The 65,371-nt window shown below is 39.8% G+C and overlaps 1 protein-coding gene across 1 annotated transcript; it reads right to left on the bottom strand.

The window, feature by feature from the left end:
• Positions 1-12,966: 12,966 nt before the first annotated feature.
• Positions 12,967-35,349, bottom strand: RND2 (Rho family GTPase 2). The gene is made up of 5 exons (XM_026686118.2): positions 34,900-35,349; positions 33,740-33,827; positions 17,615-17,724; positions 16,284-16,418; positions 12,967-13,688 (listed from the first exon to the last, which is right to left on the bottom strand). Exons 1-5 carry the CDS (start codon positions 34,999-35,001, stop codon positions 13,440-13,442), a joined length of 684 nt encoding a protein of 227 aa, XP_026541903.1. The 5' UTR covers positions 35,002-35,349; the 3' UTR covers positions 12,967-13,439.
• Positions 35,350-65,371: the final 30,022 nt, after the last annotated feature.

Genomic DNA, 65,371 nt, shown 5'->3' with positions numbered 1-65,371 from the left:
GCAATCCTAAATTGTATTAACAGAGGGATACAATCAAGATCAAGGGAAGTACTAATACCACTCTATAAAGCCTTAGTAAGACCACACCTAGAGTACTGCATCCAGTTTTGTTCACCATATTTTAAAAAAGATGTTGAGACTCTAGAAAAAGTACAGAGAAGAGCAACCAGGATGATTAGGGGATTAGAGGCTAAAACATACAACGAACGTTTGCAGGAACTGGGCTTGGCTAGTCTAGTAAAGAGAAGGACCAGGGGAGACATGATAGTGGTCTTCCAATATTTGAGGGGCTGCTACAGGGGGGAAGGGGTCAAGCTATTTTCTAAAGCGCCTGTAGGCCAGACAAGGAATAATGGATGGAAACTGAACAAGGAGAGATTTAACCTGGAAATAAGGAGAAACTTTCTGACAGTGAGAATAATCAACCAATGGAACAACTTGCCCTCGGAAGTTGTGGGAGCGCCATCACTTGAGACTTTCAAGGAGAGATTGGACTGCCATTTGTCAGAAATGGTGTAGGATCTCCCGCTTGTGCAGGGGGTTGGACTAGATGACCTACAAGGTCCCTTCCAACTCTGATTATCTGTTAATTCTGTTAGTCATTTTAGATTTCCCATGTCTTCCCCTTCTTCCAACACCCCCTCTTTATCCTGCCCATCTCCATCCATGTTTTTGTCGGGTTCCGGCTTGCCTGCAGTGAGAGATCCAGTTTGCCGTTTGTTGCAACTGCAGAGGGTTATCTAGATTAGAACTCCAACACAAAAGTGGAATGGGAAGACATTTAAACCTGGCCATTCTTGCTATCAGACTTCTACTGGAAAAGAACCTCTTTAGATCAGGTTCCTGATCACATGAATCTCCTTTATCTCCTCTGAGATCTAAATGCAGCTACTAAAAAGGAGCAGTCCTCTTGTCTACCATTTTAAAATAATTTCAAAAAGACAAAACAGCAGAAGCAGAACAACAAAAGCAGACCATTTTATAAATGCTCTTATTTTCAGTCCTTATCTTTAGACAGATCTGAAAGGCAACTCTAAAATCCTGCATAGCTGTTGCGTCCTGCTGGTGGTTATGCCCTGAAACCCTGATTGGGCTATTGCTATCATTTTGCCAGGGAGATGGAAGGAGAGTGAGGTTTATATCAGCCCATGAGTTTTTTAATTTGACATCATGATATGATTTCTGAATTTGACAAAAGTATCTTGAAAGTGAAAAGGCCGACAAATAATAAGCTATTTATCCTATTCTTACAAGGTAATAGTTTGGATTGTTTTTTATTTACTGTATTTAAGTGCTCAGGAAGATTGTTCACTTGACAAAAAAAAACAAAAAACTGGCAATCTATATTTCTAGTCTTAAGTGATCATGCAAAGTCCTAACTTCAGTGATTCTTTTTTCTAATCTGTTAATAAAGAAAAGTTGAACCACATCTTTGATCTCAGATCATCCAGGGAAAAAAAACATAAAGATCAAAATGAGAAATAGAAGAAACTGGTTCTAATGGTATATTATATAAAACAACAAGCTGTGTAAAATTACACCAGGCTTCCACAGTGAATACCTTTACATAAGTAGAAGGTAGGCTGCTCAGTTCAAACGAAGCCAAGAAAAGTGCTAATGAAGGATTGACTGGGCAAATTCCAGAGGCAGTTTATAAAATATACAGGTGGTTTCCACAGCTGTCAGATTCGGCTGCTACCCTTCCCGTTTCAAAACTATGCTAGGAAGAATGCCTGATTACCTTGTTCAATAAATTTTCTCCCCATCTAGGCAGTGCAGAACAATGTTGCTGGAACTTGATCCAGGAAACTTTACATCCTAATAGTAAATGTTGTTGTTAGTCACGAAATTGTGTCCAACCCATCATGACTCCATGAACAACATTCCTCCACGCCTTCCTGTCCTCTACCATGCCCCAAAGTCCATTTAGGCTCACACTAACTGCTTCAGTGACTCCATCCAGCCATCTCATACTCTGCTGTCCCCTTTTTTCTTTTGCCTTCAATTGTTCACAGCATTAGACTCTTCTCCAGTGAGTCCTTCCTTCTCATTAGGTGGTCAAAGTATTTGGAGTTTCATCTTCAGGATCTGGCCTTCTAAAGAGCAGTCAAGGTTGATCTCTAGGACTGACCGGTTTGATTGCCTTGCAGTCCAAGGGTCTTGCAGGAGTCTTCTCCAGCACCATTGTTCAAAGACCTCTATTCTTTGGCACCCAGTGTTCTGCTTATTAATGTGCTTCAAATTGGCAAAGGTGAATTTTGGAAAATTTAGTACTTGAGCACATAGGTGGCGCTGCACAATATGGCTGCTTTTAGGGTGCATTGCGTGCTTGCTACACAAGTGGGCTTATAGTAGGCTTTGTTGCTGAATCTGAAGATGTGAGAGCAAAATGCAGGGTTGCCTATTAGTGTTGCTTGCTACACAAATTGGCACAAAAGGAGGCATTATTGCTGAGTCTGAAGATGTGAGAGCAAAATGCAGGGTTGCCTGTTAGTGTTGCTTGCTACACAAATGGGCACAATAGGAGGTGTTGTTGCTGAGTGTGAAGACGTGAGAGCAAAACACAGGGTTGCCTGTTAGTGTTGCTTGCTAGGTCTGGAAGACACTGTTGCTAAGCACAGGTTAGGCTGCAGGTAGTACTGGAAATTTGTAAACAAGTTCTTATAAAAATTGGCAGACAAGTCTTTGAATTCTCTGGGAAATTTCTCCTAGACCACCAGATGGTGCTATGGGCTGCTTTGCTTAAGTCGGGGGGTTGAGCCCCAGAGGATTTTATTGTTTCCTTGCTGGAAGAGAAATTCATCAATCGAATACAACACTCCAAAGGTTTGCCTGCAGAGTTATACTGTTAATTTTTTTAGTAAAGATGGATAAACTCTGGGTTTTTTGATCAAAAAAGAAATTGGTCCTTTGTTCATATAGCTGCTTGAATTAGCCTTGTGTCTTGGGGGAGGGGAATGGGCTTCTTTGCTTTGAAGGCGGTCTGTCAGTAATGAATTATGACCCCCAATAAAATGGCCAGAGAAGGGCCCCTTTTGATGCAGCTGAGAGCTTAAGAAATATGAAGCCTTTCAGCTGGAATGAGCAGGGCAAAATTAGTTTTCCTTTCTAGAAATACCAGCAAGATTTCTGAAACTTTCTCATTGTATTGGGAAAGGGTTTGTAACTGGATGAATACAGGGATAGATGAGGAATACCTGACCCCTCCCTTTGTTTTGCAAATTGGTTCTTTCTGAGTTAGGAGTTGTAACTTGAGACACAGAACTTCTTTTGCTGAAAAGGGGGGTGAATTTACCCCTTCCTGCAGCCACAGATGCTAGGTTTGAGGAAAAAAGGAATAGCATGCACATTTACTCCTGGCTTCAAAATATCTTTGCCTTTATCTTTCTACTTTATCTTTTTACTGCTTCCAGGAATCAAGATTAAATTATCTTTCTACTGTTCTGCTTATTAATGTTTGGATGGCATAAAGCAGACAGATCAAGTCCACAAAGCATCCATACAAAGTCTTTTTTATTGGTTCATCAGGCATCCTTATCAACTCACAGTTATGACGAGGTTCTTCTTAATGTCCAATCCTTTGCATATCTGAATTGTGGTGTAGAAAGATAATAAAGTCTCAACCCCATGATGATTGAAGCGACTGCATGGTATGATGGATTCAGGCAAGAATGAGGGAGCCTCCCCCAACCCAACAAGGGTCAATTTAGTGACCAATCAGGATTACAGATGTGGCCACATGACATGAACTACATTTCCCAGGATACCTTAACTACATTTACCATGATGCATTCCCTTAAGGGGACAGCTCTCAAATCCTAACTAACTATCCCAAATCCCATTAATTCTAAACTGTCTGGACAGCACACTCAGCCTTCCTTATGGTCCAATTTCACAGCTATACATTGCACTGGGAAAACCATAGCCTTAACTATGCACACTTTTGTTGGCAGGATGATGTCTCTGCTTTTTAGTATACTGTCTAGATTTGCCATAGGTTTCCTCCCCAGGAACAAGCATCTTTTAATTTCTTGGCTGAAGTCCCCATCTGCAGTGATCTTGGAGCCCAGGAAAATAACATCTGTCACTACTTCAATTTCTTCCACATCTATTTGCCAGGAATTGAGAGGACCAGATGCCATGATTTTAGTTTTCTTAATGTTGAGTTTCAAGCCAACTTTTGCACTTTCCTCCTTTACCCACATCAAGAGGCTCTTTAGTTCTTCTTCACTTTCTGCCATTAGAGTGGCAGATCTGAGGTTGTTGATATTTCTCCCGGTAATCTTAGTAAATACCATAGTGTAAAAGTATGATTTGTCAGCAAGAAACATGTGCAGTATAGTCTCCTTAGGATTTTGAGTGTCCATAATCTTTCCATTGTACATAGAATTTCCCTTCATGGAACTTATGTTGTGTTGCTGAAAGCTCAAATAAATGTTCAAGTTAGAAGTCATGTTTAGCAGGATGGGAGGCACATGTGTTTTTCCACGTCAAGATACAGACTAAATTCTCTGGATCAAACTTGGTTTGAGATGATTTGCCTCTTCCCAAATCCTGTCCCTAATTGCAAATTTGTCTATATGTAGAACAAAATGGAAAGCAATAGCTCCCCATAATAGCTCACAAAGAAGAATTATAAGAAAGACAGATTAATCAGTTTGCTTTCCCAAACTTTTCCTACTGGCATTATTTGGCCTAGCATGGATTGGGATAGAATTTGGGGTTTGAATCAAATTCTTTACATTCTTGAAACTCTGTTTGGTTCTAACAAGATGTATTGCTCAGCAAGAAGTAGTCTGATACCTAGTTATGTGTCTTCACCAGGATTAAGTAATATTTGCCCTAGTTTTTATCCCTACAGTGAACACAAGCTTGTACAGGAAAACACCCATCATTCTATTCAAACTTGGGACATCTGCAAAGAGATGTTGACAGAAACTTGACCTATATTTTATTTAAATAGGACAGCTTCAGTTGGAAGCTTAAAGCCTTGATTCCCAGCAAGATAGTAATTCCAAGGAGAAAGGGATACAATTGTACAATTCATATTTCTATAAGATACTTGATTGGGCATTACTAAACATTCACATACTGGGGTATTTTAACAACTACATTCATTGAACAAATATTTGGTTCAGCAACAAATCATGCTCTGACATTTATGCAAGTATTCTCATTTACTAGGAGATAGTGGAAGAAATTCACATTTCCTAATTTTATCTGATTAAAGGCCAAGTGTTATCCAATACTTTCTGAGAGGCCCAGCATATCAAAATTCAGGGAACATTTTCAAGTGACATTTTTGAAATTTCAAAAATTTTGAATTTTTTTTTTTTTTTGAATTTCCAATGTTGATTTAAAGTAACTAGTTAAAATCTCAGACTACACATTTCACAGACAATTTTTAGGGATTTAGAAATAAGCAACTCCGTACTAAATCACATCATTTGATCACTGCCAGTTCCAACTTACAAGTCCCATCAGTGACTAGTAACAGCGGACTGATGAACAGTCTGGAATGTATCAGGTAGCTATCAAGAAAAAGTAATTTTCAACTATGCCATAAAAAGTTTTCTATTCCTTGAATAGGTTCAACCTTGGATCTTCTGATGTCATTTGAAGTCATTACTTTACCCTTCCCCAGCCTTGGTGAAAGAGCAGGGTGTAGAACCAGCAGATACATTTTTGTGAGACTATTAAGCTCTTTGTCATCTTTTCAGAACACAAATTCATGACTTCCAAAGTGGAAGCTCAGAGGTTTTCAGTCTTTTTCTCCATACTAAAAATGGAAAAGGGTATCCTGAGCTATAGCATCACTAGTTCTAAGAAACCAGCCTTTTCACAATGTTTGACAAAATTTCCTATAATACTATGTTAAACTATAGAATATTTAAAGGTAAAGATTTCCACTGTCTATTTGTTTCTGACTCTAGGGAGCAGTGCTCATCTCTGTTTCTTGAGGGAGGGAGGCAGCATTGTCCAAAGACAGGTGGCCAGCATGACTGTATGCCTAGCTGCATGGAACATTGTTACCTTCACACAGAAGTGGTGCCTATTTATCTACTCACATTTGCATGTTTCAAATTGTTATGTGGGCATGACCTGGGGCAAGAAGAGTGCTCAGGCCATCATGTGGTACTCGGGTTTTGAACTTTGTAGCTGACAAATCACTGAACCACGGCATCCCCAATTCTTTAATTAAGGTGTTAAAAAGTTTGTTTCTAATGACTTAATGTCAACCTGGAAAGACATTTTGAGACTTGTAGGGCTGTCCTAAGCTCTCTGGGGTTTAATTACCTGTAATATTTGGTGTCTTTCCTTGAGAACTCAAGATGTTATATCCAAAGGTCTGTCCTAATTTTATTCCCACATCAGTCCTGTGAAGTAGGTTGTTCTGAGAAAGATTAGTTGACTGAAAGTTATATATTGAGCTCTCTGGTGAGACTTAAATGTGATTTAAGTCCAACATCTAAAAGCTTCAGAACATTAACATTTATAAATTATTTACACAAGAAAATAAAATAACCTTACTGTCTGGCGAGAGGGAAAGCAATACCATGAAAGTTATAAAAAAGATCAAAATATTCTCAACAGGCTGAAAAATATGGAAGCAACCACTCAATATGATGACATTCAAGTGGAAATGCAGTCTTAGGTCCAAACAGAAAGATTAAAAACACGTAATGGGGGGATTCAGCTTTGGAAATAGTACAACTATGAAATGCCTAGGAATTTATGTTGATCGCATAATTGAATAAAATTTTATTAAAATAGTTATTTTAATCTTAAAGTATTGCCATATGAAGTTTGAGTTGCTTTGGGATTCGCTGTGTTCCCCACCTTCAGAAACTGCACTTTGCAGCACAACAAAAATTGCTCTGAAGCTGGGTTTTAACTGGAAAAACCAGAGCATTGTGGGATTCTTATCTAAGTCCAGTTTCCCAATTCTTGAATTTCAGTACTTTAGCAGGTCCTGTAAGAAGAATGTTGGCTTGACAGCTTCCTAGTTCCCAATCAATCCAGGCAAATAATTCTTAATGAAACTGGCAAGTTCTCAGTTCCCTTCTACACTGGGGCAGTCACTCAGAAAGCCTCAGATTACTACAGGTAGTCTTTCACTTATGGCCACAATTGAGCCCAAAATTTATGTTGGTAAGCAAGACAATTGTTAAGTGAGTTTATCCCATTTTGCAAACTTTCTTGCCAAAGTTATAAGTGAATCACTGCAGGTATTAAACTAGTAAAACAATAGTTGAATAAATCTTATTTCCACGTTGACTGTGCTTGTCAAAAAGTTGCAAAAGATGACCACATGACCCTGGGACACTGCATCCTTCATATGAGTCAGTTGCTAGACATCTGAATTTTAATCACATGACCATGGAGATGCTGCAATGGTCGTGTGAAAAACGGTCATTTTCTGGAGAACCAGTAGTGGAAATTTTGAGTAATTCAGAGAACCGGCAAATCCTACCTCTGACTGGAGATATTACAGTATCCTTCCCCTGCCACGCCCACCAAGCCACCCCCACAGAACTGACACTAAAAAAAAATAATGAATCCCACCACTGCTTCAAGTGGTCACTAAACAAACTGTTACAGGTTGAGAACTACCTGTATAGTTTTTAGTATTTCTTTTGTGACCATGTAGGAATTTTCATGCTGCCATCCTTGCAGCAACTCGAGCAGTTGTTTTTTTTCTCCTTGATAGTGTTTCTGAACAGGAAATTGTGAAGATTTGCAGATCATTATCAAGTGGTTTGAAATGGCATGTGAACGTGCCGTTAGAAGGCATTCAACAGGATGTATTTCCAGGGCAGAATGCATACCAGCCGAGGTTCCAAGTAAGGAAAGACTACTTGAAGTCTGATGCTGATCTCCAGAATTACACCTTCTCTATACATTGAACGGAGAAGCCAGCAAGGCATCATATATGCATGAACATAAATATACTTTTGATTGAGAATCCTGAAAATACCCATTTCCATTTCATTCCAAATCTTTTTATTCAACAGGGGAATCGAATATAGACAGAGCAGAGCGGAGCTGCACATCACTTATGTTGTCATTCCTAAATATGGCTACAGTTATGCACTGTTCCCCACTGGTTAAGTCAGGCTATAACTACAGGTAGTCCTTGACTCATGATCACAATTGAGCCCCAAATTTCAAAATGAACTGTTGAAAGTCGAGGACTACCTAGTTCAAGGCATTAGATTTTAAAGCAGATTCTGACAAACTGGAATATTCTGAAATAACAGTGACCAAGATGGCGAGGGATCTGGAAGCTTGTAGAAGAAATATGGGAAAGAGGTGGCATGCTTGCTTGTGTTTTTATCCCACTTTTATTATTTTTATAAATATTTTCTCCAATCCCGGCCATACACTACCTCCTCCCACCTCCTGATGCGAGGCAGGAGGCTTGAGAGAAAGCACCTGGTCTGGGCACACAGCCCTCCACGACGGAGCCCTTCGTGGGGAGCAAAGCCTTGGACAACCTGATCTGTCCCAAAAGCCTCAAAGAGCTCCACACTTTCCATGTGCCTCCGCTAGCCAGTGCCTGGTGGCAGCAGCAGTACTCCAAGAGAGCCCCAGTGTCGCATACCCCCCCCCGAGGGCAACCTGCCCATTCACTGGCTAGGCCGGCTTGGAAGCAGTGCGTCTCCCCCATCACAGGCTGATGTGGGACTCAAGGAGGGGAAGATGAGTGGGCGGCAATTGCCCAGAGGCCCTGTGGAAATTGAGCACACCAGGCCCAAAAGGCGAGTGAGCCTCCCTGCTGCCAGTGTCGGCCTTACCTTCCAGAGCTTCCGGGCCTTGCTCTCAAGACTAACCCAGGCAGATCAGGGCTGCTCAGTTTGGCTGCAGGGCGAGCACCGCATGGGAAGGCAGGCAAGCTGGCTGGGCCACGTGGGAGGCAGCTAAGCCAGGATTTGGGCCTTGCTCACGGGCTCACCCAGGCAGATCAGGGCTGAGCTGTGCAGGGAATGCTGCATGGGATGCAGCGGTGGCGGCAAAGACAGGCAAGCTGGCTGGCCCGCAGAGTGGTTAAGGCAAGCGAGGGAGCCAGTCAAAGAGAGAAAATCCACGGCAGCTTGTTCTTATCACAACTTGCCAGTCACACAGCTCAGGCAGCTGTTACCAACACAATGTTCTTCAAGTGCAGCTCAAGATTTGGCAGGTGAAGGTTCCTACCATGCATGTGTGTGCACACCCACCCACCACCAATCCATCATTCACTTGTGCAGAAACTCCTACTCAGAGACACAGCTGTTAGTATTTAGGACTAGCATGAACAATCTATGGGTCATGTCCCTTCCTTTAGAGCTTTGCAAGCAACTAATTGAAACTTCCAATAAGAACAGAATTTCTTTTTCAAGAAAGCAAGCTCCAAAGCAAGCTCCGAACCGGTAGGAAACATTTTGAACCACACCACTGCTTTCAACCTTTGCCTTTGGTTTTATGCTACCCATCATTGCTCTTTTTGGAAATTGAAGTCTTAAGCAGAAAAGGGAAAAAGTTCCTAAACCCTAATTTTAATTAATACTGTTGAAAATCTGCTGTTCCACAATTGAAAGAATTTTGCTTTTCTTGGGAAATAAAGAGGCAGCAAATAATTGAGAACAAACATGGGTTGGCAAACTTGTAGACATTTCAGAGTGAAAATTGAATATGTTATGGTTAGAGTCAAGGAAAGCAGTCTTGTAAGGAACAACTTACCTTTAATAAGCTCTTTGGGGGATTAGGGGAGGCAGTTTGTATATTAAAATTACTCCTTGGCTAAATGTTGATAACTTGATATCTAAATTCAATATTGTTTAACCTGTTCCTTCCTCCATACTACAGCACTTGGTAACTGACATCCCATAAAATTATGATTAAAAGAAGCGCCGTTGTCTCATCCCTTCTTCCCTACCATTAGAGTAGTACCATCAGGTCTCTACATGAGTGTTGACGTTTCTTTTCTAAACCTCTTTTTCTTAAGTGAGTAAGGAACAGTTCTACTGTATGTCTGAGGACATCACTCCCAGATTCTATTCGTTGTGGCAAATGAAGACCTTGCCGAGGGGGCCACTTTTTGCACAATTGTACTGTGGTTCACTGTGACCTGAGATAACCTACGTCAAAATCCCAAACCACACCAAGCCATAAAAAAAGGAATGCCAAAACACCAGCTGCTGTGCAGCTTTGGCATACAAGGCCAAGACAATAGAGCTGCTGTATTCAAATTCCCGCATAGAAACAACTGGGCCTTTGGGCGGGGGAGAGACAAGAAACACAGGCAACCCCTGTTAATTCTGCCTATGAATGATTCCCATAGACCAGAGAAACAGTGGCAGCAAGCCTGTCATTCCTGATGAAGAAAGTCATCCATAGTAGTTCATGGCACAAGGAGATTGCAAAATTTCTGTCTTGTGAATCTTCACTCCCGAGGTGTGAAGTAGTTTTTCATTTCATGGGAGATCAGGACAGTATTTTTCAAAGTTGGCAACTTTAAGATATATGGACTTCACTTCCAGAATCCCCTGCTAGCATGAGAAATTCTGTGGGTTCCCTATTGCCAACACCTGTCAATGATAACTAGGAAATTCTGGGAATTGAAGTCCACATATTTTAATGTTAATTTTTTTCATGTTTGAAAAACACTGACTTACAGGAACTAACTTGCCTGGTTGTGTTATATAACTCAGAATTTTCATGTCACTATTCCATTCCGTTCAGGGAAATTCTGAGGACCATAGTCCCAACCTATCTGGAGACCAGTGCATAGGCAGTTTGTCTGTAGCAGCACTAATACAAAATGAATGTCCCATTTGTCTATCTCAAGAACTTACATCATTAAAGCTTTAGGGTCCTTCACTTGTTCAAAAGAAATCCCTTTTTATGTTATATTTGATGAGAGGGCCCTGATCTTTTTGTTCTACTACCGGTAGAATTTTGAGAACACATTGTATGTTTTTACAAAATGGCGGCCGTGGTTAACATGATTTCTTCCAAAATACTGATTAGAAAGTAAACTAGCTTCTAACATCTAAAGCAGTATTATAGTGGTGTAATACAAATTCTGGTCTTTGTGTGTATTATTGCCACGTATGTACAAAAAGGATGAAGTTACTGATGTGCTACCAGTTACTGTCTGGTTTCATCCTTCTGATGAAAGCAGCAAATTCCTTCAAATACTCATGAATCCATTTTGTCTTTTTTCATTCATTTTATGTTATTTTATATTATTTTTATTGTTAGTAGTGGTATTTTCTTAAGTTATATGGTATTCTGGTACCATACAATTTTAGTGCCAAGGACTTAAAATTTAAATGTTAATGACTATTATATCTGGGTTTTTTCCTTGTGATGTTTTAATTATATTTCATTTTATGCCATGAGTTAGAATAGGCATCTATATAGATAATACACCATCATTATTTTATCATTTTAAAATGTCATCAATACACAAAAGTATTCCTGGGAATAAAGATGAAGCTAGCTACTGCTGTTCTGCTCCATGCCATTTATTTTTAATTCAAGAATCTTCTAAAAATTAGATTCTAGGAGCCAAGAGTTCACAGAGCACCAAGAAAGGTATCTGCAGCAACATTAGGATCACACTGGAACCCAAGGAGCCATTAATACTGAAATAATTATGAAAGCCTGCAGCTTGAATTTCCCCCAGTCCAATGTAATCAAAAAGAGTTTATAAATCTCTGCTCTGGATGCACCAGGTCTTCATCAGAGTCCTTAGAACCAGTTGAATACTGCAGTAGGTATAATACAGAAAGCTACCGGTTTCTGACTGAGCAAGGGTATCTCTAGTCAACAGAATGGTTATCTTTCCTTCCTGTTCTGCCTTTGCCCTATACATTAGAAGGGGGTCAAACTCTCTGTAAGCAATCTTTCTAACTGCATAAAAAAAATGTTTCATGCAATGTGTATTAAATTTCTATCCTGACTTTAAGAAACTCAAGGTAGAACATATGGCTGTCCTCCACAAATACAACCCTATGAGGTGGGTTGCGCTTACACTTATTTCTTTTCTTCTGAGCTGACAGTTAGCAGCTCTTATTTTGCTCCAGTGATTGACAGGGTTCTTAATGAAGTCCAGGGTCCTTTGTTTTGTTCTCTCACATAGACACATGCCTTGCCACATCAATCCCACTTGAGAGGAATTCATATGGGTCTACTCCCAAACCTTTAAAACTTACGTTTTGCTTTTTGATGTCCCAAAGCAACATAAGGAGACTTCAGTTGCCAACAATTTGAGGTAAAGAACGATGCAGCCATGGTCATGGCAGACTACCTAGTCTCCCAAATTTGCAGAGACAAAAAGATGTCATACAAGACAAGTGAAGACCAAAGCAGCTATTATTGAAAACAAAGGCTCCAGTGGACACAATTGTTGAGTTTTCTAGATTTCACCCTTGGTAGAGATAATGAAAACCATCTCTTCCAAAAGTGCTACTTTCTTGGCAATTATATCTGGTAATGTCTCTTCCAGAAATCTGCCAAGTAGTGAAGTGACCTGTCAAATGTCTATGGAGAATCTCAGTCATGCAGATCACGGTGGTCTCAAAGGTGCTTTTTCAAAAGGCAACTGGACATTGTTTTTCATTGAAGACATTTCACATCTCATCCAAGAGGCTTCTTCAGTTCTGAAGAAATGGTGGAGAATGATTACAGTCCTCATGGCACAACATCCTTGTGCCATGATGTCTGCAAGGAATATAAATATAAATCCTTCTAGTTTCCACTCTTCAGTCAGAACTGAAGAAGCTTCTTGGATCAGATGTGGAACATCCTCAAGAAAAAAACAGAAAGTCCCGCTGCCTTTTGAAAAAGCACTTTTGGGACAAAATGACCTGCCAGTTACTCCAGAGTGTCAAGTGCACTGTTGCCCAGAACTATCAGCCCTCATCCGCCTCATCCTAATTGATCTGATTTTTCATCTAAAATGACCACAATTTCATCTGATTCTTCTGCAATTCTTTTATTCCATGACTGCCCTCAAACATGAGCACATATATACATGTGCACACACGCTGTGGGCATGGACTGAGTGACACACCCCACAGCCCCCAAAAGTGTCAGACACTTGTGAAACTAATTGTGAAATAATAACCCTTTAAGAAGATTTGAAGTATTTATCACCACCAGTACTTCTCACAGGGAAGTGTTCCTTTCTTTGGAAGATGTCTACTACCTGAGCATTTTTTTTGTGTGTTTTGTGCAACCATGTGTCATCTAGATGCTTTTGCACTGTGCTGAGTATTTGCAGTTTCAGGAAGATCCCTCCCAACTCAGCTTCTAGACAGGCCTTAGTTTGTTCTGACCTACATCCTGGGGAATGTGGCCATCAGTGCAGAGACCTTCCATTCCCAGTTACTACACAAAGTGATATGGACAGGCAGTGCCGTATTTCAGCCCCTCTGCAGTTGTGCCCACCCTCACATCACCAAGCAGCTCTTGGCCCGGTCTTTACGGATCTCAGGGTCAGTCAATAAATCTGTCCGTCCGGGCATCTGAGTAATCCGCTTCAGTCCTCGCTTTGAGTTGCTGTGCTTGAAGTGCTTATGCATCCGATTGATTGAGGCCAGTGTGGTCACATGGAAAACATCCCGCACACTATTCTCTGACACCTTGGAAGAGCATTCTACATATGCCACAGCACCCAACTGCCGGGCCAGCATGCTGCCCTGTAAGGGGAAAACACACTGTTGCATTATGCCAGAATTCACCCACAGCCTTTTGCTTTCTTCCACCCCTCCATCCCCATTCTGGTAATTGCTTATTATATTGCAATCACTTCACTTCTCCTCCCCCACATTCTGACAAGTACCTATCACTTCCCCAGACACTGTTATTCCATGTGTTTCATTTAAATCACAGCTTTTAATTAATTTTAGTCCTTCTCCTGAAGGAAGGGACACAGGAGTGTCTTTTAAAAATGGAGCGAGAGGGGCTGTGTCTAAAAGAGGGAGGATACAAAACATGCTAGGATCTATGAATGCCAAGGTGGGAAAGAAAGTTAAAAATAAGCTAGCCCAGCTTCCCATTTTGGAAGGTTGCAACTGGGATATGGAGCAGAAGATTCTGCTGGTGGAATTAGCAGCAAAGGAGCCTCTGGCCCCAGAACTTCCTTCTGTTGGGTTCAAATCAGGGCGTTGTTGTTGTTTCTTCTTTTTCCTTTTTGCATCAGTTATTTCAGGGAGCTTTTGAATGCACACAGGGCTTTACTCATCGAGGCCATGCTCATCTGCACAGATAAGGCAAGGCAGATTGCAGTATGGCTTTAAAAGGCATCAAGAGAAATTCAGGGAACATACCAGCTCAGGCAAATACAAAATTCATCTAAAATGAAAGCTGGAGATGTACTTATTAATAGTTTTTAGCCTGTGCATCTGCTTGAGTCAGAGTAGATCAGCTCTTTTAGGCTACTCTGCAGTTATTTACTGCTGAAAGGCACTTTTGTGTATATGCATAAAAGGGAAAGGTAAAAAAATAATCAGAATATACATGTGCATCTGTGGGGAGGCCCAAGGACAGCATGATGTAATGCAAGCATCACAGCTAATATCAGCTAAAGTCAGGTAGATTGTTAGATGTCATATGCAAATACAGGTAGTCCTCAACTGACAGCTGGTCCACAGATCCAAAAAAAGATATTTACAACCTGGATTCGAAGTTTTGAAAGCTGCCCCCCTTGCAGTCATTTAATCATGTTTTAGGCAATTAGTAACTAGCCTAAATTAGTCTGCAGCATCCTGTAATCATGTGGCCATGATTTACCATGTTATTTGCCAGAAACTTGTTTTTATTTCTGGTTTCTGGCAAGAAACACCCATTGAAAAAAAATGGGTTTATATAATGACTATGACCACTACATTCATTTAAGAACTGCTGCAAAAAAGGTAGTAAAATTGGACATAGTCATATGATGACCATACTTCACTGGCACAACTTCTAAACATAAATGCAATTCTGGGCTCCATTTTGGTCATAAATCAAGGACTACCTGTACATAATTGTGGCATTTGCATAATGATGTAATCACACACATATCGTTTTGGCATTAACATGGTTTGTCCAAATGCTGCAACACTGCACACAAGTGTGTAAATCATTAAGGCAGGAAAGGACTTGCTTTTTTCCTTTACATATACATGTAGCCGATAAACCTTGGCTTCATGCTTATTTTAAGTATTTATCCCATTACATGCTTATTAGCAAAATAAGCATGTGGCGGGATCCAATGCAGCTCCTGGCATCTCTTTAATACATGGTACTGGGCCTCAACCCTGCATGCTCCCACATTGAGGGACATCTCATTCTGAGATTAACTGTAGTTCAATATATTTAATAATGTATTTAAAAGTTTAAAAAGGCCCTCAAGATAAATAAGAAAAAAAAGAAGACAAAAGGAAAGAGGACAGGACAGGAAAGGAAAGGAAAAGGGACACAATTAAAATGAAAGCACTGACATACCAAAGCAATAGAAATCCAAATCCAAATATGGAGCAAAATTAGAACTGTAAAATATAAAATATGGATGAAAGCCCAGCATCAATTAAAATCCATGCCTTAAGGCAAGATTAGGCTGCCCAAATTACAGGTAGTCCTCAACTTAAGACTTGCAATTGAGCCCAACATTTCTGTTGTTAAGTGAGACATTTGTTAAGTGAGTTTTGCCCCTTGTTACATTTCTTACCACAGTTGTTTAGTGAATCACTGATAAGTTAGAAACCCGGTTGTTAAATGAATCTGGCTTCCTTATTGACTTTGCTTGTCAGAAGGTCGCAAAATGTGACCACATGATCCCAGGACACTGCAACCATCATAAGTATGAATCAAGTGGCCAAGCACCTGAATTTTGTTCACATAACCAAGGGGATGCTGGAAAGGTTGTAACTGTTAAAAATGGCCGTAAGTCACTTTATTCAGTGCCATTGTAACTTTAAACAGTCACTAAACAATCTGTTGTAAGTCAAGAACTACCTATATTATTACTATTTAGCTAGGGGGAAAATTAATACTTGGCAATTCTTTCATGAAAAGTTGTTCCATAGAGACACCACAAAAATGATCTGATCTCTTGAGTCAGTCTGATTAATCTTATCAGAAAACCTACCTACTATCAGAATTGGCCCAGATTAAGCCCCAAATTTCCTGACATATCTGTGCATGGGGGATGTGTGTCAGTTCCCTGCGGCCTCACTCCCTTCGCCCCATGGCAACAAACTGAGACTTAGCCAAGGCTAACCCATTACTTTAAATAAAGGCAAAATAAACACCTGCTCATGTGTAACAGGGATAAGGCGCTGTTTGGAGAGTTCCCGTAAAGTGTTCAAGTCTGTGCGCATGTCCATTTTGCAGCCCACCAAAACTACTTTGGCACCAGGGCAGAATTCTTGTATCTCTCCCTGCCACTATAAGAGAGAAAAATATAAAGAGTTAAATTTAAAATGATTTAATATAATTAGGCAAGGCCATTGGCTCAATTATCCTACCTCATGCCCATATCACACCTTTTTTTAACCCCATACCTATGTTTCCAATACAAAAATGGAGATGCTAATGATTAGGAACCTGACCTCTTTACAAGCAGCAAAACAATAATAATGATTTCTATGATGCGAGATTCTGTACACACATAGTCCTCCACATACGACCACAACTGGGGCCATCATGTCCATTGCTGAACAAAGTTGTTATTAAATCACATTAAGTCACATCTAATGTTATTACTTTTTTGCCATTGTTTTTAAACAAATCATTGCTGTTAAGTGGTGCAGCCAAGGAGACCTGGCTTCTCCCATTGACTTGGTTTGTCAGAAAGTGGTTGGGAAGTTCACAAATGGCAATCACATGGCCCTGGGACACTGCAACCATTGTAAATACATACTGGATACCAAGTGCCAGAATTCTGACCACATGACCAAAGGGATGCTGTCAGTTCTGTAAGCCACTTTTTTCAATGCTGTTGTAACTTTAGTAAGGGTCACTAAATGAGTGTCTATAAGGACTACCTATATCTGATGTAGAGAACCACCATTCTGGTCATGAGAAACGTAAAATTTGTCAACATGTGCAAAAACTCAGGATGCTTTCCTTAAATTAGACTACAAGGTTTGAGGTAGAGACATGCTTTGTTTCTATGTATGTATGTATGTATGTATGTATGTATGTATGTATGTATGTATCTATGTATGTATGTATGTTTGTATGTATGTATGTATGTATGTATGTATGTATGTATCTATCTATCTATCTATCTATCTATCTATCTATCTATCTATTATCTATCTATCTATCTATCTATCTATCTATCTATCTATAACAAATAGTTTATGGCAATCCTCCTTGAGTGGATTTATTAGTGCTATTTTTCTCTTTTCATATTTCTGTTTCACATTTTGGTAATTTTGCAATATTTCAATTTTTCATTATTAATTAGATGCTTAGCATTTCTAGCAATAGACTATTTTTAAGCTATAGTGTGATTTTGTCTCCTCTTTGTCTGCAGGCAATAGACAAACCTATTTTCCCAAAATAAAAGAAGCTCTTCTTAGCTTTACCATCACATCTTCATATTTCCCTTTAGTACCACTTTTAGCAATCTCACCTTTTTAAGGACACTGTCCAGAGTTTCAGGACGGCTAATGTCAAAACAGATAAGAACAGCATCTGAATCTGGATAGGCAAGGGGGCGGACATTGTCATAGTATGTTGAGCCTGCATGAGAAAGACACAATTTTACCTTAATTATATGGCTAAACATGATATTTGTATGTTGTATAGCATATAGGGTAGGGTTTTTTTTCAGTCTGAGCATCACATTTTCTTAAAAGTTCCATGAATCACATGCCAGAAAAGGCAGGTTTAGAAATATCACACCCTCTCTCTCACCAACCCTGTTCATACTCATTCATATTCTGATTTCCCTTGCCTGCCTTCTTCCTCATCCCCTACTTTTCCTTTGTTATCAATATTCTCTATATTTCATTTTATTCTATCTTCAGCTCCAGCTGTTTCTCTCTCCTTCTAGATTGCACCCTCAGTCAAAATTTGAAATAAACACATACCAAACACTGGTGTGGCCATTATGTAATCCTAGGTATCAAAATACAGATTTGAAGTTGAGAGTTGCATATTCAGGAATATGAATGTTTGGCAACCTTAGCATCAGTGTGTGTGTCCATGTGTGTATGTACACCTTCAAGTCAGTTTTTGCCTCCTGATGACTGTCTAGGCAAATTCCAGAAGTTTCCTTAGCAAGATTTCAGAAATAGCTTGCTACGGTCTCCTTCCTAGGCCAGAGATAGAGTGACTGGCTCAAGGTCACCCAGCTGCCCCTTTGCAGGTTAAAATTCAGTGTTTCTCAGTTTCTGGCCTGGTGCCTTCACAACTGTATCAAAATCTAGCACCATTTAGCAGCATTAGCTAAAATACTGGCAATCTAGTTGGTAGTAGAAAGGCCAAAACACTCAAGAAAAAGGCAACGAAATCCAGATTTCATTTCTCTTGAATGAAAGGTAGCCTTCTCACTTCCTGCCTAGGTTCCTAAAAAGGTTACGAAGGAAGAAAAGGAAAGTAGACAAATAGGCTTTTTTTGTCTTGAAAACTGCCAGGTTTATGACTGGGAATGAAGCTGAGAAGCCTCTTAAATTCTCATATTTGCTGGGCTATTTTGTACTTCTTCCTAGCTTCTCATTTTCCTTTCTACAATCAACATGCTAGGGGCTTAGATAACAGCAATTTTGTTTCTGTAAAATGAGAACAGTCAGTTTGATGGGGTTGTGAGGGTATTGAAAAAACATTATTAAATGCTCTGCAAATTCCAAGTGTCACGTACGTAATTTATAGTGTTCATAGACTGGATGACAGGGGAAAAGCAGCTTGTCTGTTTAGAAAAAGGGCAAATAGCTCAAAATGGATTCATCACTTCCCCTTCAGCATGCCATACAGAATAAACACATACAGCAGAGGTCATAAATTAATTGATTGCAATTATGTATTCCACTGAGATGCAACCGAACAACAATAAAAACTGCACACTCATCTCAGATGCAGCCGAGAACATTAAGTGGAAGCCTGAGAAAGAGACCCCAATATCTAAAGAAATACAGCCAGTTGAATTTTCCTGAAGCAATCAGGGAAAGGGGGAGCAAAAAAAAAAAAAACCAGAGATCCTTCCCAATCTAATTAAAAGATCTAGTAAATTTACCATGTGTAATTCCAGCATCCACCTGTGAGGGATATGATAAGGAAGACTGGGGCACAGTAGGGAACAAATGACTTCAGAGAAAAAAGAGAGGGAGTCACAAATGTTTGCAGACCCTATGTGAGATGTAATCACCACCATGCACCAAGATCAGTATTTAGGGAAAGCCATTAAGCTTTACTCAAATGGGTTTCTACTGGTTGCAGATGAGGTCAGTCAGTGATGGCAGATGTCTAACAGCATTAATGGGGCATGGCAGCTAATGGCAGGTGGAACCAGATGTCATTAACAGATGGAGCCAAATATTTGGCAAACCAGGAATCATGACAGATGGAACAGCTTCAAAACTTGGAGTACAAATGAGAGTTGGGGTGATACTCTTGACCCATGCAACCTGAATGCACTTGTTTTGTGCTTGACTTGCAATCCCCATCGTACAGAATCATGAAAGTGACTAAGCTAAAGATAAAAGCAATATCTTCACCGTACTTGTACCTTCTCCAATAGCAATTGCACCAAAAGGCAAACTGAAACTATTGATTTTTTTTTCAAATAATTATACATTAAAAAAATAATAATATGGGATAAGACAAGGATTGAGCTCATCCTAAGTCAGAAATTGTTCCGTTAAAAATTATGTTTTAAAATTAAAGCTGAAGAAGTTTCTTGGATAAGAAGCTAAAGGTCCACAAGGGGGGAAAAAAAGTCCAATTGCCTTTTGGGGGGGGGGGGGGCATTTTTGGGACAATCATGACCTGGACTACTAAGACTCTCCATAATTGTCTTAAAATTAAATAACTTTAAGAGTAGATGGTGCTAAGATTATAATCTTTTTCATGCTAAGACTTCCTGTTTGTCCTGATCCTATGTAAAGATTATATTTTTGCATAATCTTTTGCTACATTTTATTCTTTCATAGTTGCAATGGATTTCTTAAAATGCGTACCTTTCTCAAACAACTGTTTTTGCTATATAACATCTATCAGATAAAGGATGCTGCTGGATAAAATAGATTACAAGAAACAAATTGTTTTTAAGGCCCTTCTTTTCACACTGCAATCACAAGAAATGAGAACGCACAAATTACATCAAATAGTCCATAGCAACACTTCTGAAGACAAGGGTGTTAAAACGGAATTTCATACAAAATATAAATTTGGCAGGAGTGGAGAGTTAGAATTAGATAGAATGATTTAATACTGGTTTTGCTCCACACAGCCTCCTTCATCCTATCAAAAATAAAATCAGTATCAGTCCTCCCTCCTACTGGATGTAATTTTTACCAACTGTGAAACAGAAAAGCTATAAGCCATCACAACTTAAAAAGAAATCTTAGAAGTTATTCTACCTTGAAATGGGTTTTTATATTTCTGAGGATGAATTACAATATTTCTACAGAACCCAAAAATTCTAAGTATCTCCGTAATTTCTATTCAGCCTTGCTCTTTCTGCATTAAAGCAATTATGCCTTCTGTTTGATCAAGTTCCCATCCAAAATCTTATGTTTTTAATAAAGTGATATCAACAATGAACCAGCCAATATGTCCTCTAAAAATAAAATGATAATAGTCTTAAATCTGAATTATTAATTCCCAATTACTTCAATATTAAACAGTCATAAATCTGCATGAGCTGTCCTAAAATAAAAACATCAGGTATTTATAAGCTTTGCTCGCCAGCATAAATGTTTTGATCAAGGCTGCATAACACCCCTTCATCAACAGAACATTGTTCTCCTCAAGAGAAACAAACATTCCCTTGACTAAGCTGCAACTGCAAATAACAGAACGTTTCACCTTAAAAAAAAAAAAAGACCAATGCTTGATTTTTAAAAACTCAGGGCCAGATGTGTTCCTCTTTCACATGCTGGAATATTATAACTTAAAAAGGAATAGGACTATGCATCTCCCATTAAATTTTAGACAGATTTAGTCATATATGTTGGGTCTTCAGAGTGGCTATAGAAGACAATAATGTACCTGCCAACACAGCCATTGGTATCTACCATGCTCTTATCTACTAATTTATTTTTCAATATAGTTTTCTTTTAAAACATAAGAAGCTAGCCAATTAAAAAACAAAATCCAAGCTTTAGATATAACCTCTACTTGCAACAATGCCTTTGGATCTGTATAAATTGTGAGAAATAAAATAGTGGGTGATTAGTGCTTTTTTTCCTTTTGATATAGGACCCTAACCCACCATTGCACCCATATCAATATGTCCTTAAATTACTAAATTGGCTTACTGGTCTGTTGGGCAGGTATCCATACAAAGGGGTTCTGTGGGGGAATGCCCCCCCTTTTTTTACATGGATGTAAAAAACAACCACATAAAGAAGGCATTCTAAAATTTCCCTAGTAATGTCATGGCAACCCTTCATGCAAGAAAACTCCCATTTTTATCCAGAGGAAAACAACCAGGAAGAGCTCTTGTTAATATGTGCTTGGCTAAAAAAATATTGTCACTGTTCATTTACACTTTGTTTTTATAGCCCATGGCTATGCAGGGTTGTCATTAGCAAAAGTGAATTGAGTGTTGGTTTGTCATATCAACTTTTAGCTGCAGGAGATGAAGTCAAAGATAGAAAAAGGGTCAAAAAAATAAATAGGACATGGGTGCCTGGTATCCAGCTCATTTCTTTCATTTCAGCAAATAACTTTGTAGTTTATAATATAGCTTTTTACTATTTCTCCTTCTCAGAATGCCAGCCTTTAAGCTGTCACTTTGAAGACTAAAGAATAAGCAACATCAGACTTCTTCCTCCCATAGAAATGCATATATGGCTCTTTAATCTCCAGAGTATTCTTCAATGACCTTGAGGCCTGCCCCATCCTAAATGCAGTGGATCTTTTATCAGATACTGAAGGTTCTCATGCTCGAAGCTAAATGCTTTTGGCCCAAAAGTGGGCAGTCCAATGAGAAAGAATTCCAGTAGCAAATTTTTTCTCCATGTTTGGAGGTGTTTTTTTTTAAAGGATCCAAAATGCTTTTCTAAATAAAGATGTTTTAGCTGCTGCTTAATTTCTTCTGAGACAGAACTTGCCTGAGAACTATGATTCTAAGACTCCACTTTCACATATAACAGTTGACTGTGATTATTTGATGGCAAGGGCATTCTATAACTATTTCATATAATCTAAATTTGAAGCATTACAATAACCTCCACCTCGCAAACAGGATCTAAAGCAGACATACCTAGATTGAACCATCTGTCCAATAGTTTTTTTTAAATAGAAAGACAGCTATTGATCCGTGACTAGGGATGGTCTCCTTGCTTCTTTGTGCTTCTTCCTTTTACTAGTTCTCAGGAAAAAGCAGCATTTCAGCTTCTTCAACCCAAGTTGAAGAACTCCAACCAGTTCTCAACTCCAACCAGTTTTCAATGCTTTAAAAGTTGCATTGTGCAGTGGAAAAACAAATTAGTATCATCCTGATTCCTGACCACTGAAGCTCTTTCTCAGCCTATGCTATGCACGTAGCCCCAAGGTGCTATAAAGACTTAGACTAACCAACATCATTAGACTAACCAACACCATTCTAATAACACAGAAAGCAGATTTCTGCCCATGTAAACCCAATCCAACACAAGTAAGTTATCACATTCAGGATTGCCTTGTGATATTAAGAGCAGCAAAACACTATTACTCTACCTTTATCACATTCATGGACAGTTGTCTGGCAGTCTTTTTGAAGATGATTTGTTTTTTGCTGGACAGGTGTGACTTCAGGAATATTTTCAGAGCACCGTGTGAAATGTAAAGTTCATACTACCTGATAGATATGATTGATAAGATCTACTCAGAAATACTCTGATTGGACAGCCCATTTGATATGCCTGGGGCATGGTCTTGTGAGATTATCTGGGATGAACTGGAATCTGTGATTCCCAATGAAATGAGTCAGGTGCTTCAGCTATTTGACTCTTGAATTCAGATCCTTTTTGCTGGTAAGGAGGTAACATATAGTTGCATCCATGGAATGATGTTCGGGGAAAAGAGGTATCTCCAATCTCCTGCTTTGAAGGAGATTGCAATGTATCCTTTCTCCAACAAACCATCAATAGGTTCAACAATTCTAGACATCATCCAGTCTCCAATCTTTCCTTTAAGATAAGGTTAAGATGGTTAGATGGCAGTTGCAAAGGAAGTAGATTATCTATACTTGTTTCAGATAGGTTTCAAATCGCATTACAGCACAGAAACAGCATTGCTTGCATTTGTTGATAATCTTTGTGTCGAGTCCGGGTTCGGGGCTTGCCATACCTGGGGGTGGGGTAGGGGTCCAAAATCAGCCAGTGAGGCAGCCACACAAAGCTGAGGGAGCCACAGGAACATCGGGTGAGGCTGCGGCTGCAGCAGCAGGACTTCTGTATGCTGTGCTCCACCTCTGCTCATCAGCTGGGTACTCAACACCCAATCGCCTATGGATCGGCCCTCCGGTCGGGAGGGAAGGCTGCTGCTGCGAGAAGTCCGGGACGCCTGGAGTGTGCTGGCCAGCTGATCGCTCACCAGCTGGCCGCTTAGATGGGCGAGAAGGTACTGTTGTTGCTGCGGACAGTGCGAGGAGCTGAAACATGGCTCCAGAAGGGGGGAAGTGCTGAAGTTGCTGGAAGGAAGGGAAGGCTGGTACCAGATGTTGGGTGACTGGTGTGTGTGTGTGTGTGTGTGTGTGTGTGTGTGTGTGTATGTATGTGGGTGGGTGGGTGGTGGACCGCATGAGGGTATAGTCCCTGACCTATAAAGCACTCTGGGAGGTGGAAGCTCCCAGCGCTAACTTTGCAAGGGACTTTGATGTTCCTACTCACTGTATACCAAGGCTCGGACTGAAGATTAAAGACTGGTTTGCTGTTATGCTGTTGTGCTCTTTGTTATTGGGTGTGTGTGCTGTGGTCCTTCCCACAGTCCGGCCTTGGACTGTTGAGACTTTGGTGGAGCCAAGATGGGGTAGTATGCATTCATTCTTATTCTTCTTGATCTCTCAATGACTTTTACTAACATACATCATGGTATCCTTCTGCAGCAGCTGTGAAGATGGGGGACACCATATTGTGTTGATTTATCTCTTTCTTCTGGGGCTATTCCATTCAGTGCTGATGGAGAGATATGCCCCTCATTTGTGGGATGCCTCAAGTCTTGATGCGCTTTCTCTTCCTATTTAACATCTATATGAAACTGCTGGATGAGGCCATCTATTGGCTTGGCATCCAGAATCATCAGTATGCAGATCATACTCAATTGCAGATCTCGACTCCAGCCATCAGGTGACTGCCGATGTCTGGAGGCTGTTTGAGTCTGAATAGGAAGGAACAGACTCAGGCTCAATCATAGCAAACTGTGTGGCTGTGGTTATTTGTGTCTCCTGGAACTGGGAATTATTCATTTTTGGTCTTAAATGGGAATGCACTTTCCCATTTGAGCTGGTATGCAATATGGGAATCATTGAGGGCTCTCGGCTTCTGCTCAAAGAACAGATGGAAGCTAAAGCCAGAAGGGCCTTTGCACAGGTCTATCAAGGGACTCAGTTGCGCCCATTCCTAGAGTGGGAGGCTCTTCAGACAATTTCCCTGTTCTAGTCAATTCGAATTGCTGAATGTGGAGCTTCCCTAGAATGCAGCATGATGGTTGGGCCATGGCAGTGATGGTTGTGTTACCAATTAGCCTCCAGATGCAATTCGTCTATAAAGCTACCAATGGGCTTCGTAATTTGAGAGATTACCTATCTCCCATGGTGTCAGCTCACTCAATAAGATCAGGCAGAATGGGCACGTGCAGGTCCATTCAATTAAATAATGTCATCTTTAAGACTTAAAAAGCACGCTCACTGTTATGGTACTACCCTCTGGAATAGCATTTCTCCCAAAAGATTGTACAGTTCCTATTCCCACTTTGCAGCTGTTCAGAAGATCTTTGAAAATCTGGCTTTGCTCCCAGGCCTGGAGCTAAGGTGGAGGTTGAGCCTCTATTATTGTTCTTTTGATGTACTAGGCCTTCTTTTTTTGGTTGTACATATTTTTTCCTTCACTTTACAATATTGTTTTTTACTTTTAAAATATAAACAACCTAGAGCCAGCTAAAGTCGGTGTGTGTGTGCTAAATCCAGTAAAACAAACTAGCATGCACCAACAGACTCTTTTACAATTCCATGTTGCTCAGAAGCACAGTTCCTCAAAATAGATTAGATTGTTGTAATGTTTGCTCACAATTTTATTCCATCACTTAAAATCTGCACTTCTTTTAGTTTTCTTACTGAATATTTAATTTCTAAAACATGAAGAATAAAAACTGTACACTTGAAAATAAAGTTTTCCAACCGGATAGGCTACATATCCAAGTATCTCTAAAACATAGCTTTGATCTTGAGAAATGAGAGAGAAATTACATTTATTGCAATTTTATTTACAATCTATATTGTATGTAAGCTGATGGGAGGATTGTTATCCTAAAGAAGCCATACTTCACTTACTCCTCTCAAACGAAGTGCTTCATTTAGATTTCGGGCTGAAAAGTAGCACTGGAACATTTACTTTGTTTTTAAGATATTCCCCCTTTCTTGGCTAGATCCCAATAAAATGCTTTTCAGAATCACTGCTTCTTTTGAGAAAAACAGCATTATTCCCCTCTGCTTTCACTTCCCCTTGGGTTAGTATCCTTCAATAAGGAACTTATCCAAACAATTTCAACAGCCACATACATTCTCTAGAAAGAAAAATAGAGCGAAGGCAGAAATCATTTTTTTCCACTCTGCCTAGAATTTTTCACCAATCTCTGAAGGGCACAAAGAAAAACAAAGTTTAGCATTTTTCAAAAAATCTCCTACCCAGTCAGCAGCTTGTTATATACTTCAAAAAAAAACAAAAACTGAAGAGAGATTGGTCAGGCACAGTGATTTAATACTGAAATATGGCAACTGTAACCATCCAGACTCTCTCTGCAAATAGAATGAAACTATTAGCTTGAGAAAAGATGCAAATATAATTTCATTTTTCCACTGTGCTCTCCTAAAGTGGTTTAAAAAAAAACCCTGAGAGGAAACAGCATTACCAATTCATGCCAGAAGAAACATTCCACAGTAAAGTTTGAACGTTTGCATAATCATATACCAAATGCTTGAAATAAAAGATAGCATTTACCTTCTTTCTTTATCCTCTGAGTCAAAGACAACTATCACCTCCAGCAGGCCAGGCCTCTGTAGGCCAAACTAAGGTTTACAAGGCCTGATTTAACATTTAACATTCCTGTTTTTCCCCTTTCTAAAAAAGAAGTACAGAGGGTGAATCAAGATCGCTTCTCCACTGCACAGGAAAAGTTATTCTCTGCTCACACCAACATCACCATTAATATCTTCCTGGGATAATAATAAATAGTGAAATAATTTTTATCAGAGAAAGGTTTAAAAAACCATTTCCAGTATATCAATTCTCTGAATACCTAGTATGGTATACTGGTAGAAATGTATATAGTTGAAAAAGACACAAAAAGATAGAAACTAAAGATAAACTGACAGCAAACAGCACTCCTTACTAGCACTGGCGATATTACCAAGTTAGGGTAATGAAATGTTTGCAAGAAAACAAGCAAGCTCAGAGAGCACCAAGGACCCCTCGGGTCATCCTCGAGCTGCAAATATTCTCCTTTATTGATAAAAACTATCTATTTAACTTGTATCTAATTTGTCCTATAATTCCCAGCATGAAAAACCTTGAAAATTCATTTCTGTTATATCTTTAACTTAAACTATTTGTTCTCAACCTAACCTTACTGGAAACAAAGTCCCACTGTATTTTTTTTCACTTCTAAATCTTTGGCTTTCCTGTTCCCAATTTATCAGACTGCCAGATTTCTGTGCAACTTCCTTCAGGCAGAAGGTATGATTTAGTTTGTTTTATATTGGTTGAGTTCACACATCATAGTAAATCAGAACACACACATCTTCTGCATATATCAGTTGATTTTTTTATTCAGGCACAGGAACAGACACACACATGAACAAATATGACTTGGCTTATCATTTCAGAGATATTTTCTTACCAGGTTCCTCAATGCCTTCAGCAATGATAGAACTTCCAATGTGCAGCACTTTTCACTAGAAAAGTCAGGAAGTATTCAGAGGTCTATCTGCCTTGAAAATAGCCCATGTTGAACTGTTTAACACAATCAAACATCTGCATAGGAACGTGTGCACAAAATGTTTCATGACATTTTGTATTATAAACTGTTTTATAAAATTTGCCAAATTTCAACTCCACTGAATTCATGGGTCCCAGATTTTGAACATATGTTAACCCACTTGAGGTACCTTGGTTCAAAAATTGTTACCCTAGGATGCACTGGTTTGCCCAATTAAAAATTATGGAAATGAGAGTAGTAGTACATGCATACATACATGCATACATACCTTCCAAAGCTCTAATTTTGACATCCCCAAAATATGCTGGCATGATTCTCCATTGTGTTTAGCTAGGAAACATGTATTACATTTTGTAAACTTGTTATGAAACTTAACACTGCCCTCTTTCTCCCCTCTACGAATCCAAAAATTCTGAAAAATCCCAACCTTCCTATTCACAGGTATACATTGATCACATCATATCATTACCCTTCCCACTCTATTCCATGGTTGTGACCCCAGACTGAAGAAACTTGCTTTTTATCATCTACACCATAATTTGTTTTAATCAAGGTTTATTGAATTAGTCAGAGAATCTTGTGTATATACAAAATCACTCAAATGATTCCTTGTTAGATTCCTTTCTTAAACAAGATAGGAATAAACAATGAAACCACATGCTTCCTTGTTTGTTCATTACACTGAGCGACTAACAAAAAAACAAGCTTCATCCAATGGTTTAGTGCTCTAACATGAATTATTCATCAGATTCATGTATATATTACATTTAGAGCAACATAATAAACTACTTTATACGTTATCATGCTGGCTGAGAGGAATCCTGAGAGTTGAAGTCCAGACACTTTAAAATTGCTAAGGTTGAGAAACATTGCCTTGGCACAATATGTGAATCTAATTGAGGCATTAAGGCTCATAGTTTGTACAATGTACGCAAAAATGCAAGATACATTCCTCCCTCTGCAGTCAAAATGTAGAGGTAAGAACCAATTTATTTTTGACTCCTATCCAAACCATTTCTCAGTTTCTATCAGCACTATTATGTTTGTGGCCCCATTTATATTTTCAACATACATTAACGTGATGTTTGCTCTTATTTCCTATGGTGACTATCTACTATCAACTGAACCCAAAATAAATGTTTGATATCACATTACCCTATGACCAGAAGACAGTTTTCTGAGATCTACTAGCACTGATCTTGGGTAAAGGACATATTTCATGCAATACTTCTACACTCTTAATGCTCCTCATAACTATAAGTGTTATGGAACCAACAGTTTTGGATTCTGAAGAAACATGGAAGTCAACATAAATAATAACCTCTGTGGTAGATTGCCAAATGGTACTGGGGACCCCAACATGGCACTGGGAGGTGACTTACTCTGTCTGAAAGTCTCCTGTGGTGATCACCCTTCTTTTGAAAGCATACTTTTTGAAAAGAAAAAAATCCCCATATTTTTTAGAAATGGAAAGCTGGCATTCTGCAAAGCAGAGTACCAGCTAACAACATTATCTTTATTTTCAAGGATAACTCTGGGCGTCAAAATTCTTAGGAAATCAAAACAATGAGTGCACAGTAATGTATTTTGGAGGTATATTTCCCCTTTCCAGAAAATGGCAAAATAAAGCAGGATTAATAGGGAGCAGCGGATTCAGTAGCTGGAGAGAGAATAGCAGAGAGAACAAGTTAAATTGGTAGATTGCAATCAGCAATGTCCCACATAGCCATAATTTTGTGAAGAGTCAGGTTTGCCCATTAGCTTTTTGCCTGATAATTTATAATTTATAATATATTCTCAAAATTCCAATGGGGTCAGAGACTTACTATATCATACCATACTTTCCTTTTTGTTTTAAAATCAGATTATAAATTGAAACATGCACTAAGCTTAGTAAGAACCATTTCCATCTTCTAAGGCTCTTGTGAATGTTTTCTAAGCCACGCTCAATTTGAGAGAATATTTCATGAAATGAGATAAATGGCACTATAATTCTAGCTCAAGCCAAAAAGTGTATTAAACTCTATAGCCTTTCAGCAGAATTTAAAGGACATGATCTGGGATATAATTATTGTCATTTGCAAACTTCAAATTTTAATGAATAGAGCAAATATGAGAAAGCACAATAGGAGGCAAGGGGAATCAATACTAATTTCTTAAAGGTAAACCATGGATGTTGCTCAACACTTCAGCCCTCGAGCGTCAACCAACTCGCAAGGGCATATAGTGTCTCAATATATTACTGCAGAGGCCAAGAGGAATGTATCTGCCTCATCATGTTTTCCAAATATTGCCAAAGCAGCTTGCCTATGGAAAAGCAGACCTACAATCAAGAGTGCATATAAACAAAATCCCTGGAACCCCAATCACATCATCCAAAGACCTGCATCCTTTTTAACTTTTATTGTACTTCAAAGTGATTTGTACTAAACCAATGCACACATCTGGATATAATACTAGAATATCTTGCAAGATGCAGTGCCTGAAGATCTGTGTGTGTGTGTGTGTGTGTGTGTGGGCTGTTGAGTGGGAGAGGCTTATTTCAAGATGCAAAACCTCCAGATTAAGAACACCAAATATTTAAGCAGCACCTTAGGCCAAAGGATATTTTTATATTCACTTTTGGTTCATATGCAACAGGACAGTCTGTCGGTCACAGAGCTTTATAAGAACCTAAAAGTTATTAGACATTAAATGGTCCTGGGATGGTCATGACCATAAACATGAAATAGAGAGCCAACATGATCCTCACATGTGCAGCAGATAAAATCTAATTTGACCATCCTGCAGACTCAGAAAAACATAGCTGGAGACAGAGAGTCTAGAAGAAGTGCAAAAGTCGTATAAGAAAGGTATTTGGATGTGACAAATCTTTGCAGCAACATTCAATGTAGTCAACAGCCATTATGAAATGCCCTGTTGCCCCACAGTTTAAGCTTAACGTGGCTATTAATTCACTGCCAGAAAACCCATAGCAGTGCACCTTGATATTCTTCATGGAGAAGAGGCTTAAGGGAAAAGAGGTCCACAGACTGGAGGTTAGGAGTGTTGCAGCCTAACGCTTCTGGAAAAAACATTTAAGTTGGGGGAAATTCATCTAATAAAACTGGGATGTGTGACGGAAGAAAAATGAGCACATGCTTCACTAAAGAGCCAACCTAGAAGTTAAAAGCTACAAGAAGCTAGAGGAAATTAATAAGTGACATCACCTCCAGTTCAGTCCCTGGCCTATAATATAGTCACATAAAAGCCACAGTTCAGAGCTATATGTTGTCAGGGAAGCTTCTCACATTAAACATGTGAAGGGATAACTGACTGCAATTATCAGGAAAATATGAAATACTATGTGAACAACTGAATATGGACAGAAAGCCATTCTCTTAGTACTGTAGGAGGAGACCCATGTTAGCCAAAATTCAGAAGTCTGATAACACTTTTTTTGGCTAGGCTCATATGGGATTTAAATTGGGGTGATGTAGGGGAGGAGGGACATGTTGGTTATGCAGATATGTTACCTGTGAGACAGATTACAAATACTTATAAAATATCATCTTACCACCTCCCCCCAATTTAAATCATACATGGGTCAAGTCACTCCATGCATCTAATGAAGTGAGTGGTTTATGAAAGTGAATGACTCTTAATAAACTTGTTAGTTGGAATGTGTGCTACTAGATTTATTTTTATTTTTCCCTTGGCAACTAACAGAAGTCAGTTCCACCATTAACTGGAGTGACAGATTCAAAAAACCCTAAAATTGTAGTTTAAGGTAGACATTAGATCCAGCACATTTCATTTAGAAATGAAAATATAGAACATTCCTGGAAAAGATTCACTTGAATAGAGAACTTTAAAACTGGCTCTAAATGTAGTAGTAGATGTAGTTATGTTTATTTCACCTTGAAAAGAATTTTGTATTCAAGGTCCTTTTAAAACAGTAAAGAATTGGAATAGCTAGTACAAATCCCAATATTGGATTTTTTTAATAATGCTGAAGTACTGGATAATCATTTTCATCCTGGAAATTGCGTCCAACATATCTGGAGCACACCAAGTTTGGAAAGGCCAAATTAGCCAATAGCAGCAAGATCCTCTACAGAACGTTCTTGGTAGTTTATGAACTCAGAAGTGTATCTGGTCAATTATTGCAAAAGGATTTTCAAAAGGGAAGGGGGAACTAATACAGAGGCTTTCCATTTTCTCCAACAAATGCCATGTTTGACCAGAATTGAAGACTTGTCCATCTTAAAACTCCAGGCAGGATTAGGGTACTTTCACATTGCTTTTGTTTTCAGCAGATCCTCCTGGGCTAATGACAAACTGTCCCTGAAATGAAGGCTCAGTTCAAAAACACTTGGTGACAGGAATAGATATTTGCATATGTGGATCTCAGTGTTCAAGTTGCCCGATCACCTTGCAGGAGATCAAGCAGCTTTTTATGCCAGCCAGATTCAATCCTACTTCTTACTTGTCTGTAACATCTGTAACCAGTTCTTATTACTAGGCATAGCTTTATATGGTCGGCTTTTCTGGATAATAAATGCATCAGATCCACCCTCCACAAATTTCTGGCGTGTCTAGCTGGATTCACTATCATTACTAAGCAGTCTGATGGCTGTTTTTACTCCGTCAGGCTGCCAAAACTGAAGCTATAGTTCCATAGCAAAGCTCCGTTGTTAGCCTTGAATGTTTCTCAGCCTTGCAGAATGCTGGAATTTCTGTTCATTAGGAGATGCTGAAGCATTGTTATCATTTTGTGTACTGCTCTGGCCTCTCACAGCAAAAGAATTGTTTGCTTGCTTCCTCTGTCCACAGCTAAAGGAAGAGACGTCCTTTTCACTCCTTAGACAGAAGAGGTTTTCTACAGCTTACTAAGAAGCCACCAGCAATTTTGCCACAGCTGCACTGCATACAACAGATCCCTTCACACAAGCCAACAAAGCGAGACCTTTGCCAAGGGAAGGGTCTGGCAGTGCCAATCATGAGGCTGTAAAGTTAACGCAGCCGAAACAGAATAAGGGAGCCCTAAATAGTCAGATAATCCTTCTTCCCCTCCTCCCCAACCAGCCTCAGCAATGTTTATCCCACACCTCATCATGATCACAGCACCACACCTGCTGTTTGCAACCTGAGCCAAAGCAGAAAAGATTTTCCTGAAGTCTGAGGAATCATGCAGAAAGCTGGCAGGGAGGAGTGTTCAAAATAAAAGGCAACACTGAAAAGCAGCCAACATGAGCCCAAGAAATTCCTTAGGAGAGCAGTTCCTGAAACAGTAGCAAAAGAAAAGCCTTTCCTTTCTGGAGACAAGAGAAGACAGGCACTGGGCCTTTCTCCCAGGAGTGAGGACGGCTCCTGGATCCAAAGCAGCTTTCCCTTTTTCTTCTTGTGTGGCCTCACTCTGAACCCCTCTCCAATCCCCTTGATCATCAGCCATGGCAGAAAGTGACATAAAGAGAAAGATGTAAGGACTGGGACTACTAGGGCAGCTTTTACTCTTTGTGTATGGGGGACATAATCATATGGGAAACCCACCCCCCAATTCCGCCCACACACTACCAAATCTGGTTCTAATAGCTTTGTGAAACTGAGAATCAGGAAAACCAGCGAACACTGAAAGAAAATGTGTGTTTGTGTATTTCAAATTCTAGTTTTGTGGGAAAGGATGAAATTCAAGATGGTGGGCGCCCCACTGACTTTACTGACAATGCAAATACACTTGTATGCAAGCAGAACTTTGTCAGAAGTCTGGCAAGGTTGAACCGATAATGTGTTTATAAATATAAGGGAGGAGAGTAATACATGCAAAGCACCTGCCTTATTCACCAAATAACCTTAACTAGGGAGTAAGGGTTTTATTTATATTTTCCAAGTACAGTCATTATCCACTTAACAATATTATTACTGGGGGGAAGGTTAAGATTCCTTGCCAAGATTCACACCAAGCCATAATCTGGTTTTATTGGTTTGGGCAATGAAAGGAAATGTCAAGGAAACCCAGCTATTTCAATTTATTTAACAAGCTATGATTAAATAAGGCTTGGTATAATGTATGAATCAGAATAATTGCTCATTTTCACTTCCTGTGTTATAACTGAAGATGCATATATTTAAATCACAAAGAAATAATAAAAAGTATAGTATTGAGTCTGGCGCTGGGAGACCCAGATTCAAGTTTACCCATAGCCAGTCATTTTCACTCTACCCAGTCTACTTTTCAGCATTGTTGTGGTTGGAAAAAAGGGAGCTATTTTGAGGGGTGGGGGAGGAAAGGGAGGGAGGGAGAAAGAATACAAGCTGGTAGAATTCCCTTGTGTATATTTTCCAAGGCGCCAACTTCTAATGGCTATTTCAGCTGGAGTTTAAACTCCAGTCTTTTCAAAGATAACTCCTCACTTACCTGAAGTATCCCACATGTTAAGCTCAATGCGCTGCTTCTCAATCTCAAAACTGGCTGTGTAGTTCTCAAATACAGTAGGGACATAATTCTGCAGGGAACGGACAAAAAAAAGGGATTAGAATGCATATCAAGAATCAGATACAGGACTCATAGAAATGGGAGTTTATTTCCATCATTGTCCACACTCTTCTTCAGACTTCTCTCAAAAGCAGCCATTCTGGCCATTCTGTTCTTTATATGATACAAAGAGGCCTTGGCTAAGGTGACAAAATGTAGGTATAAGCAACACCCTCCGTGCCCTCCAGATGTGCTGGACTAATATTGTCAAGGCTCCTTTGCTACATGAAGCTGATGGAAGCAGTAATCCAAACTACCTTGAGGCAGCAGTTTGCTTACTCATGAGTTACCCCAGGATGAAAGCAACTGCTTAGAGGCAGTCCTGTAGGAGGGCTGGGAACTGATACTAGATTTTTAGAGTTCCCTGAAGAGACCAAGGCTCTTTTTCAGTCCTCATCTTTATTCACAGAATGGGACCCATTGCTATATTATCAAATGACCCTTTTCCAGCCTTAGTTTCCTAATTTTCAAAATTTTAAATTCCCTTATTTTCCTTGAGCAGATCTGATTCCTGTCCTTCATATCAGCCTCCACCAGAAACTGCCCTTGAACCTCCTTCCTTCGCCACGAATCCATGACTCTACTTTTTCTCCTGCCCGTTTCACCCATTACTTCCCTCTTTCGCTTTGCCTTCCCAATGTCACAGTCTACCTAGAAACCGGGTTTTCAATCTCTGCCCCCTGCATGAACTGTAACCCTGGCAGTTTGCGGAGTCCTCCATAAAGTAGCCCGTGATTGTTGGGCTCGTGCCCCGCCGCTGGATCTTCCGGGTGGGACCAGGGTCCGTGCCCACCTCAGCCCCGCGCCAAGAGCACTCTCCACCCGCCACCTGCACACCCAGTCAGTCGCCCTCACTCACTTCCATTGCTTCTCGCTGAATCCACTTTCTCGGTCCACCATTTGACCTCCGCAGCGTGGTCCCTTTGGATGGAGCCCTTTCGCCCCATCCTTTCGAACGCTCCCCTCACTCTCCTTCAAGCTCCCCTGTGGTTCCTCCATCCCGGGCTGCCTGCACTCCTCCCCCCTTGCCCCGGTTCTCCTACCTCAGGATAGGCGTCCTTGGCGAAAACATGCAGCAACGCCGTCTTGCCGCACTGGCTGTCGCCAACCACCACGATTTTGCAGTGCGATAGCTGATTCTCCATGACGGCCGGTGTCCCCGCTGCTGAATGAATGACCGACCCGCACACAACGCGCTACCTGCTAGCCCGACCGGTCCCAAAGCATCGCAGCTCGCCGCTCGCTCTCCTGCCTTCTCAATCCCAGCAACCGGCTACAGACGCCGCTTTCCGGCTTCTTATGCCTCACCCCCGACTCCGCCCTCCCGGGCCCAGCGGTGCTCGCTGATCCTGGTTCAGCCAGAGGTTCAATCATCGGCTCTACCGCCAGGGGGAGCTTTTTGCTTCTGTCTGAGACGCGTCAAGGTTTGCGCGGGAAATGTGCGTGGAGATTTCTGGCAGCTCGAAAACGTCGCTCGAAAAGTTCAAAGGTAACTTTCCAGCTCGGAAAAATTAATGATGATTTTGCATGCTGTTCTGAATTACATTTAAATTATTTTATAATTTGGAAAGGGGGACTTTTTTCGGTTTCTTTATTAACCGTGCTGAACTTACTAAGGGGTAAACAAACGGCCTACGAATTTAAATGCCTTCATAATTCTGCCTTATTTGAAGGGGCTCCAGGAGTTTTACTCTTTTGACGGGGCAATTTTCTTTATGTTTCATCCATTCTGTACTTTTGCATCCCTCATTTTATTCCTGCAAACTGTTTCACGCTAAAAAAAAAAACCTACTAAAAAAAATCTAAACATGGAGGCAAATATTACAGGAATGAATTAGACACTCGAAATAATTTCTTGCTAAAATGTTGTATTCTATAGCACAACACAGCACAGAGAATAGATAGGATAGGATAGGATAATAATAATAATAATAATAATAATAATAATAATAATAATAATAATAATAATAATAATAATAATAATAATAATAATAATAATAATAATAGCATTATTAATTAACATATAATTGCATTACAATTCTTATTCTAATGATAAAATCTATTTTAAACCTAGGATAAAGAAAGCAAAGAAAAAGAGAGAGTAAAAAGTAAAAGAGAAAAAGGAAAACAAAGAGAAAAGAAAGATTATAGCAAAGAGAAAAATATATGTAAAGAAGTGATTTACAATTTTCATCCCAAGCATAAATAAATTTAGTGACTCCTCTTGCCCCTCTAATAATACAATCTCATCTCTTATCTACAAACAAACCCATAAACATAATCTTTTCAGTTCTGGTGTCAACAGAAAATGCATAAAGGGTTACCAAAAGTAACAACATATCTCAATCAAATAAACTCTTTTTGTATTCCTTTTATTTTTTAAAATCTTAATCTAATCTTTAAGTCAAATATTTTTGTTGGATTTGATTTCGTTTATTTCATTGCACTGAATTATTCAGGTCTTTAACAAGCCTCTTTTGTAAACCGAATAATAAAAAAATATCTAGATCACTTTCTTGGTTTATAATTTATAATTATGGTTTATAATTTGTATTTCCCTTTTGATTTTTAAAAAAATACCAGACAGTTTCTTTTGTATATCTGGTGGGATATCCTTCACCAAGTTGTTATTTTGGCCTTCATTTGTGTATCCACTTTCATCACCATCTCTATCTTGTCAGATAAAATTTTTTCCATGTCTGTAATTTCTTCATTAACATAGTTGGACATAATCTATCCATAGAGGCAGACATAATGACTGACATAGTCAGTCTGTTAATAGTTGTGGCTACTAATTTTGGTCTCATTTTTCAAAAGTCTTTAATATTTTCCATGTTGTAACATTTTACAACATGTTATAGATCCCAGTTAATTAACTCAACAGATAGGTGTATGTCCCCCCCATGCCTTGAATCAGTCCTCCTACTGTTGAATTTTTAAAACCATTGGTCTTGCAAAAACCAAGAGATTTATTTCCCATGAGAAGTTGTTAATAATTAATTTCAAAATCTTATTGTAATGGTTTCTAAATTTCAAATTTATTTGAATTCCTAGTCCATTAATAACATTCTAAGATCACCACTTTATTTAACTTTTTGCTGTTTATTTCATTTTTTAAAAAATTCTTAAGATTGAATTTTTTTAAAATTCAGGATTGGAATAAGTCATCTGCTGTTTTCAAATTTTTCATCCCAAGGTTTCTAATAGTAATTAGTAATAGTACCAACTGCAGTTCTGAGCAAAATGGCTATTTCTCTTACCTCCTATCACTTACTTCCATGGTAGAGTGATCTCCTGCAGTGCCCTGGCAGGGATCAGCTATTTACTGATAACCTCTTCTCTCCATAACTGGAAAGTTTTCAGAGAATCATAGCTCCTCAATCTTTGCCATGGTTGTAAGCTCTGCTTTCTTGGAGATGTCTTTAGTCAAACAATCTCACTCTTAAACATTAACAAGATTTAAAATAATAATTATTTTTCCAAAGAGATAGCCACTTGTTAGGTTGTTGTGGCAGAACCCTCTAATTCCTTAAAGGCCCACAAATTACTATCACAGAAACTTCCATCAATGAGAAATGAATACACCAGCACAGATACCCAGCATTTGGCTTTTTTTTCATCTGTCTTCCATTCCCCTTTTACAGCTCCAGATTTGATGTGGACCCTTGTTAGAAGATAACACATGTCACTCTCTTCATGTGATCTTCAATATGATACAGTATTGTACTCAAAACGGAAAGGCCATTTTATGTCTTTTTTTCCCTTTTGCATAAATAGGGACTATGTTCTCCTTTAGCCACATGGGGGAAGAAAGAAGAAGATGCTGCAGTGAATGTAATGAATCTCTCAGATGAAGACATCCTTCAGTTACGGGTTGACCTCTTGATGACTGCATGGACATTTTGTGGCATGTCTACAATCACCATTTCATTCCGTGGCCTCATAAATGTGAGTACAAGCATAGAGCAGCTTTTCCATGTTGATTTCCTTCCTCATGCAGTAGACTACAACACTCAGCATCCATGGACGGCATGTATGTCGTATAAATGCATCCATGTCATTCTTCTTGTTCTTTGCCCTACTCCCGTCATAGCATGGGTCCGCAGAAAGGCATCCATCTTACTAATTTATATATAATTATTTGGTTCATTTCTGATATTCTCTGATTAAAATGACCACTGGTCTGTAATTACAAACCATAGAATACAGAACAAGAATCAGGCAAGAAGCTCATAACCTGACTTTCTCTGCATCAGGTCTGACAACAAGTGATCCAATATTGTTGGTCACACAAGTTTTGCTTCCCAGCCTTTCTTCCAGGGTCTTTATAATTCCAGATTCGGTTTGGGCATTTATTACAAGACAACAGATGTGTAAGGACCAGCCTCTCCCCACTTCAAAAAATAAGTATAGACTCTTGAAAACGTATTTCAAAAGGAAAAGGGGTAAAAGCAAGAGAAAATTCAAAGCAGGATCTTAGGTCCCTCAAGGCATGCAACCAAGATAAAGGGAATTAGGAACCCCTCCCAACAGTCCTATGTGGATTCCACCAATCCACAGGTATGAAGATGTTATACCAGTGTCTCTGGGAAAGCAGATAAGGAAAGTTTCTCAGGGCTGTCTTCCGGCGCTGACACTGCAATCCACATGGCCCCTTGTCCCTTTGCATCTCCCCAAGAGGTGAGACTTTTCCAGGCATCTGGGGCGCCAGACAATGGTTATAAACCATGTAAAAGGTTATACAAAAGACGGGGTAAGAAATAGGCTACATAGAGAAGAAAAGAATTAAATGTATCAAACCCAACTCCCCCCCTTCTTCCATTGGAGAATGACAGATACACGGATCTGACAAGATGTCATTCTCTCATTCTGGATAGATCTGTACACAAAAGCACCAGTGAACATCAGGAATGGCCCAGTGGTAGGATTCAAATTTTTTACTACCGGTTCTGTGGGCGTGGCTTGGTGGGCGTGGAAGGGGAAGGATACTGTAAAATCTCCAGTTAGAGGTGGTATTTGCCGGTTCTCAGAACTAAATTTCAAAATTTCCGCTACCGGTTCTCCAAGAACTGGTCAGAACCTGCTGAATATTTATTTTATTTATTTATTTGGTTTGTCAATTGCTTACAAGATAATAGGTATAAGTAAAAACATAGTTATGAATACATGGATACATATAAGAAAAATAAAAAAATAAACAATAGGACAGGATAATGGTTTCTTTGGCATTTGTAATATTCTGGCTAGGGTGGGAGGAAATGTTTCCCCCCATTTTCACTGCTTTTGTCTTCTTCTTACTCTTTGCAGGCCTCAATGTCTAGCATCTTGTGTAATGGACTTTACCCCAACTAAATACAAAAGTGTGACTCTATGAGGCAGGATGAGCAGCCTGTCATTCCAGGCTTGTATGTGTGGACCTCAGCTTCATTTCAAAACTCTTCACCAAAAGGTTGCTCTGCTTTGCTTTAAGATGCCATAGCCCCTTTGCTATTTCTAGCAGTAGGTGAGAATCAAGACAAAATCTTGCAAGGGATTCTGCAAAACCTTTTATTTATTTATTTTTATTTTGTCAAGCGATTATAAGATAATAGGCATAAGTGTATACATAGTTATGAATACATGAAATGGATATATATAAGAAAGATAAAAAGAAACAATAGGACAGGGACGGTAGGCACATTGGTGCGCTTATGCACACCCCTACAGACCTCCTAGGAAAGGGGTGGGGTCAATAGTAGACAGTCTAAGGTTAAAGTTTTTGGGGTTTGGGGAAGAAACCACTGAGTCAGGTAGAGCAGGGTCCCCAACCGCCGGTCCGCGGACCGGTACCGGGCCGCGGAACAAGCCTTACCGGGCCGCTGGTTGCTGGGCGCCGCCATCTTTTTGGTAAAAAGCGCTTCTGGTGAGCTTTTCCGGGTAGAAAGCTCACCGAAGCGCTGTTTCGTCATAAAAGATGGCGGCGCCGCGCTGGTGAGCTTTTCCGGTAGAAAGCCATTTCTACCGAAAAAGCTCACCAGAAGCGCTAGCGCCGCCATATTTTTTGACGAAACAGCGCTTCGGTGACGTCACCGGAAGCGCCTTTCGTCATAAAAGATGGCGGCGCCCAGTTGACGCTGGTACCGGGCGCGCGCCCAGCTGATGTCGGAACCGGGCCGCGGCGTCGAAAAGGTTGGGGATCCCTGAGGTAGAGTATTCCAGACATTGACCACTCTTGCTGAAGTCGTATTTCCAGCAATCAAGTTTGGTACGGTTTACCTTGAGTTTGTATCTGTTGTGTGCTCTTGTATTGTTGTGGTTGAAGCTGAAGTATTAATTGACAGGTAGGACATTGCAATGTATAATTTTACATACTATACTTAGATCGCACCTAAGGCGGCGTAGTTCTAGATTTTTTTAGGTCTAGAATTTCAAGTCTGGTGGCATAAGGTATTCTGCAACGAGTAGAGGAGTGGAGAACTCTTCTTGTGAAATATTTCTGGACTTTCTCAACTGTGTTAACATCAGATACGTAATGTGGGTTCCAGACTGATGAGCTGTATTTGAGTATTGGTCTAGCAAATGTTTTGTATGCTCTAGTTAGTAGTGTGATATTACCAGAGAAAAAGCTACGTAGGATTAGGTTAAGAACTCTTAATGCCTTTTTGGCTATGTAGTTACAGTGGGCTCTAGCACTTAGATCATTAGAGATGAGTACTCCAAGGTCCTTGACTGAGTTTGGATCATCAACAAGGTTGTAGAGTTGTAATTGCAGGAATATTCTAATCTTGGATGGCAAACCTCAGATAAAGAATGTTTCCAAGCAAATACAACTCAGGTAAACAAAGTCACTAATCTAAAGGAGGATTAGAGAGAGGAAGTAAACATATGTTAGACTTTAACTAGAGATAATTAATTGTATGGATTACTGTGCTAAACAGTAATGAAAGTTAAGCAGTAACCAAAGTTAACCAGTGATGGAGGATAACTAAAAATGTGTATAAATGCAAGAATAGACTCCAATAAAGGTCATCATGATTCAGTTGTTCATGATCAAACAACTCGACTGCCTCGTCATTACAATACAAGGTCTTGACTATTCAGCTTGTATTTTATTTTCTGATAAAACCTCTGAATCTTGCAGAGGTTCTCTCTGAGTTGTATTCTGATTGACTGAAATGCAGAAATGCAAAAAAAAAAAAAATACGATTATTTGGTGAGCAGGCCAGTTTTCCAAATTCCTATTTATCCAGCAGGAAGCAGCTAGCAGAGCCAAACTCATGCTTATTCCAATCAACCAGTATTTCCAGTATTTAAAATCAACCAATTGTCCCTACAAATATTGACTAGGTTTACTCATAAAGCAATGCAAGGAATTTTAAACTTTGGTATGCTGAACAATGTGGTCTAATTCACAACAATGCTAAGTAAACAACAGTAAGGTCTTTTGTATATAATGGTAACAAACAGGCATAGATTGTTGCCAGAATCCCCAAGCACGAGGTGCTAATATTATTCTAGGTTTCTTTTCTTAAAGTCCATCATAGCTTCTCCACATTTTAAATGGAAAAAGATTGTTGAAATTTTAAACAAAATGAGGAAGAAAGGTAGCATGTTACAAAGAAAGCACTAGTTTACAAATAATTACAGATAATAAGAGTTGGAAAGGACCTTGTAGGTCATCTAGTCCAACCCCCAAATGATCTTTGGGATGATCTTTATTTCCAAGGATGACTTTGGATTCTTCAGAAGCCTTTAAGGCATCCTAGAACCTTAAATTGGTCCAGAATGCAACAGTGGGCAGAGTAGCGGGGGCCCCTAGGTTTGCTCATGTAATACTTTCACTACACTAGTTGTGTTGGCTTCCAGTTTCTTTCTTGGTACAATTCAAGGTTTGGTCGCCACTTTTAAAACACTACATGACACAGAGCCGGGAAATCTGAGGAACTGTCTTTCTGTAAGGACATTTACTTGTTCTACAGGTCAGATAGGGTGGGCATGCTCCTGGTCCCCTAAATGTTGTTATTTAATGGGAGCTAGGAAGTGTGCTTTTTCTGTGGCAGCCCCTATCCTATGGAACACTCTGCCCTCTCTGAAATTTCGACAGGCCTCCACACCTTAGCCTTCTGTAAGGCTTTAATGACTTGACTTTTCCCCTAAGTGTTGAGGGATTAAATGATCATACGTTAGAACTGACTAACACCAGTTTTTTGTTTTAATGCTTTAATCAGTTAAATTTTGCAGTTTTAAAATGATTTTATATATCTTTTAATTTTTGCTTGGAAGCCATACAGAGTTGATTGGAAGAGGAGTGGCTACATAATGAAATAAAGTGCAAAATAAAATAAATAAAAACGAAGCAAAATAAAATAAAATTTGTGAATGGTGCAGCTCGGGAATTTATTTACCAGTGAAGCAGACCATTAAGACAAAATGGTCTGGAATGGATCAAAAGAAAAGTGGGGAATAACCTTATCACTTATATTTTCTCCAAGGACATGGGGGTGTGGGGGGGAAGTATGCTCAGAATGCATGATTAAAGTCTTGCCCCTGGTATGGGTTTCATATATGTGATGTAAAAAAAGGTAAGACAAATGCCATTTTGAATCCTTCTGCATACCTGCCCCTTTATTATTGGCAATCCACTATAGCAGCCATTTTCACCAAGGACCAATGGGCACATCTAACATAAATTGCAGGCTCTAACATACATACATACATACATACATACATACATACATACATACAAACACACACACACACACACACACACACACACACACGTATAGGTCTGTATAGGAAATTACCATCATTTTTATAGCTTCTGGATGTATTTAGCCAAAACTAATTTTGCTGATTTTGCTTTTTTGTGGAAACAGAAAGAGGTATTCAGCCCAAATATCTCCTAGGTCTGGATATCTCCTTCTTTATTAGTATTCTGTGTCAATGTTTATTTAGGAAGTGCAATATGCATTGCTAGTCACACACCTTAAAAGTGTTTTGAGTGCAAACTGCATGCATTATGAATCCTAAGAATTGACTTTTTATCTGCTGCAAATAACATCTCCCTGTGGAATACAGCATGTGGAGGAAAAGCAAATAAGTGTATGCTATTAGCAGAACTTTAATTTAGCTTAGATTTTAAACTTTCATTATGCTTCATATTTCTTGTAATTCTTGCTCCTGTAATAGCCATTCAGCATCAGGCTGCTATTATACCATTTATTTATATCCTGTTATTAATAAAGGACTACCTGTATTTCATTAATAACCATATAGGTTTAAAAATTATAATTGTATATTTCTATTAAACTAGAAGCAATATTTTCCACAAAAATATCACTTTCTAGTGTGAATTTGAATAATGCAACAATTTTTAATAAATCTCTCTCTATATATATTTAATCTATAATCCCAATAAACTATAGAGAACCATATTCTGGAAGATTACCATAGCTGAAACTTGCAGCCCCAACTGAGAAACTTGCTCTCAAAAGAGAAAGCATTTTTCCTAGGAATTCATACTAGAATCAAGGTAGACAAAGACAGATTATAATTCTCAGTTGGATTTCAGTGTCACGGAGACCCCAGCAAGTATGAGGAGGATTTATCCTTCTGCTCCTTGTTGAGTTTTGATATATAGCCCCCACACAGCCACACCTGCAATTTGTATTGGAGTAAAATATTTCCCTGTCAGAAACAGAAGCTTTTCTTTACTTCCAACAGTAGGCTTAAGGGTGAACAGAATGGAATTTTTCAAATAGGAGAAAAAATTAAGCACCCTATTAGATTGGTCCATGCTTTTTTTAAAAAAAACTACTCATATTTATGTTAATTGCATGATTGCCATGTAATTTGGACCTTTTCATCAAATTCAGGCAACAGCCATCAACCTGTTCCAAAATTTCAGCTAATCCAATGGAATATGTAAACTAATGATTCTGTAAGTAATTACATAAGGTCCTATCCACTCTATATTAAATAATTATATAGTCTCTCTAAACTGGGATTAGGGAGAAATATCATCTACTCATAAAGTTGTTTATAACCCTGTGGTGCTGATGGTTCAAGTAAAAATCACAAGCATACATTCAAGGCTACCCAGTATTCCCAAGTAACATCCATGGCCAGAAGTATTCTGATCCCCAGAAATATTCAGAATATAACTAAATCTGCTGGATTCCTCCTTCTCAAGTTTTCTTAAACATTGAAGCAACATCTTATTTGGAATGTGTATTCTTTAAAGAGAAATGCTTCAGAACGATACTGCGTCTCTGACTCAAATGTTTGTAAATGGTATGTCGCTGTGTTAATTGCTAATGTTATTTATTGAAAAAATTGGAAGGATCAGAATCAGGAACCAAAATATGACACAATGAATCATACAGGAAAAAGCAGAGGACTCCAGAGTTTTATCCTAATGGAAAATATTAATTTGCCAAGATTGCAATGTACAAAAAAAGTGACAGCATGAAATCACACTGCTGCTAAAATAGAGAATATAATGTTTTGGAAAGCACTGGGACAGTTAATAATAGTTGAATTGATGGTTCCAGTTCTTTACTTGTCAAAGCAGGCTTAGCTTTTATTAGGAAATTCATGATTCATTGGGTCATTGCTTCAGAGATATTTCCTTATCTAATCAGAGAAATAGGATGATCACAGTCAAAGCAGTGTAACCAGGAGCAACTCTCTACTTCCTGTTAACTTCCCCATTGACCATCATTGTAAGAAGCTGGCAGGGAACAGTGGCAATGACAATCACATGATTACAGCTAATTGTGACAATGCAGTGTTATGGTGGCATGGCAGCACTAAAACAGCCACAACTTTGCCAAATTTCAATCATGTGGAAACCATGGGTCCCAGATTTTGGACACGCTCTGTAAGTTAGCTCATTTGAGGTACATTGATTCAAAAATTGTTGCCTTATACAGATACTAAACAAAAGATAAAAATTGTAGCAGGGATAATGTTGCATTAATATTGGATTCTATTTTTTATTATTGGACATAACTCGGAATACTATAAGTAGACTAGGTCAAGTTCAAACTGGAAAGCCAATTCCATTCTGTATTCTGTACTCTTCTGAATGAGCACACTATAATCTTAACTGCTGCACAGGAAACGTGCAACTTCGTTTAGCTTTGGTCACACCCTTCCATTCAGCTAAACTGATCTCTCTAATTACAGAACTTCCATCTTATCTAGATTAAGCTTCAGTTGATTCACTTTCATCCATCCCAGAGCTATCTCTAAATGCTTATTGGAGGCTTCCACGGACTTCATGGAGTTACAACATCAGCATATTTATAGCACTTTAGCAGCAGCAACAGCAATAACAAAAACAGTAGCAAAACTTACATTAGTTCCATGTAGACCTCAGCTTGAAGCTCCCACCATGCTATTCATTTTTGATCAAACCATGTTTATTTATATATGTTTTAATTTAAGCAAATTAAATAGGGAGATGTTTGACAGGCTGTCATATTGACATGTCCCAGCATAATTGTAATTGCCTTGATGTTTTGGGCTCAAATTGGTTCTCAATAGCACTTAGAAAACCAAAACAATGACACCCTCTAAGTTAATGTGAAAAAATGTGCCATTCCCCAAGGGAGGTAAAAAATGATTGAGAAGAAAATGAAAGTGAAGTGTGGTTGCAAAGATAAACACCTGAAAAGAACATGTTAGAATGCTGCCACTCCCTAAAAGTCAATGATCAGTGGTCGTTGGAGTTTTCCAGGATCACTTTCTGAGCCTTTCCTCTGAGAAAGGATTTATAAAACAATTCCCCTTTTTCCCTACTCCCTGTTTATTGCCCTTTTGTGATGCAAGCTTCATGTATCCTCAGGAGGGATAGGAGGACTGAATTATTTGCATGCTGCCTAGAAGTCCATAATTAAAAGTGGGATATAAATCTCATAAATATATTTATTCGAAAATCAGTAGTTTCGGGAAGCAGGCATTTCATTCAGCCCCATGCACAGCTGGCCTTTATGCATTAATGATTATTTTTGGATATGTAGCTTTTGTATTCTTATTAATTAGTTGAATCATCATTACTTAATAGCACTTTTGAAAGACTCCCTCCTCCAGTTTTTTGTGAATCGTAGAAAGGCAGGCAGTTCCAAAGACTTTGAGAAAACAAACACCAGCACAGCCACAAGAGGGCTAGATCAAACCTTCAGTCAAGTTTCTTTCATGTAAGTTTAAAAAAAAGCTGTTGTGCATTTTAAAAATAATATGTAAATAACCTATAGCAGTTGAAAAGCATAATGGTTAGAAAGGTGCCCTTTGTTGCGGGAAACTGAGGTTTGAATCCTGGCTGGTACCTACCTAACTTGGACAAGGACTCTAATGCTTCACCTACCTACCTCAGATATGACAATGGCACAAGCTGAAAGAGTCATGGCAGCTTGTACATTGTCCAGATTAACAAGGTCCATGCTAGAACCAGGGCAATCTGATGGTAAGCGGGAAACTGGAACAAACCATGAATGGATGAAACAAAAGAACCTGAAAGGCTACCACACTGATAGATCTTATGACATGTATGAGGGAACTATGGATGGGCAGGAAACCTACATTCACAGTAATTGACAAATAGTTACCCAATGCCTCAACATAGTGAAGAGGAAGCTGCTGTCATAACTTAAGAAAGACCAAATTACACATTACATCCCAGACTCGCTGCAAATAACATTTATTTATTTTTATTTATTTATTTTGTCAAAAGCTTACAATACAATAGCAATAAAGGCCAAGAAGATAAATGCCCTGTTTTCCAAAGAATCATCCAATGTGCACTTCCAATTGCAGTGCACATAACACCAGTATAAAGTGGCTCAAGATTTAAGAGCAGACCGCAACAATTTTCCAGATCAGGAACTGATCACAATCACTGTAGCAGATACCCAACAACAGTTCAAGAACATGACCTGGACATGTTCCACACCTATTGGCTAAAGAAATTAGCAGCAACACATGACCAGCTACTAGCAGCAGATTCCAACCCAAACTGGCTAACACTGATACAACTCTATGCCACATACATGGATCTGTGAATGCCTGGCAGTATATAAAGTCAACAGGACACTAAGGACTTTCCTTAAGCATTCAATAGGACTGTGGAAGAGAACACTGGAAATCAACTCAAGATAGCTTGCACAAATGTCCATCAAGTATGGCATACACCAAGATGATGCACTATTTTCACTGTTGCTCTGCATATGCTTGAACCCCATTAGCTATATAATCACAAGGAGTGGATATGGATACAAGTGCAAGTGTAGATCAGCTACCTCCTCTACATGGATGACATCAAGCTATGTACTAAGAGTGAAGAAGACATTGGTTTCTTGATCCAGCTGACACGGATGTACAGTGAGGATATTGGGATATCATCCAGACTACAGAAGTATGACTGGATTTGTAAAGAAAGGGCAGGTAGTAAGATTGATGGGATGGAACTGCCAGCAGGCTACATAGTAGACATCCATATCAGCTACAAGTACCTTGATATCTCATAGTCACACATGGGAACTATGATGAGGAAGCAAGAAAAGCAGTAACATCCAAGTACCATCAAAGAAGAGCCAGTTCATTGGGCTTGGAGGTTCTAGCAGGGGAGCTATTGTATACCCTTGACCGAAGATCAGTACATTCCTTCTATCTGGGATGGTTGTCCTCTTCCACTGAGCGCTCAGCTTCGGGGGGGGGGGTGCACATGGAGAGGTGAGGGAGGAAGGGGACACCTGCCTAGCCAGCCAAATCAGCCGAATCAACCCTGGCAATCAATGGGGTGACAGATGTTGCAGCCAGATAGCCCTCACATCCAGCTCAATGGGAAGAACAGGATCTATGCCATGAACACATATACCTTGCCAGTCCCAAAGATGCTTTTTACAAAAGGTGTTTCTTGATTTTTTTTCCTTTGGGCATGTTTCGCTTCTCATCCAAGAAGCTTCTTCAGTTCTAACTGACTGGTGGGAATAAAAAAAAAATTATATTTATAAATCTTTCCATTCCCCGCCAGTCAGATAGAACTGAAAAGCAAAATGTTTTCAAAGGAAAAAGAGACAGTCCAGTTGCCTTTTGGAAAAAGAACCTTTAGGACAACCATGACTAGGATGACTGAGAATCTCCATAAACATTTATACCCTGCTAGTCATCAGATATCCTGCTGGTATAATGAGTTGGCCAAAGGAAGGTGCGAAGGCTGCCAATATGAAGACCTGGAAACTCATCAAAATGTATAGAGTATTCTACCAAGTCCAACACCTAGAGACTGCCAGAAAGAGGATGGGTAGGATTTGTGAGTTCAAAGCCACTGGATGAAAATATAAACTGCTGAGAGAGTGCCTGAGGCAGCAGTATACATGGGAGGAAGATTAAGCTTTGCAAGACAAGATCTTGTGTGGATTATACAGATAACTGTGATGACTGACATTGGGAAACTCTACCAGTGGCTGGAAAGGACGTACTGTAATTAATAGACTGCACTGAGGCATTGAGTACTGTAGCACAACAATAGTAGGTACTAAGTATTAGATCCATAGAAGCAAGAGTCTACCACAATAGACAAGACTCAGGGTGCAAAGAAGTCTCAGAGACAATGCAAAACATAGTGGAAGTGTGTAAGATGCAGGTAGAAACAGCATACAGTGAATGGCACCGCTAAGTACCCTGTTTCTCCAACAATACGGCCTGCCCCAATAGGAAGTCCCAGCATGTTTTATAGGCATGAAATGAAATTAAGCCCCTCCCCCCACATTAAGGCCTATATTAAAACATGTGGGATGGGGGGGGGAGCTTGCCATAAGGAAGTACTTTTGTTGCACACCCTGATATGGTGCTGCCTGCGTTGACCCCGATACGAAGTGCCCCACCAACGCCGAGGTCAACATCCAAGCCTTCGCCGCCCGCCCGCCCGAAGATGCAAGGGGTGGGAATTAAGTCACCCCCGAAAAGACGGCCTAGCCATTTTTTCGGGGCTCAAAAAAAAATAAGACCCAGCCTTATTATATGAGAAACACGGTAGTTATCCTTGTGTACAGGAACATCTGCACAAATGGGAAATTCTACAGAAGGTTGTAAAGTATAACATAACTAAGATCCTGTGGGACTTCCAGATGCTGATGTAAAGTCCACTCTATTGGACATTGTGATAGCAGAAGAAAGCAGGGGTAATAGCTACAGCAGTGCCAAGTTGGCAGCAATGTCAGGAAGGAGTATGAAAAACTGGAGAAGTACCAGGGCTTGAAGGAGGAACTAGAGAGAATATGGAAAGTAAAGGCCAAAAAGGTCCCAGTGGTGGTAGGAACACTTGGAGCTATAACTCCTTAGATGGGAGAGTGACTCCAATAGATCTCAGGAATGATATCAGAGTTCTCCATCCAGAAGAGTGCAGTGATACAGCTAGGATACAGTGCAGAACCCTCAAACTATTAGGCCCCTAGCAGAGGCCTGGGAGTTTGAGGAAGATGCATGTCACCCATGGGGGAACTTTTTCAGGACAGCTTCATTTTTTTCTTTTCTAGTTACTTTTAATTCAACCTTTTAATTCAACCTACCCTTAATTCAGGTGTATCATATGCAATTAATATTTAATCTTTGGATGTTTTTAGAGTACTATTTTTCCCTTATGGCAGGGGTGGGATTCAACCGGTGTTACTACTGGTTCAGTGACTACGTTGTGTAAAAAACCTTATGCTGTGCTGCCCGGACAGCTGAAAAGTGCTGCACGCAGGTGTGCAGCGTTTGAAAAGCCACTTTTTTCCTGTTTTTCCAACCTCAGCTGTGCCGCACAAAGCAGCTGAGGTTGAAAAAGCAGGAAATAAAGGACAGGTAAAAGACCGGGCGGGCGGGTGGGCCAAACAGCAGCAAACACAGAACCGTCTCGGTGTCTGCTGCTCTTCAGAGCTACCAGTTCTATAGAGCTGGGCAGAACCGGTAGCATCCCACCCCTGTCTTACGGCCATTTTAGAACAAAGGCAGCATTCCACTAAAAACGTTGTGGGATGTCTTTTATTATTATGCAACTGAGGATGATCTGTCTCTCCTGTTTTCTGCTACTATGCTCTCTCCATAAGGCAGCTGTCAGAGGTAGATGAGCAGTGACCTTTTCCTTTCAGAATTTGCTCAGTTCCTGCTGCTACCAGTGATACCTCTAATTTAACAAATAGGTTTCCTGGTTGTTTTAGGAGCTGTAGAAATTAGTCATTTAACCGTCTTGGTTGGGAGTTTTGGAATTCACAGTTTCAATACATCTGGAGCTTCTGGTTTGTATGTGTATGTCACTGTTGAGTGTTGCTGCCAGATAAATGATGCATTTGCCTGTCTCTTGGTTAGGATCTATGATGCGGAGGGGGCAAGTTACTCAGGTAGGGCAGAAAAATGATTTTTCAGCAATGGGGAAGTGGAAAATGGTTAGGTGAGGCAGACAGTTAAGATGCTTTGTTGTCTTGTCAACAAAATAGGACTTGGAGTTGGACACTTGTAGGGAATAGGCAAGGACCAGATGTGCTGCTTGATTTATAAAGGAGACAAAGAATAGATCATAAAGCCCTTTCTCTGAGTGGGATTGGTGCTGTCGAAAAAACTTTGGATTTCTAAACCATGGTATCATTTACAGGAAGAGCTTCTGCCAAAAACTTTGGATTTCTAAACCATGGTATCACTTACAGGAAGAGCTTCTAGCACGCGATCAGCTGCACCTCACAAGGGCCGGAAGAATGTGTTTGAAAAACAACTGGCTCGGTTCATCAGAAGGGCTTTAAACTAATAATTGAAAGAGAAGGTGACCAATCTTTCAGACAAAAACCCAAGCATAAAGCCCCTCACAACAAATCAGACTATGAGAAAGGGAGTGGTGAGAAGTAATGGAAACTCAACTATAAATCAGGAGACGTAGGAAGCAAATGCAGGGTCAGCCACAAAGAGTTTGGAGGCCTATATACTAATGCTCAGAGTTTGAGGAATAAACAAGGAGAACTTGAAGTCCTAGTACGTGAGGGCAGATATGATATTGTTGCCATTACTGAAACTTGGTGGGATGGCATCTATGACTAAAACACAGTCTTAGAAGGATGTAGATTGTTTTTTAAAAATCAAATTCAATAAAAAAGGAGGGGGAAATGCACTGTATGTAAGGAATCACTGTACCTCTACAGAAATACACAATACCAGGGATGAAAGCCTCTTGAATCCATTTCAGTGAATATTAAAGGAAAAAGAAATGGCATTGCTGCAGATGTGCATTACCGGCCACATAACCAGACAGAGAATATAGTTAGCTATACTGGACTTAATTCTTATTAATAGGGATGAAGTGATATAAATGATAGATATGCAAGATAATTCAACGCTTTCCTTCTACTTGACAAGACTTGCTGGGGTTTTTGCATGGAAAACAGGCTTGGAAAATTTGCCCTTTTGCTGATAAACTGCCACTGCCACTGTCTAGATGGGTAAATTAATCAAGGATCGTACCCTGCCTGAGCTCTCCCCGTGGATTGTGCTTCACCCATGTGTCCAACTGTGCTGCCCTTCCTCCCTGCTGGTACCAGATGAATTTCATCAGTTTATTCCCCCTCACACAGAGGTCCAAATCCAGCCCTTCCTGGCCTCCCTTTCCCCTTGTAGTTGAGAGTTCTGCAGGCTCCAGGGAACTCCAGCATCAGCGGGGAGCGAGGGCAGTGTAGCCAGGCAGGCTGGTGAAGCACAATCCCTGGGAACACAGCCACAGCAAGTTGTCTAGACCCCCTCCCCTCAGAGTGTAGAGAAGAACAACAAAGGTGATAAAAGATCTAGAGTAGTGGTGGCTAACCTTTTTGGGCTCCTGTGCCAAAAATTGTGCAAGCACCTGCACTTGCGCACTCACGTGCCAGCACCCAGAAGGCAATGCGTGTACCCCCCCGCCCCTGCGCATGCTTGTGCAATCCTCCGCTGCTGTCCCCTTACCTGCACTGTGCCTCACAGCTGATTTTCAGCCAGTTTGAGGCCTTTTTCAGCTTCTGCAAGCTTTGCAGGACGAATAATAGGCCCATTTCGTCACTTCCGGTGTTTACAGGAAGTGACGAAACAGGCCTATTATTCATCCTGCAAAGCCTGGAGAAGCTTTTTTCAAGCCTCTGGGTGGCCAACAAAGGCCTCAAACTGGCCAAAAATCAGCTGTGAGGCGCACGCATGTGCAGTGAGGTAAGTTTGCCTGCGACTTGCATGCCAGCACAAATGGCTCTGCATGCCACCTTCGGCACGCATGCCATAGGTTCGCCATCACAGGTCTAGAGACTAAACGATTTAATGAATGGTTAAGATGATTAGGTATGTCTAACCTAGGATTAGGGATGACATAATAGCTGTCCTTTAGTACAGGGATCCCCAATACTCAGGCCACACCCCTCTATGGCCCTTTCAGAACCAGATCGCACAAGCAGCGGGCAAGCTTGCATGTGTGTGAAGCTCTGCTTGCACAAGCAGCAAGCGCTAAATAAATATCTGGATTCTCCTATAGCAAATTATATAGATTTTGGGGCTAAAAGACTGGAAGGTTTACTTAACCCAGAAGGGTCAATCTTTAGTGTCATGCATTTCCTCCCTCTAACTGGCTCTGGTGTCACTATTAAATATGCCTTTAGACATGCACACGCACACACACTCACTCACTCACTCATTCACAAAGTTTATACAGTAATACGGTATCCTGGATTGCAACTTAGACTTTCTTCTTTATATAGACCTGGGTTCTTCCATTCAACAGTCATCACATTAGCTAGTGACAGGGAACTTTTTTCCCTTTCCTCTACAGCAGAGGTCTCATTCTCGCAGCCCGCAGGCCAATTGCGGCCCCCAGGACGATATCCTGTGGCCCCCACCGTGATATGAAAGTATAATATTAGTGTATAATATAAATATAAAGTATAATATAATAGTATAATATATTATGCGGCCCAGCCTCACCCAGCCTCTGCCTCCAGCGGCCCCCAGGTAAATTGTGTTTGAGACCCCTGCTCTACAGGATGTTCTAGAATAAAGGGAGGCATCTTAAAAATTAAATACCCTATGAAAAATTGATTCAAGTAATAATATATTGTCTGATCCTTGCCTCTTAGGTGGATGGAAAAACTGGAAATATTTTTAGGAAACTCTTTGCTTCTGCCTTGTTGTTCTTTAATCCCCTGAATCATATACATATTGCACTTTTTGATTGCAAACCGCACTAACTTTCATATTCCTGAATTCGGGTGTGGGATCTGACCGGTGTAACTACCGGTTTGGTGATTTACGATTTCTGCACGCGTATGAATCATCGTCAGCTTGCTGTCTGGACATCTGAGCAGCGCGCAGCGGTTGAAAAAGCACTTTTTTCCTGCTTTTTTGACCACAGCTGTGCCACGCAAAGCAGCTGAGGTTGACAAAGCAGGAAATAAAGGTCAGGTAAGAGTCCGGGCAGGTGGGTGGGCCAAAACATCTATCTTCAGAGCTACTGGTTCTACAGAGCCAGACAGAACCGATAGAATCCCAGCCCTGCCTGAATTGCAAAGAAATGTCTTTGTTTACATATTCTCAGCCCAAAATTCTGGGGATTGGAGATCCTTAATTCTTTTTACAGTTAACAGAATGGGCCCACACAGTTCTTTTGTAGAACAGTGTCACCCTGGTGCAATCCCTTCAAGCCATTTGTTTTATTCCACAATTTTATTTATTTATTTTATTTATTTTGATTTGTCAATCGCTTACAAGATAATAGGTATAAGTATATACATAGTTATGAATACATGAAATGGGTACATATAAGAAAAATAAAAGACACAATAGGACAGTCACGGTAGACACGTTGGTGCGCTTATGCACACCCCCTACAGACCTCTTAGGAACGGGGTGAGGTCAATAGTAGACAGTCTAAGGTTAAAGTTTTTGGGGTTTGGGGAAGAAACTACAGAGTCGGGTAGAGTATACCAGACATTGACCACTCTGTTGCTGAAGTCGTATTTCCTGCAATCAAGTTTGGTGCGGTTAACCTTGAGTTTGTATCTATTGTGTACTCTTGTGTTGTTATGGTTGAAGCTGAAGTATTCATTGACAGGTAGGACATTGCAATGTATGATTTTATATACCATACTTAGATCAAACCGAAGACGGTGTAATTCAATGTTTTCTAGGTCTAGAATTTCAAATCTGGTGGCATAAGTTATTCTACAACGAGTAGTGGAGAACTCTTCTTGTGAAATATTTCTGGACTTTCAACTGTGCTAAAATCAGGTACGTAATGTGGGTTCCAGACTGATGAACTGTATTTGAGTATTGGTCTAGGAAATGTTTTGTATGCTCTAGTTAGTAATGTGATATTACCAGAGAAAAAGCTACGTAGGATTAGGTTAAGAACTCTTAATGCCTTTTTGGCTATACAGTTATAGTGGGCTCTAGCACTTAGATCATTACAGATGAGTATTCCAAGGTCATTTACAGAGCTTGGATCATCAACAAGTTCTTGACTATTCAGACTGTATTTTATTTTCTGATTTTTTTTGCCAATATGTAAGACAGAGCATTTATTTGTTGAGATTTGAAGTTGCCATTTGTTTGACCATTCTGATACATAGTCAAGATATTTTTGAAGGGTAGCAGTACTTTCTGTGGTATTGAACAGCTTTACATCACAGCAAAGAGAACGCAGTTGCTCTTAATATGATCAGAGAGGTCATTTATGTAGAGTATGAAGAGAGTTGGTCCTAGAACACTGCCTTGGGGGACACCACTATTGACAGGTACAGAATTTGATAGGACGCTCCCAATTTTGACCATTTGTTGTCTGTTTGACAGGAATGCTTCTATCCAGTTATGCAGTTGTCCAGAGATACCATAAGATTTTAGTTTTAGGAGTAGTTTGTTGTGTACCACTGAATCAAAGGCTTTACAGAAGCCTATGTAGGTTGCGTCTATTGTTTTGCCCTGATCGAGTTGTGTAGTACATGTGTTTTTGCAGTGTAAAAGTTGCAGATTACAGGATAGTTTTTTTCTGAAACCAAATTGTTTATTAGAGAGTAGGTTGTTTGTCTCTAAGTGGAGGATAATGGATTGGTTAATAATTGATTCTATGACTTTACAGGTGATGCAGCATAAGGAGATTGGTCTGTAATTTTCAACTAGACTGGGGTCTCCCTTTTTGAAGATGGGGTTGACCGTGGCTTGTGACCATAGGTTAGGTCCTGGAAGCTGGTCCTGAAAGATTTTTCAAAGATTATGCTTAGAGGTTCTGCTATGGCAATAGATAGCTTTTTTAAGAAGTAGGCACATATTCCGTCCAGTCCAATAGATAGATATGGTTTTAGATTGCATAGTGCTTTTTCAACATTGTCTTCTGTAAAATCGATATGTATTAGATCATTATAGTTTTCTGTGGTTCGGCTAGGAAATACTGGGCATGATCCATTGCTGTTTACAAATACTGAGCCAAAGAATGTGTTAAAGATGTTGGCTTTAATGGTGTCATCGTTACAGTCTTTACCATTAGGTTCTTTCAGGGGTGGGATGGATCTTGAGTCTTTTAGTTTGTTTACAAAATTGTAAAAACCGTGGGTGGAATTGGTGCGTAGAAGGTTTTCCTCTTGTTTAATGTAATAATTGGTGCATTCAGTCTTTATCTGGTGGCATAAATTTTTGTATTGACTTTTGAGGTTGGCAACGTGACCAGATTTGTTTTTCCAACAGAGTGATCTCTTTTTGGATTGTAGTTTCCTTATTATTATGGATAATCTGTTTTTTTGGGGGGGGGAAGTTGTTTTTGGTCCATATAGTTTGATGATTCTTTTGACTTCAAGTAAAAATATGTTGTAATGGTCTTCAACAGTATTGCATCTAGTGAATAGAGATTGCCAATCAAGGGATGAGAGATCATTGTCTATAAGATCATAGTTACCTTTTTTGAAGTTATAATTGGGTATTATGTCATTGTGATGATTTTTGTGTAAGCGTATGTTGAGACAAAAGTCAATCATATTGTGGTCACTGTTGGAAAAGGGTTCTTTAGTTTGTATTCTGTAAATTAAATTCAAACTATTGCAGAAGATGAGATCAAGGCAGTTGTTAAGTCTAATATTGTTGGTTACTAGTTGTTCCAGTCCCAGATTTGTTACTGCATTGTATAAGGTTGCATGTGTGGGTTCAGTTGTACATTCGTTAAGGGTCCAGTTAATATGAGGTAGATTGAAGTCACCAAGAAAGATAAAAGCGTGTGGGCAGGATGCTGCCCATGTTAGTAGTGAATTTAGCTTCTTTACATGTTCGATGTCATAATCAGGTGCTCTGTAACATATTAAGAATCAAAATGAGATATTTAAGGATAGTTCACAGATGATGGTATCAGGGAGAGCAAGCTCCTGGGTAACTTGGATGTTTTTTAGATGTAAGGACTTTTTATAGAAGATAGCAACACTACTTCCTCTACGAATTTCACGATCTGATCGGTAAACATGATAGTCTCTTACTGTGGTAATGGAGTCAGGGAGAGATGCGTTGAGCCATGTTTCACAGACAGATATGATGTAGAATTTAGCCATATTTAGTAAGAGGAGAAATTCAGGTATTTTATTCACAAGGCTTCTTGCATTGAGTAGCTTGCATTTAAGGCCAGCTGTAGTTGGAATTAAGGTAGTTAGGGGCGTGCATGCCTAGTCTTGGGTGATGGTGGATTGGTTGAAGTAGGGTTGTAGTTGAAGGTTAAAGCTGAGTTGCGGATTGTGTGACTTACTTTTGATACAGTCAGCACGGTAGTCAATGTACAGGTCCTTCTCTCCATTGTCTAGACGTTTTTTGAGTTCTGTGCGGAGTACATGGGAGCGGGCACATTGCTGTATGGTTAGGTCAGGGCAAGAACGGAGGTTCTTATGGTTGGCGTTGCTTTTGGCAAGTGAATTTATAATATAAATGAATTTACGTTTGCTTGATTCATTTTTGCAAATGACCCTACAGAAGCATGAGGCCACAGAGCTGTCTCTGTTTTTGAGCTCTCGGCCAATGTGGGAAATGTCAAGTATTTCATCATGGGAGATGGTTGATGCTTGATAATCACTGAATGATGTTTCGGACAGTTGTGATGCCATCATTGTCATTGATGTCCTCTAGACCAAATAAGATGGCATTTGGACATTTCCGTTTGCGCTCAACAGCTTTTCTGATGAGGATTGGGATATCATTATTTGTCTGATTTATGGGGTTTTTTTGTGGATTGGGTTGTGGATTGGGTTGTGGTTGTTGGGTAGAGATGTGGTTTGTAGCTATTGGATGTTCAGGTTTTTGCATTGTGTCTTTTTTTTCAAGGTTGAATAATCTTTCTTTTAAAGTGTCCAGGGATGCTACTATGGTGTCAAGGGATGTTATTCGTGTTTCTATGGTATCAACTCTTTCAAACAGATCCAGTTTGGGTCTGCATGATTTGCAGAGATATCTTGGAGATCATGAATCTTGGAGATAATGATCATGAATCTTGGAGATGAATCTTGGAGATAATCTTGGAGATCATGAATCCCTCAAATAATAGAGGAGTTACACAGGCTGCAAACAGCCAATCCCCAGATGCGGGTCCCAAGATTCTTCTATGACAAAGATTCAAGATCTTGGAGTGTTCTGATTATCTTTTAGATCAGAGGTCTCCAAACTTGGCAACTTTAAGGCTTGTGGACTTCAGCTCCCAGAAGTCTTAAAGTTGCCAAGTTTGGGGACCCCTGATTAGATTCAGCAGGGCACTCTCTCTTGCAGCTGGAATTTATCCAGCAGAGGGGAAATTAAAAGGCATGCTGTCATGGAGAAAATAATCTTTTTATAATCCATGGAAACAGTATATCAAAATGTCCAAGGCTATTTTACAGTTTGGCATGGTCATGGCCATAACAAATAAGAAAAGATTTCCCTCACTGGTTTTAAGTATATGAGGAGGGATGTGTGCATCCAAATACATTTGTGTGCATCCAAATACATTTGTGTGCAAACTCACCCACATGCACACACATAGATGCAAAGAGGCTGGTTGAAATTCTGCCCAGAATGAAGCTATTTAAATATTACTGAGGTGCTGTGAGTTTCCCAATTTTGCTCAGGAAGCTCTGAGCAAATACAAAAAACATAAAGCACTATAAACTATCTTTCAGAGAGAAAGCTCATGCAACTTATTATGAGATGTCATTCTCATAGGATGGGCCCCATTATAGACAAAGCCCTCCTTTGGATCAGTGATTTGCAAATTGCAGTATCAGCAGCAGCAGCTCCTCCTTGAAGATGTTTTGCAGTTGTTCTGCTGACCCTGAGTTGTTCAGACTTTCTATATATTAATGCAAGAATAAGAAAAAAAATAGTATGATTATTGTTCAGGTTTTTGTGGTCTGAATTCTACTTCATGAGATACCTGAAATGGTATCCTCAGTAGATTGAGAGGGGAGGAGACTTTTGATGAATTTTTCTGTTTTTGAGTTACTGCCAACTCAAAGGCCTGCATCTCCAACTCCAAGGGGGGAAAAAGAACGTATAGGTTATGCTGGATACTTACGGCAATTGGCTATATAGCATCTGACACACCATTAATTGCCAGGATTGATTTATCTGATTTGGCTGCACTCATTGATTTTTTTTAAGGCAGGCACAATCAGCATGCAGATTGCTAAATCATGGTTTGTTGAATTATGGTTTGTTGAATAAGCCACAAGTGACCAGGTTTACACATCATGTAATCCATACATTATTAACTAACAACCACAATGTAGTTGTGTTCAAAAGTATTAAATCAAACAATGTTCAAGTTAGCATATACAGAATCAGGTTGTCTTCCTAAATATTAACAAACTAAATAATGGAGAAGAATGCAGAAGCACATTTTGAGTCATCTAGATGAAAATGATCAGAACAAAGCTGTATCTGAAGATCAAATTTCATTCTGTGTCAAGGAAAAGACTTAAACCAGGCATTTCCTATTCAGTGAGTTGTTGCCAGATCTATAGTCAACTCTTGGCACTACCTTTGTTTCCTACAGTCTAGTCCTTTCTGGCATAAAAATACAACATGAGTTGTCAACAATTAAAGTAAATTGCACAAGAGCAACAGCCTTAGCCTATTGCTGCAAGAACTTCCTTCCCTTCCCTCCCCTTCCCTTCAAACAAGTAAATTTCTAAGTGCATAAATTTTGGATGTAAAATATTGTCTTCAATGAATAGAGTGTAGAAGAAAACTGCAGTATTGACAATCTATAAAAAGAAGGACTAGGAGAGACATGATAGCAGTGTTCCAATATCTCAGGGGCTGCCACAAAGAAGTGGGAGTCAAGTTATTCTCCAGGACAAGGGCAGGACAAGAAGCAATGGGTGGAAACTAATCAAGGAGAGAAGCAACTTAGATCTAAGGAGAAATTTCCTGACAGTTGGAGCAATTAATCAGTGGAACACCTTGCCTCCAGAAGTTGTGAATGCTCCAACACAGGAAGTTTTTTAGAAGAGATTAGATAAACATTTGTCTGAAGTGGTGTAGAGTTTCCTGCCTAGGTAGCGGGTTGGACTAGAAGATCTCCAAGGTCCCTTCCAACTCTGTTATTCTATTCTATTCTGTTCTGTTCTATTCTATTCTATTCTATTCTATTCTATTCTATTCTAAGGACAAAGAAATAAGGCAACTAAAATTTGTGAGGCCTTGATATTTGAAATTTTGGAGGAAAAGCTGGCTAGTTCTGGTTAATAGTTGGAAATATCAGGACTAGGTAACATCAAGCAAGTGATAAAAACACATCAAAGACAACAATAGCAAGCCATTTCTGTAAAAGGAATCCTTGATATCATTGGACCTGGAGTCCCACTCAAAGGCAAATTTAACAATTTAAAACAATAGAAAGGTTATTGTTTTTACATTGAGGCTACACATGTGCCTGGAATGTTGAAAGTGAAGAGTAGTGGAGAAAGTTTTACTCCTTTGATTCTTGTATGTTATTAAATACATAAGAATAAGGGCAATTTATAACTCATCAAGATGACTGAGGAACAAAGGGGAATTTTTGGTGGTGGTGGTGAGACCCAGCTACGTAGCCAAAGGACAAAGAAAAGTAAAAAGTAATAAATAAGAAAATAGCTGGTCCCTTTCTTCCTAATTTTCACGTGGATACTCCAGAAAGACAAGGAACTATTCAACCAGCCTTTCATAACATGCCCTCAAGAAATACAGTGACCATTCTGCTTAGTAGCAATCCCAATACATTGGAAGGGGACCAGCTTGGAGAAGAATGGACTGCATATCTTACATAGCAGCTATTTTACCTCCTCACAGGTTTGCCCAAAGAACAAAACAACCCTCTCAATAGGGTTGTTTCAATTCGTTAAGCAGGAATAGTTTTGTATGGAAATTATCATCCACAATGCAAAGAATGCCATCCTAGTACCCATGAATTTATAACTCACAAACTTGGGCTAAAGTTCCCAGGAATCCCATTCCAGCTATGAATGCTGCTCTTTTACCTACTGTGTTTATTCAGATCAATCGTAGTACCAAAAATCCACACTTTTGAAATGAATACTGATTGAATATTATATGCAAATGCTGCCAGTGACCCTTCCTGCTGAGCATCTCAGTATCTCACAACTTCAACATGGAAAAGCATCTTGTTATTTTGTCTTGAAATGGGGACCAACCGGGGATATCTGTGGAAGGTTAAAAAAAGTCAATATTGAAATAGGAGCCACATAATTGAAGCTTTGCCATTTTTACATGTGTTGCATGCAAGATGCACATAAAAGACCAGTGGGCTTTGTGCATATAATGGTAGCCACTACTGTAATGGGAAGTAGGAATAATCTTGAGGACTAGGAAGAAGAGCCACAACCAAACAATATTCAGATAATATGAATCTGGGGAGGGAATGTAATTTGAGAAAGTATCTCGGATTTGACCCCTTGAAGTTCTCATGAAGATAAAAGAAAGGAAAGAAGAACCATTTTTAGACTTGCAAGATTCTGTTACTGTAGTCATACAATAAAAGAAGCATCAGCATTTATAACTTGGTTTTCTAGTCTAGTCAACTTTGAAAGACTCATAACCCTTCTATTTCCCCATTGCCCTGGTGGATGATTTTGAGACTGCTCTGCCAAAGTTACATGCTTTGTTTTTATGTCTGAAGCTTCCGAGCTTGTCTCTTTGAGCTGCAAAGTATACAACAGGATCAGTCTGTACTTTCAAAAGGACGTGATACACTATGGTTTGCCCAATCCTTTGATGAAGCAAAATGCTTTTAAAACTCCACACAACTCTAATATGTTGGGAAATAGGCATATGGTTATTTAAGCCCCAAAGAGTTATCAAGAATCATGAGAAGAATACAGGTAGACTTGGGTTAGGATTGCATTTGACATTGGAAGTGCCATAATTAGTCATAATATGGAATGTCATGTGACTGCATTACTTAGCTATGCCATTCCAGCAGTCGTGATTGCTATTGTTAAGTAAGGACAATGCAGATCATAAGTAAGGACCTCATGTGATTGTGACTTCCAACTTCCGGCCAGCTTCTATACTGTCTTTGCTTATGGAAAGCCAGCAGGAATGTTAGAAATCTCAATATCACATGGGGATACTGCCACAGCCAGAATCCTGAGGGTTAGTCATAAATCTCTCTCATTCATCATGGTCGCTAGTTTGAACGATTGTTGAACGGATGGTTGTAACCTGAGGACTGCTATCATGGAACAAACCCAAGTGCCAATTCTCTTGCCATTGCTCAGTTGGACCTAATAACACCATCGCATCACTGACTTTGGATATGCTTACTTACGTACAGTATTTCCCAGTAAGATGTGTGCCATCACCTACAAGCATTATGTTAATTTTTTTCTATATCGGCAAACAATAGAACAAAATAACATGAATCTGACCTAAAATGGCAACTCTCAAAAACTAGAAGGGAAACTATTCCATATTTTAGAAAAATCCCTTACAACCTTCCAAAGTGGATATATGTAGAATTAAGAAATACCAAAGGGAGATTCAGACAAGAGATTGTCACAAGTTAATATATTCAAACATTTCCCCACCAATGATTTATACTGTCATAGAATAGAATAGAATAGAATAGAATAGAATAGAATAGAATAGAATAGAATAGAATAGAATAGAATAGAGACAAACCCACTAGGGTTATGTAAATATTATCTTTATTACTATTATCGGCACAGAATAGTTGGGTGATATTATACAGGTGAAACTCAAAAAATTAGAATATCATGCAAAAGTTCATTTATTTCAGTAATGCAACTTAAAAGGTGAAACTAATATATGAGATAGACTCATTACATGCAAAGCAAGATAGTTCAAGCCGTGATTGTCATAATTGAGATGATTATGGCTTACAGCTCATGAAAACCCCAAACCCACAATCTCAGAAAATTAGAATATTGTGAAAAGGTTCAATATTCTAGGCTCAAAGTGTCCCACTCTAATCAGCTAATTAAGCCATAACACCTGCAAAGGGTTCCTGAGCCTTTAAATGGTCTCTCAGTCTGGTTCAGTAGGAATCACAATCATGCTGATCTGACAGTTATGCAGAAAACCATCATTGACACCCTCCATAAGGAGGGAAAGCCTCAAAAGGTAATTGCAAAAGAAGTTGGAAGTTCCCAAAGTGCTGTATCAAAGCACATTAATAGAAAGTTATGTGGAAGGGAAAAGTGTGGAAGAAAAAAGTGTACAAGCAGCAGGGATGACCGCAGCCTGGAGAGGATTGTCAGGAAAAGGCCATTCAAAAGTGTTGGGGACTTTCACAAGGAGTGGACTGAGGCTGGAGTCGGTGCATCAAGAGCCACCACACACAGACGGATCCTGGACATGGGCTTCAAATGTCGTATTCCTCTTGTCAAGCCACTCCTGAACAACAAACATCAGAAGCGTCTTACCTGGGCTAAAGAAAAACAGAACTGGTCTGTTGCTCAGTGGTCCAAAGTCCTCTTTTCTGATGAGAGCAATTTTTGCATCTCATTGGGAAACCAAGGACCCAGAGTCTGGAGGAAGAATGGAGAGGCACACACTGCATGATGCTTGAAGTCCAGTGTGAAGTTTCCACAGTCTGTGTTGATTTGGGGAGCCATGTCATCTGCTGGTGTTGGTCCACTGTGCTTCATTAAGTCCAGGGTAAACGCAGCCGTCTACCAGCAGATTTTGGAGCACTTCATGCTTCCTTCCACAGACGAGCTTTATGGGGATGCTGACTTCATTTTCCAGCAGGAAGAGGCACCTGCCCACACTGCCAAAAGCACCAAATCCTGGTTCAATGACTGTGGGATTACTGTGCTTGATTGGCCAGCAAACTCGCCTGACCTGAAACCCATAGAGAATCTATGGGACATTGCCAAGAGAAAGATTAGAGACATGAGACCGAACAATGCAGAAAAGCTGAAGGCCGCTATTGAAGTATCCTGGTCTTCCATAACACCTCAGCAGTGCCACAGGCTGAGAGCTTCCATGCCACGCCGCATTGAGGCAGTAATTGCTGCAAAAGGGGCCCAAACCAAGTACAGAGTATATATACATGCTTATACTTTTCAGAGGTCCGATATTGTTCTATATACAATCCTTGTTTTATTGATTGCATGTAATATTCTAATTTTCTGAGATTGTGGATTTGGGATTTTCATGAGCTGTAAGCCATAATCATCGCAATTATGACAAATCACGGCTTGAACTATCTTGCTTTGCATGTAATAAGTCTATCTCATATATTAGTTTCACCTTTTAAGTTGCATTACTGAAATAAATGAACTTTTGCACGATATTCTAATTTTTCGAGTTTCACCTGTACTTTGATATAAAACATTAATAGGGAAATGGCCATTTTTAATGTTCAAAAAGAGACATCACTATTTTTGTGACTGTGATCAAGTGATCAAGGCATCAAGAAAAACTTATCAAAAAATAATAATTCCAGAGCTGTTGCTGCAAATGTGTCAGTAAATTGAAATATCATAAAAGTAAAAACATATGGTGTAAGATTTTGTATATTAATTCTATTCCTGAGTGTGACACAGGTATTCTTGTATCAAGGAATAAATTCACACATGGAAATGTGCAAGAAATGGTTCTAAATCTGCTAATGTAGTTATTTTTGTGGTTCTGGTTGCTTTACAGGTAATGATTTAATAGCCTGAAGATTTTATTTTTATTTTTGTTAGAAAGTTGCATTTCACCCTTGACCCACTCACTCTTTTGAATAGTCAATGTGCCACATATAAAATATGTCATCCCAGGGGGAATTTCATGTTTACAAATAGAATTGTTTCTCATGGAGGCAGAGATCCCAGCTAATCCACCCAATTTTACCATTAATCGTTCTGCTACCATCATACAATAATGGAAATGAGGAAGTCTTTGTTTTCCTGACAAAGAGGATAAAATTATTAAATCCAGTACATGTTAAATCGCGGGAAAGGAGACTCGAGACCAGTGTGACTTTTCAGCTCTTTATTCAATGTATAGATCTGTGCTGGACCTCGGAGCCACGACAGCCCTTCATATAGGGATTGCTCGCGGCTCTCAACCAATGACGGCTCTTTGAATCTCCCGTGATCGGCCCGGCCAATTGCGGTTGATTCATAGTGCGCCAATCACAGTAGTTTATTGAACCAATCATTTTGCAGTATGTGTGGACCAATCAGACAAGGGTATTTCGAGTATGCTAATATAGAACACCCCTCCCCTCTTGGTTCAGTCCAACCTACGTAACGTAGTCCCGTAAGTAGGCGGGGCTCTTTACGTGTCTACTTGACCTGCGCAGCTCAGTTGTGGCGTTGTCTTCGGCTGGTTCGGACGGGATCCTTGTTGCTCCCGTCCTTCTCGATGGAACCGCCTGGAAGGGTGAGGCAGGCCTATTGCTGCAACTCCCACCCGGTCTACTGGGGTCGGTCGAGTTGTCGGCTCCGCTGCTCCCTCCTGGTCTTTCCGGGCTGGTTGAGCTGGCTTGGCTGCTTCTTCCAGGCGAGGCTTCGTGTTGATCGTCCGCTGCCGGTTCCCTTCTGCTGAAGTCGTCTGCTGGTAAGTAGTGTTGGTTTATTTTTCTGCCTATTGGTGTTGGTTGGGGGTGTTCGGGTTGCTGTTGTGTTCTGGGAGGGTTTTCTCCTCCCTTTTGGTTAATGTTTGGGGGTTCTCCCCCCCTCTGGTTTTTTTATTAATGTCTATTTGTGGTGTTTGTGTGTTGCCCGTGTTGTCGGTGGTTGTTCTTGACCTCAGTTGGTCGATGTGTCATTTCCAGCTTCTTCCATCTTCTGTTTCCAGCCGGTACGACCGGGGGCCCGTCACCTGGGTTATTTTGGCTGGTACCCAGAGTGGGTCCCCTGTAAAAATTTTTGCGTAAACTGCGTCTCCCGGAGTAAATATGCGGTATTTACTAGACGAGTCTGGTGGTTTCTCGGGGTTGTATGTTGGGTGCAGTCTGTCTAGTTGTGATCGTAACTTTCTGCCCATCAGTAGCTCTGCTGGGCTTTTGTTTGTTGACATGCTGGGTGTTATGTGTTATGTGCCAGCAAA

Source organism: Notechis scutatus, chromosome Z (assembly GCF_049901735.1).
Source record: "Notechis scutatus isolate UNSWTSFEM ecotype Mainland chromosome Z, rNotScu1.2, whole genome shotgun sequence".
Taxonomy (NCBI): Eukaryota; Metazoa; Chordata; class Lepidosauria; order Squamata; family Elapidae; genus Notechis; species Notechis scutatus.
The sequence above is the reverse complement of the archived record's forward strand: the minus strand, read 5'-3'. Positions and strand labels throughout refer to the sequence as shown.

What these genes read in the sequence shown, in the direction of transcription:
- RND2 (XM_026686118.2), bottom strand. Translation starts at nt 35,001, where the DNA reads ATGGAGAATCAGCTATCGCACTGCAAAATCGTGGTGGTTGGCGACAGC. An exon ending in CCAAGGACGCCTATCCTGAG is followed by an intron (nt 33,828 to 34,899) that starts GTAGGAGAACCG and finishes CGTTCCCTGCAG; the next exon opens with AATTATGTCCCTACTGTATT. An exon ending in TGGACAGTGTCCTTAAAAAG is followed by an intron (nt 16,419 to 17,614) that starts GTGAGATTGCTA and finishes TCTCTCTTATAG; the next exon opens with TGGCAGGGAGAGATACAAGA.